Genomic DNA, 72,089 nt, shown 5'->3' with positions numbered 1-72,089 from the left:
GTTCTGTTGTACATATGCGTTTATGCTTGCACAAGCACATATGCCAAGGGAAAGAAAACCAAGTATCCCGGTAAGCTGCAACCTGTTCAGAATGAGTCTGACATCATCAGATAATTCCCATGTTAATGGAAAGGAGGGGAGTGACTCTGGCCATCTTGAAGTCAGAGGGGACGTAGCTAGTGGTCAGGGATGAGTTGATGAGGGAAGTGTGGAATGGGAAGTCTACAGAGATGGTCTGGAGAAGGGAGGAGGGGATGCGGTCAAGTGGACAGGTTGTCGGGGAAGGTCGGGCCTTTGACAGTGAGAGTCAAAGGATGCGGAAAGGGAGGCGAGTAGGGTCGAACAGGCCGAATGAGGCGGAATGAGCCTCACTCATCTGGGATGACACCCCTATCAACTCCGACCACTGCTGATGCTCTCTCCCGACCTCAGACAACCCTATTCCCGAGGTCGCTTCACCGAAAGACCCTTCGCCAGCAGCCCCAATCTTATGCACAAAGTCAGCCTTACGCACAATGGAAGTTGAACCCAGCCGGAGACAATGGTCACACAAACTGATTCGAGCCAAAGCCTCCTGAGCATGTTTCCACCCCAGGCAAACAGGACAGCACTTGTGAGTATATTTCATTGTGAAACCACATGCCCTAGGGCATGGTCGGAGGTTCAAACTCAGCTGGTTAGCCTTTTTACCACTGGCCATCCTACTCAAGCAAGGCAGCATTGGCTACACAAGCAGAGCAGAAAGTAGTGGGTTTTTAGCAAACACAAATCCCACCCAAGCAAGGAAACATTAGCTACACAAGCAGAACAGAAAGTAGTTAGCTTTTAGCAGAGTTTTGGACCAGTCACATGACTTTGACTCAAGTCTGACTGGAGTCACAAATTTGATGACTTGATAGAAAATAAAATAACTTGAGACTTGACTTGGACTTGGAGCCTCAAGACTGACTTGAGACTGAAGACTTGAAATTATCTGGCCAGGTTTTGTAATGTTTTGTCACACATTACTCATGCAGCCAGAGACAGTAGCTGCAGCATCGCCCTGGTAAAAAAAAGACATGCAAGTTGCAACAGATTGGCTAGTGAAAAGCACACTAGGTACTCTGATTGCACCAGCAAACTGTCAATCAACACAGGTCGGCTGAGCTGTCAAACAGATTGCTGATTTGCTGTATAGCTATAGGATCAGTGCAGAGCAAACATCAAATTGTGATTGTGGACTACAGGAAAAAGAAGAGGACCGAGCATGCCCCCATTCTCATCGACAGGGCTGTAGTGGAGCAGGTTGAGAGCTTCAAGTTCCTTTGTGTCCACATCACCAACAAACTAACATGGTCCAAGCACACCAAGACAGTCGTGAAGAGGGCACAACAAAACCTATTCCCCTTAAGGAGACTGAAAAGATTTGGCATGGGTCCTCAGATCCTCAAAAGGTTCTACAGCTGCACCATCGAGAGCATCCTGACTGGTATGGCAACTGCTCGGCCTCCGACTGCAAGGCACTACAGAGGGTAGTGCGTACGGTCCAGTACATCTCTGGGGCCAAGCTTCCTGCCATCTAGGACCTCTATACCAGACGGTGTCAGAGGAAGGCCCTAAAAATGGTCAAAGACTCCAGCCACCCTAGTCATAGGCTGTTCTCTCTGCTACCACACGGCAAGCGGTACCGGAGCACCATTTACATTTTTTTGTCATTTAGCAGACGCTCTTAACCAGAGCGACTTACAGTTAGTGAGTGCATACATTTTATTTTTATTTTTTCATACTGGCCCCCCGTGGGAATCAAACCCACAACCCTTGCATTGCAAACGCCATGCTCTACCAACTGAGCTACATCCCTGCAGGCCATTCCCTCCCCTACCCTGGACGACGCTGGGCCAATTGTGCGCCCCCCCATGGGTCTCCTGGTCGCAGCCGGTTACGACAGAGCCTGGATTCAAACCAGGATCTCTAGTGGCACAGCTAGCACTGTGATGCAGTGCCTTAGACCACTGCGCCACTCGGGAGATGTGGCTAAACAGCTTCTACCCCCAAGCCATAAGACTGCTGAACATCTAATCAAATGGCTACCCAGACTATTTGCATTGCACTTGACTTGAAAACTTGTGACTCGATTTGACTTGCTCTTAGAATGCACGACTTGGACTTGACTCATGTCTTTACCCTTTCTACTTGGGACTCGACTTGAGGCTCCGACCTTGAGACTTGCTTGTGACTCGAATAATAGTGACTTGGTCCCACCTCTGGCTTTTAGCAAACACAAAAACCAATACCAAGACCCAAAACTTGTAACATCTAGGGGGACGAGTACTGTCTCTCCACTAACAGACACCTAAGTCGGAGCTGAATCTGTAGTCTTCCTGTGCTTGAACATTTTGTAAATTGTGTAACACCTTCTTCCTTCAGGTGAGCTAAAGAGCGAAGAATTGAGAAAATGAATGTGAGCCCTGTTGGGTGTGATTTCAGTTTTCTTCAGGTGAATATGTTTGGTCGTTGACTCCCAATAGTATGTTATACCGAGTGACAAACTGAAAGGGAACCACAGTGGTTATAGAGGGTACAACAACAGTTCAATACCTCAGGAGTAAATGTCAGTTGGCTATTCATAGCCGAGCATTCAAGACATGCCGCTCTATGATTGTAAAATCATACACCAAGTAATTGCCCATTTAAGGAAGAAAAAGTGAGAGCTCACACTTTCTCAGGAGTGTCTCTACCCACCAAAGTTGGAGACGACATAAGACTAGTGTCAGACAAAAATAACTAACCACAAAATTCACACCTCTAGGTAGCACGCTATCAGAGAGGAAAGAGGGAGGTATGTAGCTTCACAAATAACTATACAGTGCTCCTATCTGCAGAATCATTGTCTTGTCTACATTTGTAAGATCGTGCACCTGTGCTAGCATAGCCTAATTACATTATTATGGCAAGCAATACAAGTACAGAGGAAGGTCCCAAAAATTGTCAAAGACTCCAGTCACCCAAGTCATATACTGTTCTCTCTGCTACCGCATGGCAAGTGGTACCGGAGCGCCAAGTCTAGGTCCAAAAGTCTCCTTAACAGCTTCTACCCTCAAGCCATAAGACTGCTGAACAATTAATCAAATGGACACCTGGACTATTTACATTGACACCCCGCCTTTGTTTTTACACTGCTGCTACCTGCTGTTTATTATCTATGCATAGTCACTTTACCCCTACCTACATTTAAATTTTAGTCATTTAGCAGACACTCTTATCCAGAGTGACTTACAGTTAGTGAGTGCATATATTTACAAATTACCTCGACTAACCTGTACCCCCACACATTGACTCGGTACCGGCACCCCCTGTATATAGCCTCGTTATTGTTATTTTATTTTATTTTGTACTTTATTTTATTTAGTAAATATTTTCTTAACTCTATTTCTTGAACTGCATTGTTGGTTAAGGGCTTGTAAGTACGCATTTCACGGCAAGGTCTACACCTGTTAATTCGGCACATTTGACAAATAACATTTGATTTGAAGTAATATAACAATGGTCTGCGATAGCAAAGCTGTGATAGTATCAGTCTTGGGATCTAAGTATCATTCATCTTGCCCATCTACAGCTAAATGCTATTCATGTGGTAGCATAGCTAAAATCTCTTTGTCTGAGCTCAGTTACAGTAGTTGGAAACAGCATGGCACAAGTTCATTCACTTACACTTTTACAATAGACCTGGGCCCAGATTCACAAAACCTTCTTAAGAAGACATTTCTTCTTAATTGGCATTTTTTCCTTAACTGTAGACTTAACAAGAAAGTTAAGCCAAGTTGCTATTCCTCAAATAGGTTATTGGAAATGTTCTTGCGCTATTTCTTATGTTTCTCCTTAAGGAAAAAGTTAAGAAGAAATTAGATTATTGAAAATAAAGTTATTGGAAATGTTCTTAATTCCAAGATAGCTAAACCCTTGTCTTAAACTCAGGGCAGTGAGATAAAAAGCTCATGAAAGCAATTGAACATGTTTAATTCATTCACAGACTTTTCAGTATTGATTATTTTAAACCCAAGAACATGTTTTAGAACAGTAATCTCAGTAAGAAATATGCTAACATGATTGCCAATTGCTAGCTAGATAGCTAAAACGGTTGCCTAGCAACACACATCTTAAGAAGATTTGTAAGAAGATATTTGAGAAGTTTGTAAGAAAATCATTAAATCTTAAGATATTGTTGAGGAATTGCGCTGACGAACTAGCTTATGAACTTCTTTTTTTTTTCTTAAGAAACTTCTTAAGTTTTTGCGTAAGAAGTGTTTTGTGAATCTGGGCCCAGGGTTATTGCTTAATGCAAGCCGTTTCAATCTATGGATCAATTCATAAGTGAAAATGTTGGTCGGAACCAGTACCAGAACCACGCAGGTCCCCTAAACAGGGGACTTTACATATTTAAGCTAGAGATATCCCTTTTTTTTTTCATCCCTGCCGGCCATTCCCTCCCCTACCCTGGACGACGCTGGGCCAATTGTGCGCCGCCCATGAGTCTCCCGGTCGCGGCCGGCTGCGACAGAGCCTGGATTCGAACCAGGATCTCTAGTGGCACAGTTAGCACTGCGATGCAGTGCCTTAGATCACTGCGCCACTCAGTGAGGGATATACAGTGTATCACGCTAGTGACTGCCTTGTGGGATACTTCTGAGAAGAGTGGTGTAAACCAGCTTTTAAAAGGGAATATCTTCAAAAAGACTGAGCTAAAGTCTGAAGGGTCTGATTTTGAGGCTATGAATCTATCAGAGACGTAAATTCTCTCAACTCTCTAATCATTTCTTAGTACATAGGAAGTAGTGACAGGGGTATTGCATGGTGACTGTGCCCTGGACTGTGGCTAGCTCATGCTAGCTACTGTAACTTTTTTTGTTAGCTGGCTAGCACACACTACTGACACTAGTTAGCGAACTTCCAGAGTTTAAAACCATTAGGCCTAGATTTTTGGTAGCTTAGGCAAGCACACGGTAACTTGACGTGTACCATTCAATTTGTGTTTAATGGAAGTAGCATGCTCAGTCAAGCTAACTTTAATTGTTTTTACTGTGTTTGTTCTGTTTTTGTTAGCTGGAGCATGCACATGCTAATACAAGCACCTTAACTTCAGATTTTCTGCTATGTGACAAAACTATTTGATTTGTGTTAGCTGGGGCCAGCACTTACCAACTTTTGCTAACAATTTTTTTATGTGTCAAACCTATTATTTTTAAGTTGGGACAAGCTAGCTTTTTTATTTTACTATAGGTCCACATTATTAGATTTTTGGGAAGATTTGTCATCATGACAGTTGTAGCTTATCCCCACACTAATTAGAAAACATACTCAATTCCACAATCAATAAACACAGGCTTTATCCACACGCCACCCACGTGCGACCTCCAAAACATCCCCTCAGAAGGGGATGAGGGGTGTTACACTGTCTGCGTGGGCTAGGGGTTAACAGGTGGGCTCGTCTACAAGGGTGCCCACCAAAGACCCCCAGAGCGACATCACTACAGATCCGTCTACCAGACAGGGAGGATTTGAGCCCAAATCCCACGGATCAATAAAAGTGTCTGCTAATTACGCTGGTAGCGAGAGGGGAAAAAGAATGAGAGGAGGAGGAGGAAGAGTGGAGGAAAAACAAATAGAATACCCTATGCTGATTCAGTGGTGTCTAGACAGCGGAAAACCTCCAAACAGACGCGCCCAGGCAGCAAAGTAGGTGAAGTACAGTGGATGAGGTTACCTGCCTCACACGTCACAAGGCAATAACATATCTCTTAGTCCCATTATAGCCTTCCTAGACTCTTTCGCTCCCTCCCTCTCTCTCCCTCCATCACCACTTATTTCTTGGCACTCTCCAGTCCAGTGTTACTGCAATCAGTTTCTCTGACCCCAATCCTCCCCTCCTCCTCCTCCTTCTTCTATCCATCATCATCACTTTGACCTAATTCTCCATATTAATCTGCTTTTTCTCCTCTTTCTGACAACAATCAACCCCCTAATTGTCTTAATCCTGCTAGTCTTTAACTGTCCCTGTAGGCCCTACGCGTGCTCTGCCGTGGGGATGGAAAACAAACATGACAACACTATATCTGGTGTATAGCCACCACCACCACTTCCTCCTCATCCCATCTATTACAGCTCATTCATAATACATGGAAATTGGACTGGCGTATTTCATGTAATGAAAGATAAGGGAGGAGATGGTTAATACTTCAGTTCAAATTAGTAGCTTATAATAACAGTTTAGTGGTGTTTTGATTGATTTTGTTATGTGAAAGGAATAGAAATTGATGAGAATATGGGAATATTTTTAATAGTGGTAAAAGGTTATTAATTATTTCAGTTGTGTATTCACTGGCAATCATGAGTGAGATAATGTGAAAAGGAGGTGAGACATACCATTCAAATCAAGCTCTTGGTACTGAAAACAACCATTTATTTTGAGCAGAAAATCAGATTGAATAGAAAAACAGAATTATCATAGCAGTAAGGTGAGGAATAATACCTTCTGTCGTAATAATGGACATCTAATGTACTGTATGTCATGTGTCTGCCAATGTCCATGAAAAGCAACAATAAGCCTAACCAGATGTAAACACATTCATAAATACTCCAAAGCCTGACTTTATATGATCTCTAAAGGCAACAAATCTGCACATTGTCAATTTCTATATGAGGAGTTTATAAAGCACCACGCTCAGTTGTAATATGGCTTAAAATCTAACATTTCTGAGTCATACATATTAGCTTTGACTACTAAGCAGATGATCGCAAATGGAAAGGTTTGTGAGGTATATCTGATTTTGAATTTATAACCACAATGATAATCAAAATATTCTATATAATATGTAATCACAGATTATCTCTTGTCGGTCCCTCATCCTCTACACCATCTGTTGAGGAGGGGGCTGATCACAATGCTCCCCTCACAGTGTGTGTGTGTGTGTTTGAGTTCTGCGATTAACTGACAGTGTAATGAGTGCCCGCAGCATATATGCTCTGTGCTCTATCTTTCTTTCCCTCTCTCTTTATCTATGCATGTCTTTTTCAGTGCCATAACGTCTCCACATCATCCCTTAATTTGGCAGTGAACAGAGAGCAAGTACAGTTCCAGCCACCACCACACCCTCTCCCTCTCAGGCTGTCTGCACACTGTGCACTGCACACTGGGACAGTCTCGTGGCTTCTCTATAATCTGACTAGCTAATCCCAGTGCAAATTGGCAGGCTACCTGACTGTATGTGTTAGCCCATTAGCCCATATGCACGGAGGGAGGGAGGACTACTGTCTCATCTGCCTGTCTGGCTCTGGCTGCTTTCATTACCACCCGTCTGTCTGTGGCCTGGTCTACTTTCCTCCCCACTAAACCCAGCCACACCACACCTTAGTTAGAGCAGGCCAGGTAGGGCTGCATACATGCTGACTGATCGACCAATCAGTTAGCTAACAGAGTTACAGTATGGTGGTGAGGTAATGGATAGGAGATGCTGCTGTCATAAGTGCTAAGTCCTAAGTCTTGTTGTCGTCGTCATTATCCCTGTTGTTGGCATTGTCATCATCATCATCAATAGTCAGATTCATTGCTCTCATATTTATCTCCACTGATGTATCACATCAGCAATCCACAATACTTCTCATCATCATCGTGCTCATCGTCCTCTTTTTTGGGGTTTAAACTTTATGTTTGCTTATCTGGCAAAGATAAGTGTACTTTAAATGTTCTGTATTTTCTGTCAATCCCTGCCATCTAAATTTATAAATGGGCATTACTGATGCAAAAAACGTAATGTTCCTTTGTCTGGGGCTGAGTCCCAAATGGCACCCTCTTAGAAAAAAGGGTTCCAAAATAGTTATTCGGCTGTCCCCATAGGATAACCCTTTATTGTTCCAGGTATAACCCTTGTTGGTCCCAGGTAGAACTTATTTTGGGTTCCATGTAGACACCTCTGTGGAAAGGGTTTTACATGGAACCCAAAAGGGTTCTACCTGGAACCAAAAGTGTTATACCTGGAACCAAAAAGGGTTCTTCAAAGGGTTTTCCTATGGGGACAGCTGAATAACTATTTTAGAATCTACAGTCGTGGTCAAAAGTTTTGAGAATGACACAAATATTAATTTTCACAAAGTCTGCTGCCTCAGTTTTTATGATGGCAATTTGCATATGCTCCAGAATGTTATGAAGAGTGATCAGATGAATTGCAATTAATTGCAAAGTCCCTTTTAGCCATGAAAATGAACTTAATCCCAAAAAAACATTTCCACTGCATTTCAGCCCTGCCACAAAAGGACCAGCTGACATCATGTCAGTGATTCTCTCGTTAACACAGGTGAGAGTGTTGACGAGGACAAGGCTGGAGATAACTCTGTCATGCTGATTGAGTTAGAATAACAGACTGGAAGCTTCAAAAGGAGGGTGGTGCTTGAAATCATTGTTCTTACTCTGTTAACCATGGTTACCTGCAAGGAAACACGTGCCATCATCATTGCTTTGCACAAAAAGGGCTTCACAGGCAAGGATATTGCTGCTAGTAAGATTGCACCTAAATCAACCATTTATCGGATCATCAAGAACTTCAAGGAGAGAGGTTCAATTGTTGTGAAGAAGGCTTCAGGGCGCCCAAGAAAGTCCAGCAAGCGCCAGGACCATCTCCTAAAGTTGATTCAGCTGCGGGATCGGGGCACCACCAGTGCAGAACTTTCTCAGGAATGGCAGCAGGCAGGTGTGAGTGCATCTGCATCTGCACGCACAGTGAGGCGAAGACTTTTGGAGGATGGCCTGGTGTCAAGAAGGGCAGCGAGGAAGCCACTTCTCTCCAGGAAAAACATTACATTTACATTTTAGTCATTTAGCAGACGCTCTTATCCAGAGCGACTTACAGTTAGTGAGTGCATACATTATTTTAAAAAATTTCATACTGACCCCCACGTGGGAATTGAACCCACAACCCTGGCGTTGCAAACACCATGCTCTACCAACTGAGCTACACCCCTGCCGGCCATTCCCTCCCCTACCCTAAACCAATTGTGCACCGCCCCATGGGTCTCCCGGTCGTGGCCGGCTACGACAGAGCCTGGATTTGAACCAGGATCTCTAGTGGCACAGCTAGCACTGCAATGCAGCGCCTTAGACCACTGCGCCACTCGAGAGACCACATGCTGTCAAACATCAGGGACAGACTGATATTCTGCAAAAGGTACAGGGATTGGACTGCTGAGGACTGGGGTAAAGTCATTTTCTCTGATGAATCCCCTTTCCTATTGTTTGGGGCATCCGGAAAACAGCTTGTCCGGAGAAGACAAGGTGAGCGCTACCATCAGTCCTGTGTCATGCCAACAGTAAAGCATCCTGAGACCATTCATGTGTGGGGTTGCTTCTCAGCCAAGGGAGTGGGCTCACTCACAATTTTGCCTAAGAACACAGTCATGAATAAAGAATGGTACCAACACATCCTCCGAGAGCAACTTCTCCCAACCATCCAAGAACAGTTTCGTGACGAACAATGCCTTTTCCAGCATGATGGAGCACCTTGCCATAAGGCAAAAGTGATAACTAAGTGGCTCGTTGAACAAAATATCAAAATCTTGGGTCCATGGCCAGGAAACTTCCCAGACTTAATCCCATTGAGAACTTGTGGTCAATCCTCAAGAGGTGGGTGGACAAACAAAAACCCACAAATTATGACAAACTCCAAGCATTGATGATGCAAGAATGGGCTGCCATCAGTCAGGATGTGGCCCAGAAGTTAATTGACAGCATGCCAGGGCGGATTGCAGAGGTTTTGAAAAATAAGGGTCAACAATGCGTCTCCTGAGTGGCACAGTGGTCTAAGGCACTGCATTGCAGTGCTAGCTGTGCCACAAGATCCTGGTTCGAATCCAGGCTCTGTCGCAGCTGGCCGCGACCGGGAGACTCATGGGCAGCGCACAATTGGCCTAGCGTTGTCCAGGGTAGGGGAGGGAATGGCCAGCATGGATGTAGCTCAGTTGATAGAGCATGGCATTTGCAACGCCAGGGTTGTGGGTTCGATTCCCACGGGGGACCAGTATGAAAAAAATTTAAATATGTATTCACTAACTGTAAGTCGCTCTGGATAAGAGCGTCTGCTAAATGATGTAAATGTAAACACTGAAAATATTGACTCTTTGCATAAACTTAATGTAATTGTCAATAAAAGCCTTTGACACTTATGGAATGCTTGTAATTATACTTCAGTATACCATAGTAACATCTGACAAAAATATCTAAAAACACTGAAGCAGCAAACTTTGTGAAGACCAATACTTGTGTCATTCTCAAAACTTTTGACCACGACTGTAGATAGCACCTTTTTTTCTAAGAGTGTATTCCCTATAGACCTATGGGCCCTGGTCAAAAGTAATGCACTATATAGGAAATAGGGTGCCATTTGGGACACAGTCTTGCTTTTCACTGCAACACTAATTAGACCAAGATTGTCCTTCTGTATGACTGCATGACTCTCTTCCCTCACCTCTCCCTCCCTCCCTCCCTCCTTCCCCAAGTCGTTTTCACAGCTTTATGGATTAGACAGATTAAACATCTGAAACACAAAACCTGTTTTTGTTCTCTCCAACCTTAGGGGTAATCCATGATGCGCTATGGCTGCGCCATATCACAACAAATGTATGTTTACACAAATCCATGTTATTTCTCAGTTAATTAATCTATGAAACCTCAATAGAGAAATAACAGTAAATTGTGAAGGCTCACAGCCTCACACTCACACCAAGCTTAAAAATAGTTTGTGTAAAATATACACTCTTATGACTAAAGTAATGTTTCACCAAAAGTTTAACTGTTTACAGCATCTTGTTTTTGACTGTTTACAGCATCTTGTTTCTGACAGTTTACAGCATCTTGTTTTTGACTGTTTACAGCATCTTGTTTCTGACTGTTTACAGCATCTTGTTTTCGACTGTTTACAGTATCTTGTATGCTTTTTTTATGCTTCACAAACTATGTTTCTGTTTCACAAAATCTTATGGAAGCATACAACATAGACCTCAAGCCTTAGACACATGACAAATGAACATATCACTAATAGTCTACTACTGAAAAGTAGTAGTAGCAGCAGCTGTTTTTGACCACAAAAACAGTGAAGCAACAATCACGGTCTGCTTGACAGGCTAATTACTCTAAAAACGTTTCATGTTTTCCCAGTGTTGAGAGGATCACCCAGGGTTGTTGTGTGTGTGGTGTGTTGAGTGTAGTGGTGTTTGTGGTCAGGGGAGTCCAAAACACCTGCTCCATTAGGTAACAGGTGAATACCTGAGGGCCATAGAGGATGGAGCGAGAGAGAAAGAGAGAGAGAGCGAGTGATTCACTCTCTCTCAAGGCCATAAACAGTCATCATGAACCTCATAAACGGAATTAGGCATTATCACACTACTTCAATAAAAAGCACAGTAGTCGCCTCAGAAAAGTGATCTGCGGCAGAAACGTAATAACGTAAAGAAATCATGAGCTTATCACCTATGTATTTGTGTCATTTGGCAGTGATTTTTTACTGATATTTTTATAACCAGATTGTGTTGAGTTATAAGGAATGTTGTCTAGAAAAATGGGAAAAGGTTGATTGGCGACATAATTTCCTTTTGGGTATGACTTGCTGAATGTCTAATAGTCAGGTGACTTTTTATCAGAATCTGTTCTCTTTTATCATGTTAATCATGACACAGCTACAGCATCAAAAACAACACTATGGTCTATGAAAGGATGTACTGTATTACCCTGTATTACGCTCTCCAATTCTTGTGAATAGTGTGTGCTTAGTGCACGGTAAGTACATGCATACAGTACCAGTCAAAAGTTTGGACACACATCTCTCCCTCTCAATCTCTCTCTCTCTCTCCCTCTCTCTCAGCAGGCTTGTGCAGTATTACATTTGTGTATGCTGTTTTGGTTCCAGGATCCTGTTGTCCAATAGAGTAGAGGTGGTGGTGGTAAGGACAGATCTGTGTTAGCAACATTACCTGTTTCCTGTGGTGTTGTGTCTCATCCCGTGTCCTGACAGCTTCACTCACCTGTCTGTGTCCTCAAGGGTTGGCTATTCGTCCTCACCTCAGGCCCAAACACACTGGCCCATCCTGCTCTGAAGTCTCTCCACCCTGTCTGTCTCCTTCCGTTCAGGAACTACAACACCCCCACAGCAGCCATACCTCAGAGGGCAGGTTGACAGACACGTGTCAACATGGTAGACGTGACGGGAGCATCACACAGATTATGCACGTACGGATTTGTAGAGAAGTACATAAATGCCTGGACACACACTAGTATAATAAATACCTACACACTCTCTTGAATGCACAGACACAATCATATACCAGTCAAAAGTTTGGACATACCTACTCATTCCCGGGTTTTTCTTTATTTGTACTATTTTCTACATTGTAGAATAATAGTGAAGACATCAAAACTATGAAATAACACATATGGAATCATGTAGTAACCAAAAAAGTGTTAAACAAATCAAAATATATTTTATATTTGAGATTCTTCAAAGTAGCCACCCTTTGCCTTGATGACAGCTTTGCACACTCCTGGCATTCTCTCAACCAGCTTCATGAGGTAGTCACCTGGAATGTATTTCAATTAACAGGTGTGCCTTGATAAAAGTTAATTTGAGGAATTTCTTTCCTTCTTAATGCGTTTGAGCCAATCAGTTGTGTTGTGACAAGGTAGGGGTGGTATACAGAAGATAGCCCTATTTGGTAAAAGACCAAGTCCATATTATGGCAAGAACAGCTCAAATAAGCAAAGAGAAACGACAGTCCCTGATCTGTTTCACCTGTCTTTGTGATTGTCTCCACCCCCCTCCAGGTGTCGACCATCTTCCCCATTATCCACAGTGTATTTATACCTGTGTTCTCTGTTTGTCTGTTGCCAGTTCGTATTGTTTCGTCAAGCCTACCAGCGTTTTTCCCCTTGCTCCTGTCTTTTTCAAGTTCCTGTTATCTAGTTTTCCCGGTTTTGACCATTCTGCCTGCCCTGACCCTGAGTGAGCCTGCCTGCTGCTCTGTACCTTGTCACACCACCCTGGATTATTGACCTATGCCTGCCCTGACCCTGAGACTGCCTGCCGTTCTGTACCTTTTGGACACTGATCTGGATTACTGACCTCTGCCTGCCCTTGACCTGTCGTTTGCCTGCCCCCTGTTTTTGTAATAAACCTTTGTTACTTCGACACTGTCTGCATCTGGGTCTTCTCCTGAAATGTGATAGTATGAACTGGCCATGACTCGGACCAGCTCCGCAACGCCATCTCCTCCCAAGGAGCCACCATCGAAAGGCACGAGGAGTTGCTTCATGGTTCCAGACCTTGGCCGAACGCCATGACCAAGCGTTTAACACATTGCTGGAGCAATTCCACGGGTTGTCTGTTAGGCAGCCTATGACGACGGTAACCTCCCAGGCCCTCAGTAACCCGGCTATTAGCAGCGTGGCCTCCCCGGCCACCCCGGTTTCCCGAGAACCCCGCCTACCTCCCCCGGAATGCTTCGCTGGAGAGTCGGGAACCTGTCGGGCGTTTCTCGCTCAGTGTTCGCTCATCATCGAGCTGCAGCCCTCCACCTTCCCTTCGGACCGCTCTAAGATAGTGTACCTCATCACGCTGATGTCCGGGAGCGCTCTCGCCTGGGCTACGGCAGTGTGGGAACAACAGTCGGCCGTATGCTTCAGTCTGGAGGAGTTCATGCAGGATGTAAAGAACGTTTTCGATGCTCCATTGTCCGGGATTGAGGCTGCCCGGAAGTAACTCCAGCTTCGGCAAGAATCCCGCAGTGTGGCAGACTATGCAGTGGATTTCCGCACGTTGGCAGCTGAGTGTGCTTGGAACCCGGAATCGCTGTTCGACACATTCCTGCACGGAGTATCGGAGGAAATAAAGGACGAGCTTGCAGCCCGGAACTACCGACGGATCTCGACTCGCTCATCGTTTTGGCCATTCGGATCAATGGGCGACTACGGGAACCCGAGTTTCCCCGAGAGTCTCCGAAGTCTGCCGATTCACCTCTTCCCGAGCCGATGCAACTAAGCAGAGCTAGGCTGTCTCCAGCCGAAAAGCAATACAGGCTTCACACAAAGAGTTGCCTGTATTGCGGGACTACTGGTCATTTTGTGTCCACCTGTCCACTAAAAGACCAGGCTCACAGGTAGGAGCGAGTACTCTAGTGGGCCATACGGATAGCTTTTCCTCTCCCCTTACTCGCACCCCCTTTCATGCCATTTTGCTGTGGGAGAACCTTTCGAAATCTATCCGGGTACTCATCGACTCTGGGGCCGATGAGAGCTTTATGGACACTACCATGGTGTCAGAGCTGGGCAATCCCACTCAGCCCCTCTCCATTCCCATGGATGTTAGAGTGCTGGATGGGCACTCTATAGGCCGGGTCACCCACAATACCACACCCATCAACCTACGAGTATCAGGGAACCACAGCGAGACAATCCAATTCCTGCTAATTAAGTCTCCTCAGATTCCCATAGTATTGGGTTTCTCTTGGCTCCAGCGATTCAACCTCTTTATTGACTGGTCTACTGGTGCCATCATGGGCTGGAGTCCGTTCTGCCATGCTCATTGCTTGAAGTTAGCGCTGCCTAACCCGGGACGTCTTCCTGGGGGCTCGGAAGTTGCATCGGACCTCTTCGCCATTCCCGCGGAGTACCAGGACCTCCGGGAGGTGTTCAGTAAGGCCCGGGCCACTTCGCTGCCGCCGCACCAACCCTACGACTGTGGAATCGACCTTCTCCCAGGCACCACTCCGCCCCGGGGACGACTGTACTCACTGTCGAGTCCGGAGACCAAGGCTATGGAGACCTACATTGAGGACTCCCTAGCTGCCGGGTTCATCCGTCCTTCTGCCTCCCCAGCCGGCGCAGTGTTCTTCTTTGTGGAGAAGAAGGACAAAACCCTGCACCCGTGCATCGACATCACGGTGAAGAACCGCTACCAGCTACCACTCATCTCCTCAGCCTTCGAGCCGCTCCAGGGGGCCAACGTGTTCTCCAAGCTGGACCTACAGAACGCCTACCACCTGGTGCGGATACGGGAGGGGGACGAGTGGAAGACTGCCTTCAACACGGCCAGCGGTCAATACGAGTATCTGGTCATGCCATTTGGCCTTACCAATGCTCCAGCTGTGTTCCAGGCCCTGGTTAATGATGTTCTCTGTGACATGTTGAACCGGTTCATCTTCGTCTACCTCGACGACGTCCTCGTCTTCTCCCGCTCTGCCCAAGAACATGCTCTACGTCCGACAGGTCCTCCAACGCCTCCTGGAGAACCAGCTTTTTGTGAAAGCGGAGAAATGCAAATTCCATCGCTCCACCATCCCCTTCCTGGGCTACATCATCGCTGCAGGGAATATACAGATGGAGGTGGTGGATTGGTCCCAGCCTACGTCCAGAGTGCAGCTGCAACGTTTCCTGGGGTTCTGCAACTTTTATTGCCGCTTTATCCGGGCTTACAGCACCATGGCTTCCCTTCTGTCTGCACTCACCTCTCCCAAGGTTCCGTTCACATGGTCCCCAGCTGCTGACCGGGCGTTCCGGGACCTCAAACACCGTTTCACCACTGCTCCCATCTTGGTACATCCTGACCCGTCCCGCCAGTTCGTGGTGGAGGCCGATGTTTCGGATGTCGGAGTTGGGGCGGTCCTGTCCCAGCGTTCGGCCCTGGACCTCAAGTTACATCCCTGCGCCTTCCTCTCCCATTGCCTCAACACCACGGAGAGGAATTATGATGTGGGGAATTGTGATCTTCTCGCGGTGAAGATGGCGTTGGATGAGTGGAGGCACTGGCTGGAGGGGGCGGAACATCCGTTCATTATGTGGACACACCACAAGAACTTGGAATATCTCCGCACCGCCAAGCATGTCAATTCCAGGCAAGCTAGTTGGGCCCTGCTTTTCACCCGGTTCAACTTCTCCCTCTCATACCGACCGGGATCCAAGAATGTCAAGGCAGATGCGCTGTCACGCCGCTATAGCCCCGCGGCTACACCCCCGGAATCCGAGACCATCCTTCCCACCTTGTGCTTGGCGACAGGCACTCAGTTGGGGAATAGGGAAGCAGGTCCGGAAGGCGCAGCATTCCCAGCCGAACCCCGGGGTGGGGGGGGGGCAGATAACCGGATATTTGTTCCTGAGTGGGCCCACTCCTCCAGGCTTGCCTGCCACCCGGGCTCCCGTCGGACCCTGGCCTTTGTGACAACGCTTTTGGTGGCCTACCATGGTTCCTGACGTCTCCGCGTTTGTCGCCGCCTGCACGATCTCTGCGCAGAACAAGACTACTCGGCAAGCTCCGGCTGGTCTCCTCCAACCTCTGCCTGTTCCTCACCGTCCCTGGTCTCACATATCCCTGGACTTTGTCACGGGTCTTCCCCCGTCTGATGGCAACACCGCCATCCTGACAGTTGTGGACAGGTTTTCCAAAGCCGCCCACTTCATTCCTCTCCCCAAGCTACCCTCTGCCAAAGAGACGGTCCAGCTCATGGAGCAGCATGTCTTCCGGATCCATGGACTCCCAGTGGACATGGTCTCTGAACGGGGTCCTCAGTTCTCGTCCCGGTTCTGGAAGGCGTTCTGCACACTCATTGGGTCGTCAGCCAGCCTGTCCTCCGGTTTCCATCCTCAGTCCAACGGCCAGTCGGAGTGAGCTAACCAAGACCTGGAGACGACGCTGCGCTGCCTGGTCTCCGCCAACTCCACCACCTGGAGCCAGCAACTAGTGTGGGTCGAAAACGCCCGCAACACCCTTCCCTGCTCTGCCACGTGTCTTTTGCCCTTTGAGTGTTCCCTGGGTTATCAGCCCCCGCTCTTCCCGGAGCAAGAGGAAGAGGTCGGCATACCCTCGGCCAGATGTTTGTCCGCCACTGTCGTCGTACCTGGAGGAGAGCCTGGTCGGCTATTCTCAAGACCACCTCCAGGTATCGACATCAAGCAGACCGCCACCGGACCCCAGCTCTCCGGTATTGTCTTGGGCAGAAGGTATGGCTGTCCACCCAAGATCTGCCCCCCCGGGTGGAGTCCCGCAAACTTTCCCCCCGGTTTTTCTGGGTCTTCTCCTGAAACGTGATATCATTACTTTAAGACATGAAGGTCAGTCAATCCGGAAAATTTCAAGAACTTTGAAAGTTTATTCAAGTGCAGCTGCAAAAACCATCAAGCGCTATGATAAAACTGGCTCTCATGAGGAGCGCCACAGGAAAGGAAGACCCAGAGTTACCTCTGCTGCAGAGGATAAGTTCATTAGAGTTACAAGCCTCAGAAATTGCAGCCCAAATAAATGCTTCACAGAGTTCAAGTAACAGACACAACATCAATTGTTCAGAGGATACTGTGTGAATCAGGCCTTCATGGTCGAATTGCTGCAAATAAACCACTACTAAAGGACACCAATAAGAAGAAGAGACTTGCTTGGGCTAAGAAACACTAGCAACGGACATTAGACCGGTGGAAATCTGTCCTTTGGTCTGATGAGTCCAAATTGGAGAATTTTGGTTCCAACCGCCGTGTCTTTGTGAGACGCAGAGTAGATGAACGAATGATCTCTGCATGTGTGGTTCCCACAGGTGTTATGGTGTAGGGGTGCTTTGCTGGTGATACTGTCTGTGATTTATTTAGAATTCAAGGCACACTTAACCAGCATGGCTACCACAACATTCTGCAGTGATACGCCATCCCATCTGGTTTGCGCTTAGTGGAACTATCATTTGTTTTTCCACAGGAAAAGACCCAAAACACACCTCCAGTCTGTGTAAGGGCTATTTGACCAAGAAGGAGAGTGATGGAGTGCTGCATCAGATGACCTGACCTCCACAATCACCCGACCTCAACCCAATTGAAATGGTTTGGGATGAGTTGGAACACAGAGTGAAGGAAAAGCAGCCAACAACACAGAGTGAAGGAAAAGCAGCCAACAAGTGCTCAGCATATGTGGGAACTCCTTCAAGACTGTTGGAAAAGCATTCCAGGTGAAGCTGGTTGAGAGAATGCCAAGAGTGTGCAAAACTGTCATCAAGGCAAAGGGTGGCTACTTTGAAGAATCTCAAATATAGAATATATTTTGATTTGTTTAACACTTTTTTGGTTACTACATGATTCCATATGTGTTATTTCATAGTTTTGATGTCTTCACTATTATTCTACAATGTAGAAAATAGTAAAAATAAAGAAAAACCCTTGAATGAGTAGGTGTCTCCAAACCTTTGAATGGTACTGTATATTTATATATGTATGTGTGTATACAGTGGGGAGAACAAGTATTTGATACACTGCCGATTTTGCAGGTTTTCCTACTTACAAAGCATGTAGTGGTCTGTAATTTTTATCATAGGTACACTTCAACTGTGAGAGACGGAATCTAAAACAAAAATCCAGAAAATCACATTGTATGATTTTTAAGTAATTAATTTGCATTTTATTGCATGACATAAGTATTTGATACATCAGAAAAGCAGAACTTAATATTTAGTACAGAAACCTTTGTTTGCAATTACAGAGATCATACGTTTCCTGTAGGTCTTGACCAGGTTTGCACACACTGCAGCAGGGATTTTGGCCCACTCCTCCATACAGACCTTCTCCAGATCCTTCAGGTTTCGGGGCTGTCGCTGGGCAATACGGACTTTCAGCTCCCTCCAAATATTTTCTATTGGGTTCAGGTCTGGAGACTGGCTAGGCCACTCCAGGACCTTGAGATGCTTCTTACGGAGCCACTCCTTAGTTGCCCTGGCTGTGTGTTTCGGGTCGTTGTCATGCTGGAAGACCCAGCCACGACCCATCTTCAATGCTCTTACTGAGGGAAGGAGGTTGTTGGCCAAGATCTCGCGATACATGGCCCCATCCATCCTCCCCTCAATACGGTGCAGTCGTCCTGTCCCCTTTGCAGAAAAGCATCCCCAAAGAATGATGTTTCCATCTCCATGCTTCATGGTTGGGATGGTGTTCTTGGGGTTGTACTCATCCTTCTTCTTCCTCCAAACACGGCAAGTGGAGTTTAGACCAAAAAGCTATATTTTTGTCTCATCAGACCACATGACCTTCTCCCATTCCTCCTCTGGATCATCCAGATGGTCATTGGCAAACTTCAGACGGGCCTGGACATGCGCTGGCTTGAGCAGGGGGACCTTGCGTGCGCTGCAGGATTTTAATCCATGACGGCGTAGTGTGTTACTAATGGTTTTCTTTGAGACTGTGGTCCCAGCTCTCTTCAGGTCATTGACCAGGTCCTGCCGTGTAGTTCTGGGCTGATCCCTCACCTTCCTCATGATCATTGATGCCCCACAAGGTGAGATCTTGCATGGAGCCCCAGACCGAGGGTGATTGACCGTCATCTTGAACTTCTTCCATTTTCTAATAATTGCGCCAACAGTTGTTGCCTTCTCACCAAGCTGCTTGCCTATTGTCCTGTAGCCCAGCCCAGCCTTGTGTAGGTCTACAATTTTATCCCTGATGTCCTTACACAGCTCTCTGGTCTTGGCCATTGTGGAGAGGTTGGAGTCTGTTTGATTGAGTGTGTGGACAGGTGTCTTTTATACAGGTAACGAGTACAAACAGGTGCAGTTAATACAGGTAATGAGTGGAGAACAGGAGGGCTTCTTAAAGAAAAACTAACAGGTCTGTGAGAGCCGGAATTCTTACTGGTTGGTAGGTGATCAAATACTTATGTCATGCAATAAAATGCAAATGAATTACTTAAAAATCATACAATGTGATTTTCTGGATTTTTGTTTTAGATTCTGTCTCTCATAGTTGAAGTGGCGGCAGATAGCTTAGTGGGTAAGAGCGTTGTGCCAGTAACCGAAAGGTCGCTGGTTCTAATCCCCGAGCCGACTAGGTGAAAAATCTGTTGACGTGCCCTTAAGCAAGGCACTTAACCCTAATCGCTCTGGATAAGAGCGTCTGCTATATGACTAAAATGTAAATGTAAGTGTACCTATGATAAAAGTTACAGACCTCTACATGCTTTGTAAGTAGGACAACCTGAAAAATCGGCAGTGTATCAAATACTTGTTCTCCCCACTGTACATATAATGGTGTGTAAAGACAGTATGGACAGTATACGAATAGAAAAGGTGTGTACAGCAGTGGTTATATAGGATGAGCAATGACTAGAAAACACTATATACATATAAAGTGGGTAAAACATTATGTAAACATTATTAAAGTGACCAGTTTTCAATGACAATGTTCATAGAGAAGTAACACACGCGCACAAGTAAGGACTTCGAAAAGTGGTCCCTGTCACACTCCTACGACATGTGTATGTCAACAACCCACATACAAAAATCCTCTCTCTCCAACATGTGGTAAGCAATCCCAAAAAATACACAATCCAACAAATACACTTCTATTACACTCATCCACTAACTAACACCAAACAAAATCCCTTGTTCATACACACTCAGATTTCCAGTAGAATTTAGATATGCCAGTGCTACTAAACGTCTTTAAATTGTGTACTCATCTGGGTAAAGTAATGTAGTCCAAAAAAAGGAAAAGGTGATGGCATTTCCCAAAAACACTACAACAACCTTTTAATATATAAGACCACCTATGTATTTTTTTTTCAATACTTTATTTATTTATTTTTTAGGGGGTAGATCAGCTTTAATATTGCAGATACATTGGGGGAAAAAAGTATTTAGTCAGCCACCAATTGTGCAAGTTCTCCCACTTAAAAAGATGAGAGAGGCCTGTAATTTTCATCATAGGTACACGTCAACTATGACAGACAAAATGAGAGAGAAAAAATCCAGAAAATCACATTGTAGGATTTTTAATGAATTTATTTGCAAATTATGGTGGAAAATAAGTATTTGGTCAATAACAAAAGTTTCTCAATACTTTGTTATATACCCTTTGTTGGCAATGACACAGGTCAAACGTTTTCTGTAAGTCTTCACAAGGTTTTCACACACTGTTGCTGGTATTTTGGCCCATTCCTCCATGCAGATCTCCTCTAGAGCAGTGATGTTTTGGGGCTGTCGCTGGGCAACACAGACTTTCAACTCCCTCCAAAGATTTTCTATGGGGTTGAGATCTGGAGACTGGCTAGGCCACTCCAGGACCTTGAAATGCTTCTTACGAAGCCACTCCTTCGTTGCCCGGGCGGTGTGTTTGGGATCATTGTCATGCTGAAAGACCCAGCCACGTTTCATCTTCAATGCCCTTGCTGATGGAAGGAGGTTTTCACTCAAAATCTCATGATACATGGCCCCATTCATTCTTTCCTTTACACGGATCAGTCGTCCTGGTCCCTTTGCAGAAAAACAGGCCCAAAGCATGATGTTTCCACCCCCATGCTTCACAGTAGGTATGGTGTTCTTTGGATGCAACTCAGCATTCTTTGTCCTCCAAACACGACGAGTTGAGTTTTTACCAAAAAGTTCTATTTTGGTTTCATCTGACCATATGACATTCTCCCAATCCTCTTCTGGATCATCCAAATGCACTCTAGCAAACTTCAGATGGGCCTGGACATGTACTGGCTTAAGCAGGGGGACACGTCTGGCACTGCAGGATTTGAGTCCCTGGCGGCGTAGTGTGTTACTGATGGTAGGCTTTGTTACTTTGGTCTCAGTTCTCTGCAGGTCATTCACTAGGTCCCCCTGTGTGGTTCTGGGATTTTTGCTCACCGTTCTTGTGATCATTTTGACCCCACGGGGTGAGATCTTGCGTGGAGCCCCAGATCGAGGGAGATTATCAGTGGTCTTGTATGTCTTCCATTTCCTAATAATTGCACCCACAGTTGATTTCTTCAAACCAAGCTGCTTACCTATTGCAGATTCAGTCTTCCCAGCCTGGTGCAGGTCTACAATTTTGTTTCTGGTGTCCTTTGACAGCTCTTTGGTCTTGGCCATAGTGGAGTTTGGAGTGTGACTGTTTGAGGTTGTGGACAGGTTTCTTTTATACTGATAACAAGTTCAAACAGGTGCCATTAATACAGGTAACGAGTGGAGGACAGAGGAGCCTCTTAAAGAAGAAGTTACAGGTCTGTGAGAGCCAGAATCTTGCTTGTTTGTAGGTGACCAAATACTTATTTTCCACCATAATTTGCAAATAAATTCATAAAAAATCCTACAATGTGATGTTCTGGATTTTTTTTCTTCTCAATTTGTCTGTCATAGTTGATGTGTACCTATGATGAAAATTACAGGTCTCTCTTATCTTTTTAAGTGGGAGAACTTGCACAATTGGTGGCTGACTAAATACTTTTTTCCCCCACTGTAGATTGTAACTTCCATCAATGTAATTGTCTGCATCACTTCCAATCCCTCATATGTTTTTTTTCTTTTTCTCGCATATATATACACATACATATACGCATATACATACATATATATATATATACATACATATCCTTAAAAAATATATATATTTCCCTTTATTACTTTCCAACCCCACCATCCCTTCCGTAATTGGAGTAAACTAGTGAACAACAATGCTTAGGCCTCTACTTCATGCTTATACATACTATATACATTTTATGGACACAGTCAATAATTATATTTTGTTTGTTTTTACTCCTGAACTTCCTCCGATCATTTTCATGATGTCCATCTGGTATGCTTCTATATGCCATATCTTTCTAACTGTGCTGTTTCACAAAAGCTCACAATATATAACCCATATACTTATTATGGACACAGCATGTCTTACACTAGTTATCTTGTTGTTATTAGTCCCATCCTTCAGCTCCATTCAAAACCTCCCATCTATCTATCTTTTAACACCATCCATATTGGATTTCTATTTGCCATATATTTTTCAACTGTACTGTGATGTTTTACAAAAGTTCTGAACCTTTCTATTCTCATTGTTTCTACAGTTTGTGAATTGAAAATAAACATTTTTGCTAAAAGTATTATTATATTATTGATCGATTGACTATGACTTTTCAGATCACCCAGTAGTGCTATCTGCAGGGTCAGCTCCATGCAAATATTGCAATCCTTCAGCCATTCCTGGACCTGTGTCCAGAAACAAGCTACAAATGGACAGTACCAAAACAAATGATCTAATGATTATGTCTCTTCACAGCCAAATCTTCAGAGCTGGGAAGATTGTATCCCCCATACAAATAACATTATATTGGTAGCAAGAATTGTATATAATAATTTAAATTGAAAAATTATAAGTTTTGAATCCGGCGTCGTTTTGCGTATCAGTTCATAAACACTATGCCATGGAATCGGTACGTCAAAAATCTCTTCCCAACTATTTTGCAAACTATATGGGATGGCTGTCAATCTTTCGGTCCTTAAATGAAACTGGTAAACCTTTTTATTTATCACAATTTTCTGTAACCAATTATGTTCTTTAATGCAAGGCCGACAGACAAGTTCCTTACTTTTTCATCCTTCCACTTTCCTCTTCCATTTTTGCGGTAATGCTGCAATTATTTGGTTGTAATTTTGGATAGAGCAGACATTTCCATATGTTTTTGTTAGCTGCATAACTCCACCATTCCTACTGATAATATAATTTACGAACATTATACCTATTTATTTTTTTATCTAAAAAAATAACGTTTTATTTAATCAAATAGTATATTTGAGTTTAACCACAATATTTGTTGCAATATTTGTTCTGTCATTTCTGGAGGATTAAATTGAAATTGCAACCAACTTTCTATGGCTTGTTTTAGAAATAGTGATATTTGGGAGATTATTTCCTTTTCAAATATCTGAAAGTGAGGGGTTGTAATCTGAATAAAGGGAAAAAGTCCCTTCTTGAACATTGGGTGAGACAATCTTACTAGTTTGCTAGAGAACCAGTTCGGATTTAAGTATAATTTTTGTCTTTAATTGCATCCAGAAGTTCCTCCTCTGTAATTTCACCTTCACATGAGCCTTTCTGTATGGCTGTTAACTTTACATTATCAATAGAAAAAAAAATCTCTACAATTTGCTTCAGTTAGAGGAGATGGAGGTGACTGAAATGAAAACATATGCTTAAAGTACTTTGTTTCCTCCTTCAAAATATAATTTGGTGAATCATGGGTGACTCCGTCATTTGTAACCAGTTTCAATAAATAATTTTTGGTAGCATTCCTATGTTGAAGATTAAAAAATAATTTGGTGCATTTTTCCCCATATTCCATCCAGTTTGCTTTATTTTTATAATATATTACACTTGATCATTCTTGAATAAGTTTCTCCATTTCTTTTTGTTTTTCCTCTAATTTATTCTGAGCCTCTATGTTACAGTTTTTATTGCTATCTATCTGTTCTGTTAGACCTTCTGTTTCCTTTGTTAGTGTGGACTCTTTTGACCTAAATTGCTTTTGTTTTCGAGATAAGTACTGAATTGCATGGCCTCTAAAGGCACATTTAAAGGTGTCCCATACAATAAGGCAGGGGTGTCAAACGTCCGGCCCGCGGGCCGGATCAGGCCCGCAAACGGGTTTAATCCGGCCCGCGAGATGATAAAAAAATAAATAATAATAATAATAATAATAATAATATTAATAATAATAATTTTGTAAAGTATAAAAATGCGCTGCAATTTTTCAATAAAATAAACTGCTGTTCCAATTGCGTCCACTGGATGGCGCAATAGCAATTGTGTTAAGCAAGCAAACTGTTTATACCGGGGCAGAGCAAGTAGGTGAAGCACGTGCAGCCAATGAGCTACTTTGTTTTGCCCGCGATATTTATTACGGCTTCTACTTTTAACATTATGTGCTTTGGCACCCTCATTGCCCCAATATGTCTCTGTCAAAAAAGAGAAAAGTGGACGCAGAGTGCAGAGTGTTCCAAGAAAAATGGTCATCCTATTTATTCACGGAATTGAATGGGAAAGCTGTATGTTTGGTGTGTTCAGAGCATGTTGCAGTGCTGAAAGAATATAACCTTCGTCGCCACTATGTGAGTCTTCATGCCGACAAATATGACAACTTTCAAGGACAGCGGAGATGAGAGAAGGTGAATGAACTGTTGGCGGGTCTGAAGAAACAGCAGTCTGTGTTTACTCACAGCCGAGACATCAGTGACGCTGCAGTGAAAGCTAGCTACCTCATTGCTAATGAAATCGCAGTGGCTTCAAAACCATTTAGTAAGGGGTGAATTTGTAAAAACATGCATGATGAAGGCAGCGGAGATTGTGTGCCCTGAAAAGCGGCAGGCTTTTGCAAATATCAGCCTGACAAGAAACACAGTTGCAGACAGGATTTCCGATCTTTCAGTGGATTTGGACAGCCAGTTGAAGCAAAAAGTAAAGTCATTTATTGCGTTTTCAGTTGCAATTGATGAAAGCACGGACATTACAGATGTTGCACAACTGGCCATTTTCATCCTCGGAGTTGATGACACATTGACCGTCACCGAGGAGTTCGTGGAGTTGGTGCCGATGACAGATACAAGACAGCAGCTGATATTTTTACCGCACTCGTCGGAGCGCTGGACAGGGTCGGAGTGGACTGGTCCCGCGCTGTCAGCCTGGCTACAGATGGTGCGCCCTCAATGATCGGGAAAAAAGCAGGCGTTGTGACAAAGTTCAGAGAGAAAGTGCAATCTGCAAATGGAGGACGTGATTTTTTGACTTTTCACTGTATTTTGCACCAGGAGGCTTTGTGTTGCAAGTCATTAAAGATGGATAATGTCATGAAGGTGGTCATCCAAACTGTTAATTTCATCCGATCCAGAAGCCTGAATCACCGTCAGTTTGACAGCCTTCTCAGAGAGAAAGACCACATCTATGGCCTGCCATACCACACTGAGGTAAGATGGTTAAGCCGAGGTGCTGTGCTGAGGCGTTTCTTTGATTTACGAGAAGAAATTGAACAGTTCATGGAAGAAAAGGGCAAACCAGTGTTAGAATTTCATTCCGCAGAATGGATGCAGGACCTTGCATTTATGGTGGATGTTACAGAGCACCTGAATAACTTGAACAAACAGCTGCAAGGGCGCAACAAAGTTGTCACGCAGTATTATGACAGCATACGTTCTTTCAAGTTTAAGCTGTCATTGTGGGAGACGCAACTTGCCGGTGGTGATGCAGCTCACTTCCCCTGTCTGAAAAATGTGTGCGCGACCCAACATGTGGCAGACATGAAGCGGTTCAAAGATAAAATAACGGGACTGTTACGGGAGTTTGAGCAACGCTTTCAGATTTATGTTTATATGTTTTTATGTTGATGTGCTATTGTTTTTAATTGATTTTATTTTATTTGTATATTTAACCTATTCTTGACTCTGTGGTTCTTGCACTTGTTTGGGGAACAGGATTTCATTATTTTTTATCTACATTTCTGCCTGAGAAATGACACCCTGATATAGTTCTGTGATCTGTGATATACTTCTGTGAATCACTGAGGCATTGTGTGTTTGTGTGTTCTTTGTCCTCAGAACTTTCAAATAACTTGAGGTGTTTTATGATTAATAGTGATGTTGTGCTTTTGGACACTGTCCTCAGGCTCCAGCTTTATGTTTATATGTTTTTATGTTGATGTGCTATTGTTTTTAATTGATTTTATTGTATTTGTATATTTAACCTATTCTTGACTCTGTGGTTCTTGCACTTGTTTGGGGAACAGGATTTCATTATTTTTATCTACATTTCTGCCTGAGAAATGACACCCTGATATAGTTCTGTGATCTGTGAAACAGTTCTGTTAATCACTGAGGCATTGTGTGTTTGTGTGTTCTTTTTCTTTAGAATTTTCAAATAAACTTGACGTGTTTTATGATTAATAGTGATGTTGTGCTTGTACTATTTTGGACACACTGTCCTCAGGCTCCAGCTTTATGTTGTATGTTGATCGTATTAAAACAAAGAAAACAATCTGAAGTTGTTGTTTTTAAGTTATATATACCATGATTTTTCCGGTCCGGCCCACTTGGGAATAGATTTTCCTCCATGTGGCCCCTGAGCTAAAATGAGTTTGACACCCCTGCAATAAGGGGATTTGCTGTACCTATGTTATGTCGGAAAAAATCAGTTATAAATTCCTCTGTCCTAGTTAAAAACAAGTTATCATCCAATAGGCTTTGATTACATTTCCAATATCCTCGCCCACGTGGAAATTCAGTAAGAGTAATGTATATGCCAATTATATGATGGTCCGACCGCATTCTGTCCCCTATCAACACTTTTTAAACTTTGGTGCCAATGAGAATGACATAAGAAAGAAGTCAAGACGACTAGCTTGATTGAGTCTCCGCCATGTATATCTCACTAGATCAGGATATTTAAGCCTCCATATATCTACTAGTTCTAATGTATCCATGACATTCACGATTTCCTTAAGAGCATGAGTGTGATTGTTTGTATCCTTTTTCCACGCAACTTCATCTAGAATTGTTGAATGGGTTTCCTGTAAACAATAGATAATATATTCCTTCTCTTTGAGCCATGTAAATATTGTTCTTCTTTTGTTATTATCTGCTAAGCCATTACAATTATAACTGGCTATACTCATTTCACCACATACCATAATGAGATACAAGTTTCAAATCTATTTGTCATTATATATGTTTGTAGATTTACCAATAGAAAATACCATAGTGATTGAGTGTCCATATGATATTTGCAATGTTACTAAATAACCCTCCAATTGTTCTCCACTAATTCCCCCGCTAAAACCCCTCCCCATCCCAAGTTGGGCCGTCATCCCAACCACCTATGTATTGTAAAAAGTTATTGTTGCAAACTTTTTGGGAGATGCCATCATCTTTTATTTTATTTTTGGACAATGTAGATTTCCACCCCTGCTTTCTGCTCTAGTCATGGCCCCACTGAATGTGCCCTGCCCTGACCTGCCTGACTGAATCGATGATGACATCATATCCTGTTGGGAGCAGGGCAGACCATAGTTGTAAGTGTGTCAACTCCATAGAGATAGTTAGAGGATGCAACATTGTATCTAACCCATTATGGTGTCTGTGAGAGCATGGGCAGCGCCAGAGGCCATCTCCATTTTGAAGTAGTCAATTTTCTTCTAATACTACTTCTATGAGTTGGTAAACAAACTGAAAGGCTGCCACCTGGAGTGTGTTGTTTGAAAAGGTTTAAAGCCAAGGTTGCCGATTTACTGCCACCTGCAGTTATGGAATGTTTGCTCACAATTATAATTCATTGGCTGGTCCCTCCTGATGACCTGGATGGAATTATGGGATCCTTCCTTAACCCATAGGAAGTCCCACCCAGTTGACTACTTAAAAATGGTGAAAGTCCTCAATGGTGTTCCCCATGCTAAAATGGGCTTTTGGGCACTAGATTCCTCTATCTATCTCTATGTTGAAACCCGAGAGAGGAATATGATTAGTCATTTGAATCAGACTGAAAGAGTACATTTGAGTTTTTAGTTTACTTTTTGGAATATTAGGAGTATGTTTTTCCCCCTTTTCTCCTATTATTTCGCAGTTCTCATCCCATCCAGTAGGTGGTACAGTTGGTGTAGTTCGCCATAAAACTTCATAGAAGAAGAAGAACATGATTTCACTTTCACTTTGGGCTATCTGTCACTGAGTCATTCAGGGTGTGGAGTAGTACAGATAGGCAGGCGGGCTAACAGAGAAACGAAAAGAACAAACGGCTTGAAGAGACATACGGACACATTTAGACACTCTACCATGGCATTTAACTACCCGGCAGCTCGGAGAGATGAGAGTAAGGTCGGTGTCAAATTCGAACTGCTCTCTCTGCTTCCTCTCTCTTTCGACCATTCTGTCTTAAAGGGGTAGCCGCACAATCAGGAAGAGATTGCAGCATAAGAGAGCAAAAACGAGCAGGCCTTCACTTTGTGCAAAGTCAGTGTGGCTGAGCCATAGAGAATGATAGAGAAAGCATCCCTTAATAGTTCACATCATGGCGTCTATGAGCGAACGGGCAGCGCCATTGAGGCAATCTCAATTTTGAAGTAGTCTTATATTTATTTTATTGGCTAATCCCTACTGATGACCCAGTTGGACATGACTTCAACAGAGTCACCAGGAGGGATCAGCCAATGAAGTTGGAAGTCCAACACAGTTGACTACATTACAATGGTGGAAGCCCTCAATGGCTCTGCCCATGCTAATAAAACCTTTTGGCCTCTAGAGGCCTCTATCATTCTATATGGGCTAAGCTGAGTAACCCTGAGAAAAATAATGGTTTCTGTTTCCAATTTGGTTTTGCCTCTACAGGTTCTAACGAAGGCCTGTAGTTCTGAGTAAGACTGTTACTTTTATCTTTAGCCATGTGTCATACACTGTTGTAGGCTATAAATCAGTCAGTAAATGTTTAATCTTTAAGTTATCTGAATTCCATTGGACATTGCCACATCAAACCCCATTCAATCAATGTAATATTTAAATAAGGCAATTTACTGACATTCTTTAGAACTCAGCTGTCAACCAACTATGCTTTGGGGTCATTACACATCCTTTACAAACATTGTGTGACAGAGCCTCTTTGTTTTTCTTTCCGTACATGCAGTCATACTTATAGTAAGTGTTGTATTTCTATCCTGTAGGTGGATGACTACCATGGGGTTAAGATATGTGACCCGTATGCCTGGTTGGAAGATCCTGACAGTGAAGAAACCAAGGTAATTGTGATGCAATCTGGAAAGACACATAATGACAACTGATTTGTTTCAGTATTGCAGCTACCTATTCCTGAACACTGACATGTGTTTGTTTTGTCCAGGCCTTTGTGGAGGAACAGAATAAGCTGACCATGCCATTCCTGGAGCAGTGTGCGGTTAGGCCTCAGTTTCACCAGCGGCTAACTGAGCTCTCTGACTACCCCAAATACAGCTGCCCCTACAAGAGAGGAAACAGGTTAGGAACTAAAATACAGATGGCCCTACAAGAGAGGAAACAGGTTAACTAAAATACAGATGGCCCTACAAGAGAGGAAATGGGTAGGAGCTAAAATACAGCTGCCCCTACAAGAGAGGAAACAGGTTAACTAAAATACAGCTGCCCCTAAAAGAGAGGAAACGGGTAGGAACTAAAATACAGCTGGCCCTACAAGAGAGGAAACGGTTAGGAATTAAAATACAGCTGGCCCTACAAGAGAGGAAACTGTTAGGAATTAAAATACAGCTGCCCCTACAAGAGAGGAAACGGGTTAGGGAACTAAAATACAGCTGCCCCTATGTTACGTTTGATACCGGAGCACCGAGGCATGCGTCAAAATCTATTGCAGCTAACTTCGAAGCAGTGTGCCGATGCGTGTATCACTTTATCAGAAGTATGTCATCCATGACGTCCAAAGCTTAGTTTGATGACGTGCTTTTTCAAACCGTGTGTTGCAAACTGCAAGATCCCACTGATTTCGCCGTGGTTCTGGTGCTTTCTTCAATTCCAAGCTGCTTTCAAACACCGACCTCTACTGGACAATTAAAAACAAACTGCAGACATCTCAGAACAAATTAGTCACAATTATTCTTAAACTTCCAGCACGTATTAATCTTGACCATTCCCACTTTGAAAGCCTCAGATGGCTCAAAGTGGAGGAGAGAGTCTGTCAGATTAAAGTGTGTCTTGTACATAAGCTTGTCCACAGTATGGTCCCCAGGTACCTATGTAATGACTTTAGCTTGGTCCAGGATAACCATAACTAATCCACTAGAAGGAGTGAAACTGACGCTGTTCCTTTTAGATTTAATAGTAGTATGGGGAAAGAAACCTTTTTGTACTCAGCTGCCATTCTTTAGAATAGTCTTCCAAAGAATTTGAAACATATAACCTCCATAGGCAGTTTCAAGTTCTCACTGAAAAAATAGCTAAATAGTAGCATGTCTCAAAGTGAGTCGTAAGACTACGCACAATACGTGGGTGAGATGAAAGTGCCTGGGATCGCATATGGTCTGCCTTTTGGTGCCTATTGTGTATCATATTGTGATTGTCTTGTGTTTGTATATGTAAGATATTGAATGTTGTATACTGTATATTATGGGTATGTGAGACAAGGGAGATGTACCTGACTAGAGTTGTTTATTAGGAAATGGATCTGTACTATTTAACTCATTTTATGAAACAAACAACAATTTTGTCTGTCGTTGTTTGTTGCCACTACCATTGCTGCCTAACCTTGCTGCATCCCGCCCCCCCTCCAAAAGGACCACAATGGAAACAAGCTTTCAAGCTTTATTGTGTTATCCTTGATGATTTTCTTAAATTGAATGTGGAGGCATCACTGGCTGGAGCACCCTTACGTATGTATACAAAAAAGAAAAGGTCTAATAAACTCAATCCATCAAACCGTACAAATATAGTCAGGATTTTGTACAAAAAGTTTCACTTTACCGGTGGCTTAGCAAGTAGAGAGGGAACTATGGAACATTCAGGGATGTGAGGGTACGAGGTCAAATCCTGTTGAAGACACACTATTTAGAAAATTGTTTTATGTGAAATCACACTTTCTGCACAGTTGTTCAAATAATTTGTTTTATGTAGTATAGCTTCTATCTTCAGCATCCCAAATAATGGCATAGATTCCGTTAAAAAAAAATTGTAAACTTGAAGGCAAAAAAGGGAAACATAATGTAAAATTAGAACCTGGTATTCCAATTGATTATAGGCTCCTAAAGCCAACGACTTACCGCTGCGGCAAGGCGTTTTGCTAAAAACATGCTATTTAATGCTGACCAGAAGATGTCACTAATGTGCATTTTGAACAGATAATGAAGGTCCGAGCAGAGTATGTGAGCTGAGCTGGAGAGGAGCTGGAGCGGAGCGAGGAGCGGAGTGTGCCTAATTTGACTGGAGATTCAAATACGTTTAATTCAAATCCATATGGTTTGGTTTCAATACTTAAAAAACAATTGGTAGGTCCAGGTAGTCACAAAAATAGATGGGTGTTGGTTAAATTGTGATTTTAATGAATGGAGCGAATTTGGAGCTGCAGTGTTTTTTCCTGTGAGCGTGGAGCGGTAGGAAAGCACATGAAGCGCAAGAGCGGTGCCATGAGTGGGATTTGCAACCGCTCAACTCCGCTCACATGCTCTGGCTCCGAGTAATGAACAGTTTTTTGGCACAATTTGGTGAAAGCATCACTACAGCTGCCTCTACAAGAGAGGAAACAAACATGCTTTGAACTAAAATACAGGTGCCCCAACAAGAGAGGAAACAACATAGAGAGAGAGGACTCATCTTTGTATCTGTGCCAATATAGCGTCTGTGACAGAACGGGCAGCGCCATTGAAGCTATCTCCATTTTGAACTTGTCAATTTTCTTCTTCAAGATTGCCTGATCCCTTCTGATGAGCCGATTGGACATGACTCCAACAGGGTCACCAGGAGGGATCAGCCAATGAAGTTGGAAGTCCCACCCAGTTGACTACATGGTGGAAGCCCTCAATGGTGCTGTCCATGCTAAAATGGCCTTTTGGCCACTAGAGGCCTCTATCATTCTCTATGGGGAAATAAACAGGTTAGGACCTAAAATACAGCTGCCCCTACAAGGGAGGAAACAGGTTAAAAAGCAGTTTAAGGACTAATCAAAAGATTCAGTACTGGGCTGGAACAAAAGCCTGCACACTTATTTCCAAGAAAATGCACAACAATGAGGGCCAAAGGGGTAAGTACGCAATAACTGCCTGTGTAGCATGTGTGAAACTTACTCCTCAGCCTTAACAGAGCTTGAGAAAATCTGCAAATCCATATGTGCAAAGCTGATACAGATATACCCATGATGACTCAAAGCTATAATCGCTGCCAATGGTGTTTCTACAAAGTATTGACTCGGTGTGAATAATTATGTACATGAGATTTCTGTATTTCATTTTCAATACATTTGCAAACATTGCAAAATATGTTTTCACTTTGTCATTATGTGTAGATGGGGGAGAAAAAAATATATTTAGTCAATTTTTTTATTCAGGCTGTAACACAACAAAATGTGGAATAAGACAAGGGGTGTGAATACTTTTTAAAGGCACTGTATGTGTGTCTGATGCTCTCCATGGTATAACAAATATAACTGGTTTCCTCTGTCTGTAGGTATTTCTACTTCCATAACCAGGGCCTGCAGAACCAGGATGTGCTCTATGTGCAGGACTCTCTGGACGGACCGGCCACAGTCTTCTTTGACCCAAACACACTGTCTGAGGATGGGACTGTAGCCTTGAAGAGTGAGCTCCTGATTACTGTAATACACACAAACACACACCATAACTTTTTATGTCTCAACCTGAGCCCTCACAATTCCTCCTCCTCTCGTCAAGCAATTTACATTTCTCCTCTGTTATTTGATTTTATTGCTGTGACAAAGGTAGAGTATATTGCAAAAATATATATAAATGATAGGCCTACTGTACATTATACACTATAATATCACACAATGTACCGGTAATATCTATTTTTCCTCTTCCTCTCTCCTTGCCTCTCTCTCCTTCTCCTTCCAGTGGGGCGCCTGTCGGAGGAGTGCGAGTACTTTGCGTATGGCCTGAGCTCCAGCGGCTCCGACTGGGTGACGTTGCACTTCCTGAAGGCTGATGACCTCATGACGCTGCCTGATGTCCTGGACAGGGTGAAGTTCAGCTGCCTGGCCTGGACCCACGATGCCCGCGGGGTGTTTTATAATTGTTACCCCCGGCAGGACGGCAAGGCTGATGGTGAGACTCACACAGACATAAACACATACACATACAGCATGTTATCTACTGTATACAGTACAACATAGTATATCTACTGTATAAGTGCACAAACACATTGAAAAACACACACAGCTTTCTGCATTGCTCCACAGGCACAGAGACCACATCCAACCTCAATCAGAAACTCTACTACCATGTGATTGGCACCAACCAATCAGAGGACATCCTGGTGGCTGAATTTCCTGACCATCCAAAATGGCACAGTGGAGTAACAGTGAGTTTAAAAGAGAATGCTTTTTCTTTACATTTCCCACCTGTTGTCCACCACATTCTCCATATGAATCTACAACTATCACTCTGTCACTCTCTTTGTCTCATCTCCCTCACTTCTGTCTCTCTCCTCCACCTTGTTTGACTCTCTCAATCCTGGATCCATCTTTCTATCTTTTGTTCTCAGTTTGTAAGTAATCACTCACATTGCTAATGTAGGGATAGCATCAGCTAGTACTAAAGCATCAGATCATTTCTCTCTCTCTCTCTCTCTCTCTCTCTCTCTCTCTCTCTCTCTCTCTCTCTCTCTCTCTCTCTCTCTCTAGGTGTCGGATGACGGCAGGTATGCAGTGCTCAACATCACAGAGGGCTGTGAGCCAGTCAACCAGCTATGGTACTGTGACCTGGAGAAGCTGCCCAATGGCATCACAGGTCTGTCCCTACGATCTTAATCAGACCCTGTATGAATACCTCACATCATAGGTGCGTCTCAATAAGGTACTAGTTCTTATTGTCCTATACAGATGCAGTCAAATATATTTGTACGATTCACAATTTATTGTAAAATAAATTGAAAACATTTTGGTATTTCATGTACAACTGCACATGACCATGAATAAGATATCAAAACTGAAATTGAGATTTTTCACTTCCAAGTCAAAAATGGCCTGGACTAAATTATTAACAAGTTAATGTGGTTGGAGGCAAGTGATTGGGGCGGCAGGTAGCTTAGTGGTTAAGAGCGTTGTGCCAGTACCCGAAAGGTCGCTGGTTCTAATCCCCGAGCCAACTAGGTGAAAAATCTGTCGATGTGCCCTTGAGAAAGGCACTTAACCCTAATTGCTCCTGTAAGTCGCTCTGGATAAGAGCGTCTGCTAAATGACTAAAATGTAAAATGTAAAATGTAAAATTGTCGTTTACTGGTACTTTATCTCACCTGTGATGAGCAGCCTACAGAGTAAAAATAGCCATTCAACCACATTCTGCTCCATTGCATAGTGCATCTGTGCCAATATATTTGACTGCATCTGTGCCAATATATTTGACTGCAACTGTACCTATAGGCCTGCTGACCTGGGTGAAGCTGGTGGACAACTTTGAGGCGCAATACTCCTACATCACCAATGAGGGCAGTGTGTTCACCTTCCGCACCAACCTGGATGCCCCTCGCTACTGCCTGATCAACATTGACCTGGAGAAACCAGACAAGGACCACTGGAGGACCCTCCTACCCCAGCACGACAAGGACGTCCTGGGTAAGAGAAACCTGAGCAGTGGTATCCAACCCTGGTTCTGGAGAGCTACAGGGTGTGCAGGATTTGGTTCCAGCCCACCACTAAAACAACTGATATGACCCAATGACCTAATCATGATGATGGTGATAAGCCAAATGTGTTTTTTGTGCTGCTTTCGCGTTTCTATGTGTTTAGACCACTGGACTAAAGGGAGTCAAATACGTTTTTAGTATGGTCAGGCTACTTGCCAAGTTTCACTTTTTTGATTTACATGTTCATGTTTCAGTCTATCGACCACAGTGAGTGGGAACTTCTTGTCATGGTTAAACGACCTTCCTCATAGCATGCATTTTAAATAAAAAGTGAAACTTTGGAAGTACGGGAACTTTGTCTCATGAATCACATTTTTAAAATGTGTGACGTAGCAAGCAACTTGGTCAGCCCTAGGTCATAAGATACTTCCAGGCATTGTAAGATCTGGCACACGTCTTCAATGTAGTCGGGCAGATCATATGCAGGGCCAGCCCTGGACTTTCTGCCGCCCTAGGTGAGACAAACATTTTTTTCTCAATGTCAAACCAGTGTCTTGTTTGGAAATAATTACATCATAGACATCCTTATGAATCTAAGCATGGCACTTTCAAAAGTTACCTTTCCACCCAGACAGAGGCTCTACCGACGAATTTTTTTTATCTCCTCGACTGCAGCTCAGCTTCAGAAAGTCTTAGAGAGGAATCAATATATCCCCATATGCATCAGAGTTAAGTCTTTTGCAGGCATTTTAGAGCTTGTTTGTACCATAAGGCATCACCGAGTTAAGCATCGTTATAGAACGCTTGATATCATTTGGATACTTTTTATGCATTTATTTCAAAATATAAAGCAAACAATAGATATCCTTTTTGCCCTTTTCTTTAGCACAGGGGGTATGTGATACCCTCACTCAATTCGAGCCCTGGTTTTAACCAAACACACCAAGCCCTTCCCAGGCATTTAATCAGTGCATCCGACAGTATTGGAGTATTTGGCTATACCGACATCTATGGATAGCATAATTGTGTCTGTCAAACAGGTAGGCTTGCCACTTATATTTTGGAATAGGAAGATTAGGCCCATAAAAAATGTTGGTGCACACGTGCACATATAGGAGGTCCCTTACCAGGCAGAAGGGATTTTACTTTAACCCCTGCATCGGAGAGTTACAATGTTGCTATTACTTTGCAGCCAACTACCTATAGTAGGAAAACGAGTTTCTTATTAATAATATGCCACCTGTTATCCCACATGGCACGATCCCATAATTGTTACAATTACAATAAAAATAACACTATTACATAACATATTTAACATATATTTTAATATTCCTGTAGAACTGTAAAAATGAGTGAGATCATTTGAGCTTTAGAAACAAGTGCTTTCATAAATGCATGGCGGGCCTCGTTTCGCTGGAGCAGTGTAAAATAAACTTTGTCAATGACCCAGCCTTAACGAATTTTGTTTATTTACATAGCGAATCTGATTGTCCAACATCAGTTTCAGCATTTATTTATTTAGTCTCCGCCTAGAGTTGCCTCTTTCCTCTGCAGTCAGCGAAGTTTTCTCTCTGTAGCTGTCCATGGTCCTGAAATCAAATTATCTGAGAGAGACAGAGGGAGGGGAGAGAGAGAGGGGAGAGAGAGAGTTTTTGTCTCTTAGACATGGTAGCAAATTGTTTCAAATCTCTATAGCTTACTTTAAGTTAAAATTATATCCACTAGTAATAGCTAGCTAACATTTAACAGGCTAGGTTAGGCTACTGCCTTAATCACTAATCGTCTTCGTCATACACAAACATAAAAAACTAAACAATCATTGAATTGGCAGATTCCTTTTTATTAATATTTCACAATTGGATAATCCCATATAAACACACACATCACCATAGCTACCAAGGATAGTGGAAGTGAACTTCGGGAGAAGCGGGAATGGGGTGAGGGCGGGAACTGCAGCAACGCTATGAGCTGGTGGCTGGGGTGCCGTCGGCGGTGTAGCAGCCGATCAAAATGCCGCCCCAAATTCAAGTGCCGCCATTGGTGGCTGTCTAATCTTACCTAATGGGTATGACCCTGGTCATATGAAAGTGAGTTGCTTCTCATGTAAAGTTTATCCCTTTTACATACCACAAGGATGTTCTTCACCAAAACATATTGCTACCATATTGACTAATATCATTAGAGTAGTGGTGTTTCATCTGCCTATCATTCTGTTAGCTGAGAGATTTTAATCAGTACTGAATGTGGGGCCACAGATGTTTACTGCCGTATCTGTGGTTGAGGGTGTGCTGTGAAGGTCTTAGGAGGTTCTAACAGGTGGTTTGTGACGTATGCTCAGTGTATTGAGGGTCAAGGGTGTGGGGCTCGCTCGCTCACTCTCTCTCTCTCTCTCTCTCTATACACACACACTCCTAGAACGATACACACGCATACAAGTATAACCTTAACTGCATGAACACCGGCACACTGTTGGAAATCAGCAAACTCAAGCTATATTATTGACATTTGTTCTATTTATACTCAACTTGACTTACTAGCATTGCACTTCTTTGTTTTGGTTGAACTCACTATACTAGAATGTCCAGTATAGTTGCTGTACCTTAGACAAAGTCCATTTGAGAGGTGAAAGGAGTAAACAGGAAGTCTTTGTCCCATGCTGTACTACAATTATGAAAAGCATACTGCCATCTATTGGACAAGAGAAACAACAGTGTGTGAAGAATACCTAACACAGTATACTTTAACATTGGAAAACAAAACAAAAATTGCATCCCCCTTGCAATAATTTGCCATGAAATTGGATCCTATATATACTACCAGTCAAAAGTTTAGACACACCTACTCATTCAAGGGTTTTTCTCTCAATTATTACTGTTTTCTACATTGTAGAATAATAGTGAGGACATCAAAACTATGAAATAACACATATGGAATCATGTAGTAACCAAAAAAGTGTTATATATTTGAGATTCTTCAAATAGCCACCCTTTGCCTTGATGACAGCTTTGCACATTCTTGGCATTCTCTCAACCAGCTTCATTAGGTAGTCACCTGGAATGCATTTCATTTAACAGGTGTGCCTTCTTAAAAGTTAATTTGTGGAATTTCTTTCCTTCTTAATGTGTTTGAGCCAATCGGTTGTGTTGTACAGAAGATCACCCAATTTTTTTGGTAAAACACCAAGTCCATATTATGGCAAGAACAGCTCAAATAAGCAAAGAGAAACAACAGTCCATCATTACTTTAAGACATGAAGGTCAGTCAATATGGACATTTTTAAGAACTTTAAGTTTCTTCTAGTGCAGTCGCAAAAATCATCAAGCGCTATGATGAAACTGGCTCTCATGAGGACCGCCACAGGAATGGAGGACCCAGAGTTACCTCTGCTGCAGAGGATAAGTTCATTAGAGTTACCAGCCTCAGAAATTGCAGCCCAAATTAATGCTTCACAGAGTTCAAGTCACAGACACATCTCAACATCAACTGTTCAGAGGGGACTGTGTGAATCAGGCCTTCATGGTCGAATTGCTGCAAAGAAACCACTACTAAAGGACACCAATAATAATAAGAGACCTGCTTGGGCCAATAAACACGAGCAATGGACATTAGACCGGTGGAAATGTGTCCTTTGGTCTGGAGTCCAAATTTGAGATTTTTAGTTCCAACCGCCGTGTCTTTGTGAGATGCGGTGTGGGTGAACGGATCATCTCTGCATGTGTAGTTCCCACCGTAAAGCATGGAGGAGGAGGTGTTATGGTGCGGGGATGCTTTGCTGGTGATACTGTCTGTGATTTATTTAGAATTCAAAGGCACACTTGACCAGCATGGCTACCACAGCATTCTGCAGCGATACGACATCCCATCTGGTTTGGGCTTAGTGGGACTATCATTTGTTTTTCAACAGGACAATGACCCAACACACCTCCAGGCTGTGTAAGGGCTATTTTACCAAGAAGGAGAGTGTTGGAGTGCTGCATCAGATGACCTGGCCTCCACAATCCCCCGACCTCAACCCAATTGAGATGGTTTGGGATGAGTCGGACGGCAGAGTGAAGGACAAGCAGCCAACAAGTGCTCAGCATATGTGGGAACTCCTTCAAGACTTTTGGAAAAGTATTCCAGGTGAAGCTGGTTATGAGAATGCCAAGAGTGTACAAAGCTGTCATCAAGGCAAAGGGTGGCTATTTGAAAATATAAATAATATATTTTGATTTGTTGAACACTTTTTTGGTTACTACATGATTCCATATGTGTTATTTTATAGTTTTGATGTCTTCACTATTATTCTTCAAAGTAGAAAATAGTAAAAATAAAGAAAAACCCTTGAATGAGTAGGTGTGTACAAACTTTTGAATGGTACTGTATGTCAGGTTGTTGGTGCATTATGCTTTTATTATAATCCAAGGCCAGTTTCATTATTTAGCAGAAAGTGTTTCAAGTTTTAAACAGAAAAACTGATTCTAGACCTGCTGATATGCTCAGAAGGAACCCAAGTAGCCTACATTGTAAGCATTTTCTGTCATCCATTAGGCTCTGTGGCCTGTGTGAACCAGCTCCACCTGCTGGTCAACTATGTCCATGATGTGAAGGACATCCTGCAGTTGTATGACCTGTCCACTGGTTGTCTGGTCAGAGATCTGCCTCTGGACGTGGGCACTGTGGTGGGCCTCAGCTGTAAGAAGAAACACTCTGACTTCTTCTACAAGTTCACCTCCTTCACCACACCAGGTACTGTACTGTCTAGTAGGGGATATTCAACTTAATTTGTGGTGTTAGACATGAAAAGGTTATGTAATTTATTGTGACTAACCTATGAACATAAAGGTGATGTTCATTGGCATAACCTGATGTGTTTATGCCTCCTTGTCTTTTCACTTAATTATTATTCATTAGGGTTAATATTCTCACTATTAGTATGGAGTGACAACTTACATTCAACACAAAGGAAGACTAACTTTGAATACTACTGTTGGGTACCCTCCCGCCAACGTCCTTATTATCTATAACCTTTGACCTCTCTATGACCTCTAACCCCTATGTGTCGTGTCTCTCCCAGGTGTGATCTACCACTGTGACCTGAGCCAGGCGTCTCCAGAACCCACAGTGTTCAGACAGGTGGAGGTGAAGGGTATCCAACAGGAGGACTATGAAACCAACCAGGTAAGACAACAGCAGATTACAACTACTTACAGTAAGAATTTACAGTATCTTGACAATCTCAGTATGTCAACATTGCTGTGTGTTTCAGGTGTTTTACCCCAGTAAGGATGGAACTAAAATCCCCATGTTCCTGGTGCACGCCCGGGGCCTTAAGAAGGATGGATCACATCCTGTCTTCCTGTACGGATATGGAGGCTTTCAGAACTCCATCCAACCATACTACAAGTTAGTATCACAATGCATGACTCTCCAACGGAACATTATGTATCTTTCCCCTCCAGGAATTCATAAGTATATAATTCATCCAAATGATCTGTATTCTGAGTCAGTTTGATTTGAGTGACACCTGTCCATCACCCCTCCCTCTCTGTCTCTCTCTCTCTCTGTCAGTGTTCCATACCTGCTGTTTGTCAGACACCTGGGGGGAATCCTGGCTGTAGCCAACATCAGAGGAGGAGGGGAGTACGGACAGACCTGGCACAAAGGTACCGTATCTTCACCACCTGAAGAAGCATAGAAATGGGTTAAATAAAGCTACAGTATGTTAAACCTACGGGCTGCGATTCGCTAGTCTATATTCACTAGCACAGCTTTCCACTATTTTGCCTTCATGTCATGCTTGGGGGGGAGTGAATAAGATGGAAACTACTGTAGCTATGACTATTGATACCCGGCCCCAGTCTCTCTGTAGCTCAGTTGGTAGAGCATGGCACTTGCAAGGCCAGGATAGTGTGTAAAATGAATGCATGCACGTCTGCAAAATGGCATATATTATTATATTATCTGTGGACTATGGCAGTATCCTTTCTAGAGTTGAATTCCTGTCTCTGTCTAGGTGGTACCCTGGGGAACAAGCAGAATTGCTTTGATGACTTCCAGTGTGCAGCAGAGTATCTAATCCAAGAGAACTACACCACAGCCAGCCGCATAGCCATCAACGGAGCCTCCAATGGGGGCCTGCTCGTGGGTATGGAGAGAGGATGGGGAAGGTTGTGTGTGTTAAGGCCATCTTTCTAAATTGTCTCCTAGTTCGATCAATCAAAACCGCATTATCTCTTTTCATTTTTTTTATATCTTCAGTATAATTGTTAATGTAAAATCCATCAAATAGTAGTTGGCTACTTAGCTTCAATTAGTTCAGTGATTAGACAGCACATTAACAGTAGTTAGTTACATGATTTAGAAAGACTGCCAACCGTATTGCATTGTACAAATCCAACTAAAGTGTACTTCCCTATTTTAAGTGGCCATTTACAAAATATTGGATGTTGCTGTAGTGTGTGTGTGTGTGTGTGTGTGTGTGTGCTTGTCAAAGAGTGAGTTGGGTATGTTTAAAAAGTGTAATTGCGCATGTAACAAGTGTAAGACAGGTCTTTCTCTCTATCTCTATAGCATGAAACACACCGAGAATCTCACTGCCGATAGGTATTTACCACAGTGGGAGCCCGTTCCTTGCTAGAACAAAAGTGGTACCTGCTGCGTGCAGACCCGGTAGTGACGAACATACCGATTCTACCTGTAGAATCGTAATGCTTGTCAGTAGCCAACAACTTGACTGAGCCAATCAGAGCGCACGAACCCCCACTTGGGGGAGTAAAAAAATAATTAACAAAAATAGGGATTGTTTTTGGTACATCCACAGATGAGCCAGTCAGACTTCATATGCAGTGTAGGCTATGGAATGGGAGCCAGCTAAATGCAGACACAATGCACACAACATTAAATACTTCCTCAAAGCTAGCTAACCACTGTAGCTAGTATTGACACAGGGCTGCCAACTTTTGAAGAAAGCTTGGAGTGAGATTTACTATCTGAATTTCATTGTCCCCTGGCACAACCCCTAGACTGAAAATGTTACTGTTTTAAAGCTCATTTCCTGCAATTGTACATATTTTGACATGGCTTAGGCCTATGACCAGGGTGGACAATATATATTTTTAACCACAGGTCAGGTGTATTCAGGATACTTTGAACATTAAATGAACACAAAAAATTTGACGACTTAGAGATTTTTGGGGGCTAAATATTTACTTTCTTTTTTGTTGTGGTTTGACACTTTATTCAGACAGTAATGAGATGGGGAGACAGGCAAATGCTAGAAACAGTGGGAAGGTTGGAAGCAGGAATTTATCCCTGTTCTCAGGTGGAAAGTTTTGTGTGACACGTGTGTGACACGTGCCACGGGGGCGCACCGATTTGGTGTCACCTTGTTAGTCAGTATGTGTTACAGTTACACCAGTGCTGATTTGTCATCTCGTTAGTGGGAAGGTGTTTCACCTGGGCTGGCCCAGGTGATATTTAAGAGTGGCTGGCCCAGTGCTCCAGTTGTCTTGAGAGATGTGGAGGGTTAACACCTTTAGTTTAGTTGTTTTGCTCCACTTTTTGATTTGCTGACTTTAAGTTCGGTGTTTTTTTTTATTTTGTTTGCCTCTGCTTGGGCAAATTTAGTGTGCGCTCATGGTGGGTGTCTTTTTCGGTCCCAGTTGTTGTTGCTAGTCAACTTTCAGTGGACATCCCCATGAGTGTCAGAACCCCTCCTAAAACCCCACCTGTTTTGGTTGTGGTCAGTGACTCTTTGTTAGTTCCCCCTTCTGTTTGAGAGACTGGGGGACCCAGTTACGGACCCAGTTTCTTGCTGGGGACCGTAACACCACTACACCAAGGCTCTGCTCAGGAAATAATAATATTAATGGTTGATGGCAGTGGGTAACCAAATCATAGATTGCAGTCTCCTTGTCCATATACTGCGTTCAAGGTATGGACACAAACATTTTGTATTTTGTAATTTGGGTGAACGCTCTCTTTAAAATAGGGCTGGATGAAAATCCTGCTTGCTCTCCAGGAGGGTTGGTGACCCCTGATCTACTGTACATGGGCTCAGATACGATACAGGAACCATACGTATCTAGATACATGGGCTCAGATACAATACAGGAACCATATGTTTTAGTTTGAAATGATTCGGTGCGATTCGGTGTACTAACATTTGTTGCATAAACACATTCATTTTCCATTCTAAATTAAAATCTGCTGCTGATGTGTTGATGATGTGTTAATGATGTTGTACCCACAATAACAATATGGACATACCACAACCATGCTGAGAGCCTGTACTGCAGCATTCAATGTCAGCAGAACGGTCCCTGGCGGTGATGCAAGGCAAGCAGGTATGAGCGCCGCAAATCCATTAGGGACGCAGAAAGACAATACAGACTCAAACTTCAATTGATGTTCGACAACCCAGACTTGCGACGCATGTTACAAGGACAACAGACATCTTCAACCTGTCCCTGTCCGAGGGTGTAGTACCCACCTGCTTCAAGGAGACCACAATCATCCCATTGCCCAAGAAAGACAAGGTGACATGCCCAAATGACTATTGCCCCGTCGCACTCACCACGGTCATCATGAAGTTCTTCGAGAGGCTGGTCATGGCCCACATCAAGGCCAGCATACCAGGCAAACTGGACCCCCTCCAATTGACCTACCGCTCCAACAGATCCACATCTGGACAAGAGGAACACCTATGGGAGAATACTGTTCATTGACTACATTTCAGCATTCAACACTATTGTTCCCTACAAGCTCGACACCAAGCTCAGAGTCCTGGGTCTGGACTCCACCATCTGCAACTGGATTCTGGACTTCCTGTGGGGCAGACCACAGGCTGTGATGATAGGAAACAACACCTCATCCACACTGACTCTTTTTTTTATATATATATATAATATATTTGTTTTATATATACAGTGAGGGGAAAACATATTTGATCCCCTGCTGATTTTGTACGTTTGCCCAATGACACAGAAATGATCAGTTTATTTGAACAGTGAGAGACAGAATAACAACAACAAAATCCAGAAAAACGCATGTCAAAAATGTTATAAAATGATTTGCATTTTAATTAGGGAAATACGTTTTTTTTTTTGTTGTAAATTTTTTAGTCATTTAGCAGACGCTCTTATCCAGAGCTTCTTCTTGAGCCACTCCTATGTTGCCTTGGCCGTGTGTTTTGGGTCATTGTCATGCTGGAATACCCATCCACGACCCATTTTCAATGCCCTGGCTGAGGGAAGGAGGTTCTCACCCAAGATTTGACGGTACATGGCCCCGTCCATCGTCCCTTTGATGCAGTGAAGTTGTCCTGTCCCCTTAGCAGAAAAACACCCCCAAAGCATAATGTTTCCACCTCCATGTTTGACGGTGGGGATGGTGTTCTTGGGGTCATAGGCAGCATTCCTCCTCCTCCAAACACAGCGAGTTGAGTTGATGCCAAAGAGCTCAATTTTGGTCTCATCTGACCACAACACTTTCACCTAGTCCTCCTCTGAATCATTCAGATGTTAATTGGCAAACTTCAGACGGGCATGTATATGTGCTTTCTTGAGCAGGGGGACCTTGCGGGCGCTGCAGGATTTCAGTCCTTCACGGCGTAGTGTGTTACCAATTGTTTTCTTGGTGACTATGGTCCCAGCTGCCTTGAGATCATTGACATGATCTTCCCGTGTAGTTCTGGGCTGATTCCTCACCGTTCTCATGATCATTGCAACTCCACGAGGTGAGATCTTGCATGGAGCCCCAGGCCGAGGGAGATTGACAGTTATTTTGTGTTTCTTCCATTTGCGAATAATCGCACCAACTGTTGTCACCTTCTCACCAAGCTGCTTGGCGGTGGTCTTGTAGCCCATTCCAGCCTTGTGTAGGTCTACAATCTTGTCCCTGACATCCTTGGAGAGCTCTTAGGTCTTGGCCATGGTGGAGAGTTTGGAATCTGATTGATTGATTGCTTCTGTGGACAGGTGTCTTTTATACAGGTAACAAGCTGAGATTAGGAGCACTCCCTTTAAGAGTGTGCTCCTAATCTCAGCTCGTTACCTGTATAAAAGACACCTGGGAGCCAGAAATCTTTCTGATTGAGAGGGGGTCAAATACTTATTTCCCTCATTAAAATGCAAATCAATTTATAAAATTTCTGACATGTGTTTCTCTTGATTTTTTTGTTGTTATTCTGTCTCTCACTGTTCAAATAAACCTACCATTAAAATTATAGACTGATCATTTCTTTGTCAGTGGGCAAACGTACAAAATCAATACTTTTTTCCCTCACTGTATATTTTCCTTTATTTTCCCTAACCCTACCACCCCTCCCCTAATTGAAGTAAACTAATGGACAACAACACTTAGGCTTCTACTTCCAGCTGATACATACTATATACATTTTACGGACACAATGTATTTTACAATAGTTATATTTTGTTTGTTTTTAATCCCATCCTTCAACTACCCTCAAGCCTCCATATATCCACACTGACTCCTAACACATGGGCCTCCCAGTGGTGTGTCCTCAGCCCTTTGCTGTACTCCCAGTTCACCCACGACTGCGTGGCTTTGCACGACACCAACTCCATCAAGTTTGTTGACGACACCACTGTTGTAGGCCTGATAACCAACAACGACGAGTCAGCCTATAGGGAGGAGGTAAGTGAACTGGCATTGTAGTGCCAGGACAACAACCTCTTCCTTAACATCAGCAAAACAAAGGAGTTTAATTTTGACTTCAGGAAGCAGAGGTGGGAACATGCCCCAATCTACATCAACGGGACCGCAGTAGAGAGAGTCTGCAGGCTCAGAGACAGTTTCTATCTACAAGCCATCAGACTGCTGAACACTTGAACTGGACTGACGATTCTGTGCTTCCAACTTTGTGGCAACAATTTGGGGAAAGCCCTTTCCTGTTTCAGCATGACAATGCCCCCGTGCACAAAGCGAGGTCCATACAGAAATGGTTTGCCGAGATTGGTGTGGAAGAACTTGACTGGCGTGCACGGAGCCCTGACCTCAACCCCATCGAACACCTTTGGGATGAATTGGATCGCCGACTGCGAGCCAGGCCTAATCGCCCAACATCAGTGCCCAATGCTCTTGAGGCTGAATGGAAGCAAGTCCCCGCAGCAATGTTCCAACATCTAGTGGAAAGCCTTCCCAGAAGAGTGGAGGCTTTATAGCAGCAAAGGGGGGACCAACTCCATATTAATGGCCATGATTTTGGAACATTTTCAATCACCCAATCTTCAAGAAAAATCTAATGAATATCAATATTCAGGTGGTTTATGTCTACTAGTTTAAGATCCTTGTCATCATCTTACTCTACATAGACATATGATACATAGATATATGATGCATTTATGAGTTGAGTCCCACTACCATCTCTGCCTAGCATGTGCACAATACTAAAATGTCAAATTATATTTGATTCCTGGAGCATTTAATATCCAATGCTTATTTGTATGACTTATTTAAAACTGTCCATGAATGGCTTCAATAATACATAGCCTCATATAATTAATTTTTTAAGACAAGTAGGCATATCAAATTTCAGATATTTGATTACACTGGCAAAATTGGGAAGAAGTGGAATAATAAAATAAGTGTGGGGAATAACAGTAGTGTTCTTGCTGACAAGCACAGTAATTACCCTTTTAGCCCATTGTTCCACTGATCAGACTAAATAAAGTCAATAGATAATACAAATCTCCTGAAGACAAGAGGACATAAATCTGCCCCTACACCCTAACCAAATAATTTTTCTATCCTCTATTTTCCCTCCACTTTTCGGTTCACAATCTGTTTGACAAAATGATTTTCATAGTTACAAATCAGGTCACACTACCAAACTTCCCTGCTAAAACAGACTGTAGGTCTGTCTGCTGCCTTTTCATTGTCACAGCCTAAATGCCAATCACCAAAGGAAGGGACTAATGCAAGTGTGGATTAAATCGACTTTAGTACATGCTGTCAAAAGGCTGAATTCTGCAATAATAGGGACAGGAGTAAAAGCAACCTAATTTTGTTGACGACATTGTACATAAACAGCACTACCGTGCTGCTCTTTTTACAGTTTTATAAACTCAGCTGAGAATGTTCTCTCTCTCCATTCAGTTCCACTAATCTTGAGGTTGGTTTTTTATCAAACTAATTAGAAAAATAAAAGCAGTACTTTTCCATGTGTGAGATATAAGAGGTATGCCGTGAGAGCATGAGAAGAGGGTCAAATGCGTGTCTCACGGCCAACGCTTGAGAGTTGGCAGCTCTGATTGACATTATAATTAAATCACAATGGATTTGCTAGTTTTCATAAAACAGCTGTTTGTGTTAGCTGGCGAGTTAGTGCAGTGTTCTTAGCTAGCTATCTTGCTATGTTGTGCTAGCTAGCGAATATGCTAACGTTAGCTAACTAAATAAGAAAGGGCTTTCTACAAAATAACATTAGTGCAGACAGCTTGGACTCTAGACCATAAGCAATACGCACAGATATGCATTGCCAAACAACACTACTGCTACATTCTGGTTTGGAGTGTTTCAACAAGGCTGAGTGGGTGACGACATCCAAGGTCTTTGTTGTGTGAACACAAGAGATTGACTGCCGACACTCTTCAGAGGTGCTAAGTACTGTCGACAGGCAAACGTTTTACAATCCCACCAGTGTGTCTGGCCATTTAGGAAAGATTGGATGTTGCTGTAGTGTGTGTGTGTGTGTGTGTGTGTACTTGTCAAAGAGTGAGTTGGGTATGTTTAAGAAGTGTAATTACACATATAACAAGTGTAAGACATGTCTTTCAGTATCTATCTATTTCTATCGCTCTCTCACACACACTTTCAAACCCAGCGGCGTGTGTGAACCAGTGTCCGGACCTGTTTGGCTGTGCTGTGGCTAAGGTTGGGGTGATGGACATGCTCAAGTTCCACAAGTTCACCATCGGCCACGCCTGGACCACTGACTATGGCTGTGCAGACCATCCTGAGCAGTTCAAATGGCTCATCAAGTAAGTCTGGCATACTCAATCACACACACAAACTAAACATACATCACATACTGAACGTGAACACTTGCATTGGACGCCGCATTCGTAATTTGTATTTGGTAGAACTCAATTCTTTATCTCTCCCTCCACTCACCCTCAGGTACTCCCCTCTCCACAACCTCCCCCCTGCCCCTCACGTTGGCGCTGCCTACCCTGCCATGCTCCTACTGACTGCCGACCATGATGACAGGGTGGTGCCCCTCCACACCCTGAAGTACTGTGCCACACTGCAGCACGGTGTGGGCAGCAGCTCCGGGCAGCGCCAGCCTCTCATGGTCCGGGTGGACACCTGCAGCGGGCACGGGGCGGGCAAGCCTACCACTAAGGCCATCCTGGAGGATACACACATCTTCTCCTTCATCGCTCAGACACTGGGGCTGAGCTGGAGAGAGTGAGGAGGAAGAGCGGTCGAAGGGGGAGGAGAAAAGGGGAGTGGTCACCAACCTTTTCTGAGTCAATATCACTTTCGTAGTCAAAAAGCAAGCCAAGATCTACCGCTCAGATTTCTTTTAAACATGACTTTTTTTACATTAACCTAATAAAAACAGTTATGTAGGAATGAGGTTTGTGCAGTATGCCTAATACATTATCACAGCATATTGGCTATATGCCTGGCCTGCCAATATTGTTATTCTCAGACCATATTATATTTCAAAACTCGAGCTTTGATAATAAAATAGATCAGTTGGTGTAGCACTTGCGAGGCACAGGTGAGCATAAATTGAAATAATTTGCAAATAATTTGCTTTTTTATTTTACTGGACTGATGGTACCTGCATTTGATGGTCATGGTGCTTTCAAGACAACTGGGTACTCAGAAAAAAAAACGAGGTCAACGAGTGATCTTCAGGTCGGAACGTCAGCGCTCTAGAAAGATGCTTGAGTTTCCGACTTGGAATTCCGAGTTGGATGACCGCTCAAAACGATTTTTTCCATTCGGATCTCATTTTTTCCCCGAGTTCGCAGTTGTCTTGAACGCTCGGAAGTCTGAGATTTCCGAGTTGCCAGTTGTTTTGAACACGGCATTAGTCTCAGCAGAGGGAGCGAGAGAGCAGCAGAGGGTTTGCCTCTCACTGTCCCTGCTCTCCCCTTCCTTTCCTCCGGTGAGACTGACCAGAGAGAGGGGAAACCGTCTTCCACCTGAAGGCGAAACTCGAGTCGCACTGCATCTGCCTCATGCACAAATTTATGTTGTTCCTATGACTAGAGAAAGTGAAATATTCCTCAATATTAAAATACACATGATGGGCTGCTAATAATAATACAAACGCAGGGATATCGATACACCTGGCTACTCATAGTAGGGTGATTCTGCAACTACGGGTACTTCTATGTCCTCGGGCTACATTTTTAGGAATTGTATTTTTAAAAATGTTTAGTTACATGTTAAGTTCACACTACAATCACCCCAGACTTTTTTAACACCTCTCTATCAAGTATTTTAGCTACTTTTCAGATGCATTTTATACCTACATGTCACTGTTTTGCCCTTGTCCCTGACCGACCTTTGAGCTTCTACTATGTTTGTCTATGAGAAAACATTAATTACACATTATATAATGTTATCTACTAGAGAAAAAGTCAATAAAATCTATTTCAATATTTATTGTGAGTATACCCTTTTATATCGTTTTTTACACAAAATATACCTGTCCTTTGGTAGTGGTGTCATTTCCACCACTGAGGACAAATTCCTCATTAATAAAGTTTTTTCAAGAGAATGTTAACTTGGTTACCATGGAAACGTATTGTGACACTGAAGCACATGGCTGCAGCTGACAGTTGTTCCAGATGTGATGTCCAGAAGTTGAAGAAAAATCTAGGTAAATATTGCTTGTGTACAGAATATTTTTGTCAGTCATTTCCAAACAGGCTATTATAGCCTATATTATATATATATTATATATAATATATTATATATATATAATATATTATATATATTATAGCCTGTTTGGAAATGACTGACAAAAATATTCTGTTTGGAGTATTGGTGTCGAATGTTGTACACGTGTTTCCCAACTTCTCTTTCAATCCTTTGGCGAAGTCCTCCAGTAGTATCTGCAGTGTGCCACACACCTTTTCTTTTACTGTAAAATGTACAGTGAACTTCTCCATGTTTTTTTTTTTCTCTCTCTCTCTCTCTCTCTATCTCTCTCTCTCTAAACCACTGTCTGCTCACCAGCATCAAAGGCAGATGTTTAAGCTCTTTTGCTTGGCAAAGTGAGCACTCTCTGTACAACGACTCAATAAGGTTCTCAATGTTGTTGCAGCTGATCACTTTGTGATACTGTAGTTTTTCTGCCATGAACTGGAGGTTAGCGTGGGTTTGCAGAGGAAAAATGACAGGCTGTTTAGCATGCTTTAGCTAGTATTACAACCAGCATATAGTTTACATTAAATACATAAAATATAAAGATGTTTTACAAAATTCCACAAATTAAAGAAACTTGGTTACCATGGAAACATATTGTGACACTGAAAAATCTAGGTAAATATTGCTTGTGTACAGAATATTTTTGTCAGTCATTTCCAAACAGGCTATTATAGCCTATATTATATATATATTACAGTAATCCCTCGTTTATCGCGGGGGTTACGTTCCGAAAATGACCCGCGATAAGTGAAATCCGCGAAATAGAAAACTTTTTTTTTTTACAATTAGCAACTATTACATGTATACAAATACAGTGACTCACGTGTAGGCCGTTTCACTGCTCTTCAGACTGGGCCGCTGCATCCTGACTGCGCTCTGCAGTGTTCTCTTCTTCTGAAGCCCGCCGTGCAGGTGTGTTTGTTCGGGAGAAGAACATAGTGATAGGCAGCTGTTGTCGCTCTTTTTTCTTCTTTGCAAAAAGATCCTTGTACACCGACATGCCACCATCGATTACGTTGGAGAACTGTAATGAACGGCTCATCAAAGGGTCCCATTCCTCAGCTACTCGCTTAAGTTCAGTGGCCATTCGCACCATGGTTGCTAAGCGACCAAGCGTTAGTCCTTCCTCCTCATCTCTCGTGTCCTCTTCTCCCTCTTCTCTTTCATCGTCGCTTTGTGGCTTTGTCATTTACCTTCCCTTAGCATGTCCAGAAGTTTAACTTTATCTGAGATAGGTAGCATCTTCCGCCGTTTGGGCCCATCCGCAGGTGCTTTTGTCGGTCCAGGCCGTTTCGTCGACATTATGGGTTTAGGAGATGTTCGAAATTACAAGATAATTTGGCCAACTTAATGTAAATTTGCCAAGCTGTTTTATGTACGTACACATAACTGCACGAGACGACAAAATGATAGCACAATTCGTAGCATGTTTTGATACAAGAAGCGGGAGTGAGTTTTTAGCGAATCAGAATGCAGAGCACAATGCACCAAAAAAAAAAAAATGCATTATGAAAATCCGCGAAATAGCGAATCCGCGATAAGTGAACCGCGAAGTGGCGAGGGATCACTGTATATATAATATATTATATATATTATAGCCTGTTTGGAAATGACTGACAAAAATATTCTGTACACAAGCAATATTTACCTAGATTTTTCAGTGTCACAATATGTTTCCATGGTAACCAAGTTTCTTTAATTTGTGGAATTTTGTAAAACATCTTTATATTTTATGTATTTAATGTAAACTATATGCTGGTTGTAATACTAGCTAAAGCATGCTAAACAGCCTGTCATTTTTCCTCTGCAAACCCACGCTAACCTCCAGTTCATGGCAGAAAAACTACATTATCACAAAGTGATCAGCTGCAACAACATTGAGAACCTTATTGAGTCGTTGTACAGAGAGTGCTCACTTTGCCAAGCAAAAGAGCTTAAACATCTGCCTTTGATGCTGGTGAGCAGACAGTGGTTTAGAGAGAGAGAGAGAGAGAGAGAGAGAGAGAGAGAGAGAGAGAGAGAAAAAAAAAAACATGGAGAAGTTCACTGTACATTTTACAGTAAAAGAAAAGGTGTGTGGCACACTGCAGATACTACTGGAGGACTTCGCCAAAGGATTGAAAGAGAAGTTGGGAAACACGTGTACAACATTCGATACCAATACTCCAAACTGAGAGAATTAGAAAAGAATATGCGGAAAGAGGAGATCATCGTGCATATTGACTTTGCAGAGAACTACCTGTGTAAATACACCAGTGAAATCCAGGCAATTCACTTTGGTGATTCTCACAAGCAGGTGACCCTCCACACGTGTGTTGGATATACCACAAATGATACAGTTTCACTTTGCTCACTGAGCTCTTCTATGCAGCATGACCCCTCTGATATCTGGGCCCATCTCTCATGGCATGACCCCTCTGATATCTGGGCCCATCTCTCATGGCATGACCCCTCTGATATCTGGGCCCATCTCTCATGGCATGACCCCTCTGATATCTGGGCCCATCTCTCATGGCATGACCCCTCTGATATCTGGGCCCATCTCTCATGGCATGACCCCTCTGATATCTGGGCCCATCTCTCGAAAACACAGGCCTACTTCCTTGAACTCTGCCCATCGGCTACTTTTGGAATCTTACTTTGTCTTATATTAATTCAATGTTTAACAATGGTTGTTGTTCAAAATGTTTTTTTGTTTCTTTTACATAGATGTCATTTCCACCACACCTTGTCATTTCCACCAAACTCATATTTTTTATACTATGCATAATTTACATTGATTGATTTGTTTTAGCTAGGGAAATCATATGGTTGTTATCATAAAAGGGTTGGGTGGAAATATTTCGTTAAAACTCGTTTTTCAACCACTCCACACATTTCTTGTTAACAAACTATGGTTTTGACAAGTCGGTTAGGACATCTACTTTGTGCATGACACAAGTAATTTTTCCAACAATTGTTTACAGACAGATTATTTCACTTATAATTCACTGTATCACAATTCCAGTGGGTCAGAAGTTTACATACACTAAGTTGACTGTGCCTTTAAACAGCTTGGAAAATTCCAGAAAATTATGTCATGGCTTTAGAAGCTTCTGGTAGGCTAATTGACATCATTTGAGTCAATTGGAGGTGTACCTGTGGATGTATTTCAAGGCCTACCTTCAAACTCAGTGCCTCTTTGCTCGACATCATGGGAAAATCAAAAGAAATCAGCCAAGACCTCAGAAAAGAAATTGTAGACCTCCACAAGTCTGGTTCATCCTTGGGAGCAATTTCCAAACGCCTGAAGGTACCACGTTAATCTGTACAAACAATAGTATGCAAGTATAAACACCATGGGACCACGCAGCCGTCATACCGCTCAGGAAGGAGACTCGTTCTGTCTCCTAGAGATGAACGTACTTTGATGCGAAAAGTGCAAATCAATCCCAGAACAACACCAAAGGACCTTGTGAAGATGCTGGAGGAAACAGGTACAAAAGTATCTATATCCACAGTAAAACAAGTCCTATATCGACATAACCTGAAAGGCCGCTCAGCAAGGAAGAAGCCACTGCTCCAAAACCGCCATAAAAAAGCCAGACTACGGTTTGCAACTGCACATGGGGACAAAGATCGTACATTTTGGAGAAATATCCTCTGGTCTGTATGAAAATGTATGCACTGACTAACTGTAAGTCGCTCTGGATAAGAGTGTCTGCTAAATGACTAAAATGTAAATGTCTGATGAAACAAAAATAGAACTGTTTGGCCATATTGACCATCGTTATGTTTGGAGGAAAAAGGGGGTCCTTGCAAGCCGAAGAGCACCATCCCAACCGTGAAGCACGGGGGTGGCAGTATCATGCTGTGGGGGTGCTTTGCTGCAGGAGGGACTGGTGCACTTCATAAATAGATGGCATCATGAGGAAGGAAAATTATGTGGATATATTGAAGCAACATCTCAAAACATCAGTCAGGAAGTTAAAGCTTGGTCGCAAATGGGTCTTCCAAATGGACAATGACCCCAAGCATACTTCCAAAGTTGTGGCAAAATGACTTAAGGACAACAAAATCAAGGTATTGGAGCGGCCATCACAAAGCCCTGACCTCAATCCTATAGAAAATGTGTGGGCAGAACTGAAAAGGCGTGTGCGAGCAAGGAGGCCTACAAACCTGACTCAGTTACATCAGCTCTGTCAGGAGGAATGGACCAAAATTCACCCAACTTATTGTGGGAAGCTTGTGGAAGGCTCAATATATACACTGCTCAAAAAAATAAAGGGAACACTTAAACAACACAATGTAACTCCAAGTCAATCACACTTCTGTGAAATCAAACTGTCCACTTAGGAAGCAACACTGATTGACAATACATTTCACATGCTGTTGTGCAAATGGAATAGACAACAGGTGGAAATTATAGGCAATTAGCAAGACACCCCCAATAAAGAAGTGGTTCTGCAGGTTGTGACCACAGACCACTTCTCAGTTCCCATGCTTCCTGGTTGATGTTTTGGTCACTTTTGAATGCTGGCGGTGCTTTCACTCTAGTGGTAGCATGAGACGGAGTCTACAACCCACACAAGTGGCTCAGATAGTGCAGCTCATCCAGGATGGCACATCAATGCGAGCTGTGGCAAGAAGGTTTGCTGTGTCTGTCAGCATAGTGTCCAGAGCATGGAGGCGCTACCAGGAGACAGGCCAGTACATCAGGAGACGTGGAGGAGGCCGTAGGAGGGCAACAACCCAGCAGCAGGACCGCTACCTCCGCCTTTGTGCAAGGAGGAGCAGGTGGAGCACTGCCAGAGCCCTGCAAAATGACCTCCAGCAGGCCACAAATGTGCATGTGTCTGCTCAAACGGTCAGAAACAGACTCCATGAGGGTGGTATGAGGGCCCGACGTCCACAGGTGGGGGTTGTGCTTACAGCCCAACACCGTGCAGGACGTTTGGCATTTGCCAGAGAACACCAAGATTGGCAAATTCGCCACTGGCGCCCTGTGCTCTTCACAGATGAAAGCAGGTTCACACTGAGCACGTGACAGACGTGACAGAGTCTGGACCACGGCTGCTGCCTGCAACATCCTCCAGCATGACCGGTTTGGCGGTGGGTCAGTCATGGTGTGGGGTGGCATTTCTTTGGGGGGCCGCACAGCCCTCCATGTGCTCGCCAGAGGTAGCCTGACTGCCATTAGGTACCGAGATGAGATCCTCAGACCCCTTGTGAGACCATATGCTAGTGCGGTTGGCCCTGGGTTCCTCCTAATGCAAGACAATGCTAGACCTCATGTGGCTGGAGTGTGTCAGCAGTTCCTGCAAGAGGAAGGCATTGATGCTATGGACTGGCCCGCCCGTTCCCCAGACCTGAATCCAATTGAGCACATCTGGGACATCATGTCTCGCTCCATCCACCAACGCCACGTTGCACCACAGACTGTCCAGGAGTTGGCGGATGCTTTAGTCCAGGTCTGGGAGGAGATCCCTCAGGAGATCATCCGCCACCTCATCAGGAGCATGCCCAGGCGTTGTAGGGAGGTCATACAGGCACGTGGAGGCCACACACACTACTGAGCCTCATTTTGACTTGTTTTAAGGACATTACATCAAAGTTGGATCAGCCTGTAGTGTGGTTTTCCACTTTAATTTTGAGGGTTACTCCAAATCCAGACCTCCATGGGTTGATAAATTTGATTTCCATTGATAATTTTTGTGTGATTTTGTTGTCAGCACATTCAACTATGTAATGAAAAAAGTATTTAATAAGATTATTTCATTCATTCAGATCTAGGATGTGTTGTTTAAGTGTTCCCTTAATTTTTTTGAGCAGTGTACATTCCTGAATAGTATGATCCAAGCCATTATCAGATATTGTTTCTAGACAAATCAAAGACAATTATAATACTAGTAAAATGGTGTTTCAAACAGTTTTAATTTCTGAAAGCTTGCAGGGCCCAAAGTGCCCGAAGTTGCAGAATCACACTGTAGGGAGACTCGCATTTTTATGTTTTGTAATAGTGTTGAATAAAAACAGTGTTGACAGTGCTGAATAAACGTAGACATGAACTCACTCATAAAAACAGCAGCTCTTTGCTGTATTCTTTGACAGTCTCTCTCTCGTCATGGTTTTAAAAGTTATGAAGTCTCACGTAGGCTACTCTAGTATCAAACTTTGCTGTGGCTGGGGTCGTGGAAGCCGTAGGCGCGGTGATTTGATCTATTGGATTGGCCAGCGCAATCCACTATTTAGCCACAGATCTCGCAGTCCGCCGGGGAGGTTCGGCGAGAGGAGAAATGAATTGGGGAAGGGAGGGAAATTTAAGGAGTGGCGTGAGGATGAGGGAAGAGTAACTTGCACTGGGAATACAGGTGGTGTTTGACAAACTACTGTACTGTGTATGCAACTCTTTAGAAATAAATTATTAAAACAAATGAAACCTACAAACTAACTAAATTAGACTCACTTCAAAAAATATACTTTTAAAAGTATTTTTTGTTTCTCATAAACACTAACTTTGTAACAAACCCGATATTTGGTATAAATGTGTTTTAAATAAAATTGTATTTCTTCCATTGTTTTGCCAATGTTAAATAATTTCGCACTTTAACTTTTTTATCCTTTTCCTTTAATGGAACTTTTTTGTGGGTAAGAGTGCTTCCACCTCTTTCTCTAGGATGCACTTGTCCTCTATACCCAGTAGGTGGCAGTATGTTGTAACGGAATAGCTCTATGGAACCTCAATTTCTGACTGTGCAACCTTTGCTGTCAGCCAGACTGCCCTGGTTTCCAATACAATGATGAACAGTCCTCACCGATGATTGACGAGTCAGTCTTATCAAAGTACTACCCTATTAAGACAAAAATAAGCACAAAATGTATACCTTGCTCCATTGTGCCTTCCACCATACCCTGAAAGCTTTTTGCTTTTTGAAATGGACACATTTCAGCTTATTAGTTTTAAATGTGTTTAACAAGCGTAGGTGGATTTTAAATGTGTTTAACAGCTCAGCCTTCAACTCCATAGTGTCCTCCAAGCTCATCACTAAGCCCTGGGTCTGAACCTGTCCCTGTGCAACTGGGTCCTGGACTTCCTGACGGGCCGACCCCAAGTGGTGAAGGTAGGCAACAACACATCCACCATGCTGATCCTCAACACTGGGGCCCCACAGTGGTGTGTGCTCAGCCCCCTCCTGTACTCCCTGTTCACCCATGACTGCTATAGGGTGAATGCACCAATTTGTAAGTCGCTCTGGATAAGAGCGTCTGCTAAATGACATAAATGTAATGTAAATGACTGCGTGGCCACGCACATCACCAATTCAATCATCAAGTTTGTCAACGACAACAGTGGTAGGCCTGATTACAAAAAAATGATGAGACGGCCTACAGGGAGGAGGTGAGAGCCCTGAAGTGGTGCCAGGAAATAATCTCTCCCTCAAAGTCAACAAAACAAAGGAGCTGATCGTCGACTACAGGAGACAGCAGAGAGAGCACGTCCACATCAACAGGGCCGCAGTGGAGAGGGTAAAAAGCTTCAAGTTCCTCGGCATGCACATCACTGACGACCTGAAATGGTCCCTTCACACAGACAGTGTGGTGAAGGGACAGCAGTGTCTCCCCTCAGCAGGCTAAAGAAATTAGGCTTGGCCCCTAAGACCCTCACAAACTTCTACAGATGCACCATTGAGAGCATCCTGTTGGGCTGTATCACCGCCTGGTACGGCAATTTCACCTCCAGAGGGTGGTACGGTCAGCCCAACGCATCATCGGGGGCACACTACCTGCCCTCCAGGACATCTACAGCACCCAGTGTCACAGGAAGGTCAAGAAGATCATCAAGGACCTCAGCCACCCGAGCCACAGCCTGTACACCCCACCACCATCTAGAAGGAGGAGACTACAGGTGCATCAAAGCTGGGACCGAGAGACTGATAAACAGCTTCTATTGCCAGGCCATCAGACAGTTAAACAGGCACCCCTAGCCAACCTCTGCCCAGTACCCTGCCCTGAACCTTAATCACTGTTACTAGTCGGCTACCACCGGGTACTCTACCCTACACCTTAGAGACTGCTTTGCCCTATGTACATAGTCATTCAACACTGGTCACTTTAATAATGTGTATACTGTTTTAACCGCTTTACTTGTATATACTGTATTCTAGTCATGGCTCATCCTATATAACTACTGCTGTATACACCTTTTCTATTCGTATACTGTTATAAACACCATTATATATACAGTACCTTCAGAAAGTATTCATACCCCTTGACTTATTCCAAATGTTTGTTGTGTTACAGCCTGAATTCAAAATGGATTAAAGATGCACTATGCATAAATTGCTCTGCCATTTCCTGTTTGGTAAAATTTGAATCATTCGCCTAATTTCAGTTTATGTAACAGAACAAGCAAGTATAGTGTAGAGAATCATTGTACCATCTAAAGCGCTGTGAAATATATTTTCTGTAACCCAAAGTATTGTATTTTCAGCTGATTGAAGTTGGTGTACAAAACCGAAAGCAAAAACAAAACTTAAGAACAGGAAGCGTAGAAATAGCACACATATAACAAATCTATAAGGAAATTAGTCAATTGAAATTAATTCATTAGGCCCTAATCTTTGGATTTCACATGACTGGGCAGGGGTGCAGCCATGCGTTGTTCTGGGAGGGACATTCCTGCAGTCAGCATGCCAATTGCATGCTCCGTCAACTTCAGACATCTGTGCAATTGTGTTGTGTAACTTTTATTGTCCCCAGCACAAGGTGCACATGTGTAATGATCATGCTGTTTAATCAGATTCTTGATATACCACACCTGTCAGTGGATGGATTATCTTGGCAAAGGAGAAATGCACACAATTGGAGAGAAATAAGCTTTTTGTGCATATGGACAAATTATTTCATTTCAGCTCATGAAACATGGGACCAACACTTTACATGTTGCGTTTATATTTTTGTTCAGTATAACTTTACCATGCTCAAAGGGATATTCAATGTCTGCTTTTTTATTTTTTACCCATATACCAATAGGTGCCCTTCTTTGCGAGGCATTGGAAAACCTCCCTGGTCTGAAACTGTGTTTGAAATTCACTGCTCAACTGAGGGACATTACATATAATTGTGTGTGGGGGGTACAGAGATGAGGTAGTCATTAAAAAATCTTGTGAAACGCTATTGTTGCACACAGTGAGTCCATGCAACTTACGTGAATTGTTAAGCACTCCTGAACTATTTTAGGCTTGCCATAACAAAGGGGTTGAGTACTTATTAACTCAAGACATTTCAGCTTTTCATTTTTAATTAACTAGCAAAAATGTCAAAATCATAATTCCACTTTGACATTGTAGGGTATTGTGTGTAGGCCAGTGACACAACAAAATGTGGAAAAGGTCAAGGGGTGTGAATACTGAAGGCAATGTGTGTGTATATATATAATAATAATAATATGATATGTCATATATATATATATATTCCGGACTCTGACATTGCTCGTTCTGATATTTCTTAATTTCTTTCTTTTTACTTTTGGATTATGTGTGTATTGTTTTCTAGGTATTATTTCTACACTGTTGGAGCTAGAAACACAAGCATTTCGTTGCACCTGCGATAACATCTGCAAATATATGTACGTGACCAATAAACTGATTTTGACCCTAGCCAACAGGAAGTGGCAAGCTGTCCCAGTGCTGGCTCTGTAACCTGCCCTCTGACCTTCAGGGACACGCAAACTCCTCCAAATAGGCCTCGTTAAGGTTGATGAGCTCATTTGCATATCTTAGGGGAGGGTATAGGGGTCAGAGGGGGTACCACCCTGGTCTCTGACAGATATGGGTCTGCACCCCTCCCATATGCCTCTCTATAATGTCACCAGCCCACTACACTCTGGGGACCAGGAAGGGGACCAGGGGTTCTGTGCCCCCTCCCTCATCTCATTTGTATCCAATCTAAGCTCCCCATCATCGTCTCTCACTCTGCAAACTGTGTTCCAGGGGTAGAATCTAATTCAGCAGCGTGACAGAAGTTGTGGCCAGTGGCGCGTGCAGTTCAGCTCCCTCGTTAGCATATTCAGAGCGCACACCTGTTTTACTTATCACATTCCTACTTTCCCACCGAATTGATTTTTTAGGGAGGATGGAAAATTGCCATTTTGCACGCATGTCTGGGTTTGGTGACAGGTGCTGTATGGATGGGGCGGGTTTAGAGGTCATACAGTGACCCTGCTACATAAATCATCTAGAGAGACACTGAATCAGAGGGTGGGGACTAGGGTGGGGTGGAACTCATCAGACAGGGGATTCAGAAATGCAGAATGCAATTCAGCTATTGGCACTGTTGCACATGTAGGAGAGCAAGAGATTGACTATAGCTAAATTATGTTGTTTTGCTTAACATGAGTATACTATATAGCAAATGACTTTACCTCCATGTGGAATCTACCTGGTGTGATCAGAGCTTATACACCTTCAGTTATTCCTTTATTTCCCTTTATCTTTCGCTCATTCCTTAAATCTTTCATTATTAACACACGCATCTGACACATCAGCGCTGCGTATTCCTCAACACGCCTTATTCCCCCCCAAACTGTTGGAAACACTCCTTAATTGAGCCCCTAGACCAAGGAAATTGCCAAATTTGTGCCGAGATGAATGGTCCTGGCACGGCTTTTCCGCCTAGCCAAATTAATTATCCTGTGTGTCGTGCGCCCCTACAAACACCATCCGTCAAAGGCTCCCTAATCAATTTATTCACAGACTCCCCGTCTGCTACCACTGTGTCTCTCATTCAGTTCAGCTGGGGCCAGGGTCACGGCCCAGGTGGTGTTTCATTGTTTTGTCTAACAAGGTGTGTTGTAAGACAAGGAAATAAACATTTCCTTTTCTTGATGTGTAGTTTTGCATCTAAGGGTTGAGTTGGGGTGACGGATAGGGCAAAAGACATGGCGATGGTAGAGGGTGGTAGGGTGGCTGTGGCTTGGCCCAAATTTGACAGTCTGGGCACACGCTCGTCTGGCGGGTGCCTAATGGCGTTTTGATGTGTGGCCCTTCTGTCCCTAAGGAATCCTGGCGACAGGCTGAAGGGAACATCTGCTGCCAAAAAGTCATCTGAAATCACCCCTGCAAATAACCAGCCACCCCACTCAGAGACAGGAGGTTAAGGCTTTGGTGATTTCACAGTGATTTGTAAAGTTATATAGTGCTGAGTGTATATAGCAAGCTCAGGTGTCCATTAAATGTTTTCACAACTTTTCAAAGGAAAAAGTAGACAACGAAAACAAAAGTTTAACAGACTTTGTTAGCCAACTGTATTTTACACATCATTTGCCAACTTTTAAAGCTTTTGAATGTGGCCCCATATGCTTGAATATCAGGGTAGGGTTTGTCTTTGTGCACAAAGCAGAATACGTTTATGCCATGCCTGCTGCTGTTTTCAGTCTGTGAACAGTTAAGTATCAAGGGAACAAAGTTATACTTCCTCAAACAGAAAGAAAAGCAACCTTCCTGCAAGGTGCTCTGATGTTTAAAAATACTAATACCTTTACATTCCTATGCTGGCCCAGGTCTCCGCAGGTGAAAACAAGCTTTTCCTATTTGGTTAAAGAATAGGAGTTGCAAACACTAGCAGAGTGACACAGCACTCTTTTTTTTTTCATTACAACCCATTGAAAAAAGACTGTCCAGATAATGGTAGTGGAGCAGCAACCAGGATTGTCCTCCAATAAATAATTAGAGCCTCTTATACAATACCCCCCAATCTACCAGAGAGCCCTAATCTCCTCCAAGGGCCACAAGTGAGGTTTTGTTTTACGAGGGCCTCTTTATAAAGCAGCACTTCAGTAAAGTATATCATCCTATTTGTGGGACTAGGTAGTGGAGCAGCAACCAGGATTGCCTTCCAAGAAATATTTAGAGCCTCTTATACAATACCCCCCAATCTCCAGAGAGCCCTAGTCTCCTCCAAGGGCCACAATTGATGTTTGGTTTACGAGGGCCTCTTTATAAAGTATATCATCCTATTTGTGGGACTAATATGGCCCAATGAGATCCTCAATTAAATATAAATGACACAGCAAATTGAAAAATTAGGAGGGGAGGGAAGGGTAATTTGCTCCCAAACAGGGTAAAACCAATTCACTGTCGTCCATTGAAAAGCAGACTTTGAGCTTGGACACCTTCATATACTCTCATTGAAGACAGACTGCTTTCTTTTCACTAGTTATACACTCAGTGTACAAAACATTAGGAACACTCTACAGTGACCGTACGTACATATCCCAACCAGAAGCCATGGATTACAGGCAACATCCGCACCGAACTAAAGGCTAGAGCTGCCGCTTTCAAGGAGCGGGACACTAATCCGGACGCTTATAAGAAATCCCGCTATGCCCTCAGACGAACCATCAAACAGGCAAAGAATCAATACAGGACTAAGATTGAATCCTACAACACCGGCTCTGACGCTCGTCAGATGTGGCAGGGCTTGCAAACTATTACGGACTACAAAGTGAAACCCAGGTGCGAGCTGCCCAGTGACGCGAACCTCCCAGACAAGCTAAATGCCTTTTATACTCGCCTCGAGGCAAGCAACACTGAAGCATGTATGAGAGCACCAGCTGTTCCGGACGACTGTGTGATCATGCTCTCTGTAGCCGATGTGAGCAAGACCTTTAAACAGGTCAACATTCACAAGGCCTCGGGGCCAGACGGACTACCGGGACGTGTACTCAGAGCATACGTGGACCAACTGGCAAATGTCTTCACTGACATTTTCAACCTCTCCCTGACCGAGTCTATAATACCTACATGTTTCAAGCAGACCACCATAGTCCATGTGCCCAAGAAAGCAAAGGTAACCTGCTTAAATGACTACCGCCCCGTAGCACTCACGTCAGTAGCCATGAAGTGCTTTGAAAGGCTGGTCATGGCTCACATCAACACCATCATCCCGCACCCTAGACCCACTCCAAATCGCATGCCGCCCCAACAGATCCAAGGATGACGCAATCTCAATCGCACTCCACACTGCCCTTTCCCACCTAGACAAAAGGAACACCTACAGTGAGGGAAAAAAGTATTTGATCCCTTGCCGATTTTGTATGTTTGCCCACTGACAAAGACATGATCAGCCTATAATTTTAATGGTAGGTTTATTTGAACAGTGAGAGACAGAATAACAACAACAAAAATCCAGAAAAATGCATGTCAAAAATGTTATAAATTGATTTGCATTTTAATGAGGGAAATAAGTATTTGACCCCTCTGCAAAACATGACTTAGTACTTGGTGGCAAAACCCTTGTTGGCAATCACAGAGGTCAGACGTTTCTTGTAGTTGTCCACCAGGTTTGCACACATCTCTGGAGGAATTTTGTTACACTCCTCTTTGCAATTTTCTCCAAGTCATTAAGGTTTTGAGGCTGACATTTGGCAACTCAAACCTTCAGTTCCCTCCACAGATTTTCTATGGGATTAAGGTCTGGAGACTGGCTAGGCCACTCCAGGACCTTAATGTGCTTCTTCTTGAGCCACTCCTTTGTTGCCTTGGCCGTGTGTTTTGGGTCATTGTCATGCTGGAATACCCATCCACGACCCATTTTCAATGCCATGGCTGAGGGAAGGAGGTTCTCACCCAAGATTTGACGGTACATGGCCCCGTCCATCGTCCCTTTGATGCGGTGAAGTTGTCCTGTCCCCTTAGCAGAAAAACACCCCCAAAGCATAATGTTTCCACCTCCATGTTTGACGGTGGGGATGGTGTTCTTGGGGTCATAGGCAGCATTCCTCCTCCTCCAAACACGGCGAGTTGAGTTGATGCCAAAGAGCTCCATTTTGGTCTCATCTGACCACAACACTTTCACCCAGTTCTCCTCTGAATCATTCAGATGTTCATTGGCAAACTTCAGACGGCCCTGTATATGTGCTTTTTTGAGCAGGGGGACCTTGCGGGCGCTGCAGGATTTCAGTCCTTCACAGCGTAGTGTGTTACCAATTGTTTTCTTGATGACTATGGTCCCAGCTGCCTTGAGATCATTGACAAGATCCTCCCGTGTAGTTCTGGGCTGATTCCTCACCGTTCTCATGATCATTGCAACTCCACGAGGTGAGATCTTGCATGGAGCCCCAGGCCGAGGGAGAGTGACAGTTATTTTGTGTTTATTCCATCTGCGAATATCTGTTGTCACCTTCTCACCAAGCTGCTTGGCGATGGTCTTGTAGCCCATTCCAGCCTTGTGTAGGTCTACCATCTTGTCTCTGACATCCTTGGAGAGCTCTTTGGTCTTGGCCATGGTGGAGAGTTTGGAATCTGATTGATTGATTGCTTCTGTGGACAGGTGTCTTTTATACAGGTAACAAACTGAGATTAGGAGCACTCCCTTTAAGAGGGTAGTGCGTACGGCCCAGTACATTGCTGGGGCTAAGCTTCCTGACATCCAGGAGCTACAGTTGAAGTCAGAAGTTTACATACACCTTAGCCAAATACATTTAAACTCATTTTCACAATTCCTGACATTTAATCCTAGAACAAATTCCCTGTTTTAGGTCAGTTAGGATCACCACTTTATTTTAAGAATGTGAAATGTCAGAATAATAGTAGAGATAATTATTTATTTCAGCTTTTTTTTCTTTCATCACATTCCCAGTGGGTCAGAAGTTTACATACACTCAATTAGTATTTAGTAGCATTGCCTTGAAATTGTTTAACTTGGGTCAAACGTTTCGGTTAGCCTTCCACAAGCTTCCCACAATAAGTCGGGTGAATTTTGGCCCATTACTCCTGACAGAGCTGGTGTAACTGCGTCAGGTTTGTAGGCCTCCTAGCTCGCACACGCTTTTTCAGTTCTGCCCACAAAGTCTCTATAGTATTGAGGTCAGGGCTTTGTGATGGCCACTCCAATACCTTAACTTTGTTGTCCTTAAGCCATTTTGCCACAACTTTGAAAGTATGCTTGGGGTCATTGTCCATTTGGAAGACCCATTTGCGACCAAGCTTTAACTTCCTGACTGATGTCTTGAGATGTTGCTTCAATATATCCACATCATTTTCCTTCCTCATGATGCCATCGATTTTGTGAAGGGCACCAGTCCCTCCTGCAGCAAAGCACCCCCACAGCATGATGCTCCCACCCCCATGCTTCACAGTTGGGATGGTGTTCTTCAGCTTGCAAGCGTCCCCCTTTTTCCTCCAAACATAACAATGGTCATTATGGCCAAACAGTTCTATTTTTGTTTCATCAGACCAGAGGACATTTCTCCAAAAAGTACGATCTTTGTCCCCATGTGCAGTTGCAAACCGTCGTCTGGCTTTTTTATGGTGGTTTTGGAGCAGTGGCTTCTTCCTTACTGAGTGGCCTTTCAGGTTATGTCGATATAGGACTCGTTTTACTGTGGATATAGATACCTTTGTACCTGTTTCCTCCAGCATCTTCACAAGGTCCTTTGCTGTTGTTCTAGGATTGATTTGCACTTTTCACACCAACGTACGTTCATCTCTAGGAGACAGAACGTGTCTCCTTCCTGAGCGGTATGACGGCTGCGTGGTCCCATGGTGTTTATACTTGCGTACTATTGTTTGTACAGATGAACGTGGTACCTTCCGGTTTTAGGAAATTGCTCCCAAGGATGAACCAGACTTGTGGAGGTCTACAATTTCTTTTCTGAGGTCTTGGCTGATTTCTTTTGATTTTCCCATGATGTCGAGCAAAGAGGCACTGAGTTTGAAGGTAGGCCTTGAAATACATCCACAGGTACACCTCCAATTGACTCAAATTATGTCAATTAGCCTATCAGAAGCTTCTAAAGCCATGACATCATTTTCTGGAATTTTCCATGCTGTTTAAAGGCACAGTCAACTTAGTGTATGTAAACTTCTGACCCACTGGAATTGTGATACAGTGAAATATAAGTTAAATAATCTGTCTGTAAACAATTGTTGGAAAAATTACTTGTGTCATGCACAAAGTAGATGTCCTAACCGACTTGCCTAAACTATAGTTTGTTAACAAGAAATGTGTGGAGTGGTTGAAAAACAAGTTTTAATGACTCCAACCTAAGTGTATGTAAACTTCCGACTTCAACTGTACTAGGCTGTGTCAGAGGAAGGCCCAAAAAATTGTCAAAGACTCCAGTCACTCAAGTCATAGACTGTTCTCTCTGCTACCGCACGGCAAGCGGTACCGGAGCACCAAGTCCAGGTCCAAAATGCTCCTTAACAGCTTCTACCCCCAAGCCAGAAGACTGCTGAACAATTAATCAAATTTACAGCGTCTACAATCCCCCCCCCCCCCCATTTGTTGTTTTTACACTGCTGCTACTCGCTGTTTATTTTCTATGCAGTCACTTTACCCCTACCTGCATGTACAAATTACCTCGACTAACCTGTATACAGCCTCGTTATCGTTAATTTATCGTGTTACTTTCTATTTTATTTTTTACTTTAGTTTATTTAGTAAATATTTTCTTAACTCTATTTCTTGAACTACATTGTTGGTTAAGAGCTCGTAAGTAAGCATTTCACGGCGCATGTGATAAATACAATTTGATTTGATTTAATATTTTGCTTCACCCCCTTTTGCCCTCAAAACAGCCTCAATTCATCGGGGCATGGACTCTACAAGGTGTCGAAAGCGTTCCAGAGGGATGCTGGCCCATGTTGACTCCAGTGCTTCCCACAGTTGTGCCAAGTTGGCTGGATGTCTTTTGGGTTGTGGACCGTTTTTGATTCACACGGCAAACTGTTGAGCATGAAAAACCATGTAGCGCTGCAGTTCTTAACACACTCAAACCGGTGCGCCTGGCACTCACTACCATACCCCGTCAAAGGCACTTAAATAGTTAATATTTTGTCTTAAAAATCCTTCTTTAACCAGTCTCCTGAATCAATCAATCAAATGTATTCATAAAGCCCTTTTTACATCAGCAGATGTCACAAAGTGCTATACAGAAACCCAGTCTAAAACCCCAAACAGCAAACAATGCAGATGTAGAAGTACGGTGGCTAGGAAAAACTCCCTAGAAAGGCAGGAACCTAGGAATAAACCTAGAGAGGAACCAGGCTCTGAGTGGTGGCCAGTCCTCTTCTCGCTGTGCCGGGTGGAGATTATAAGAGTACATGGCCATTTATGGCCAAATTGTTCTTCAAGATGTTCAAACGTTCATAGATGACTAGCAGGGTCAAATAATAATCAGTGGTTGTAGAGGGTGCAACAGGTCAGTACCTCAGGAGTAAATGTCAGTTGGCTTTTCATAGCCGAGCATTCAGAGGTCGAGACAGCAGGTGCGGTAGAGAGAGAGAGAGTCGAAAACAGCAGGTCCGGGACAAGGTAGCACATCCGGTGAACAGGTCAGCGTGCCCTAGCCACAGGCAGAACAGTTGAAACTGGAGCAGCAGCATGACCAGGTGGACTGGGGACAGCCAGGAGTCATCAGGCCAGGTAGTCCTGAGGCATGATCCTAGGGCTCAGGTCCTCTGGGAGGGGAGGGAGAGAGAGAGAATTAGAGGGAGCATTCTTAAATTCGCACCGGGGTGAAAGACCGGGGCCACACTTCCATACCTCCTTGGCGCGCCGGAACTAATCGTCCATTGCAGGAGTCTCAATCTGTCTGATAGCCTAGAACACACTGAAAGGGTGTGAGGTTAGTGGAGGAGTGACGGAGGGAGTTTTGTGTGTATTCTGCCCAAGGCAGAAATGCACCCCACTCCCCCGGCTGGTAACTACGAAGGTACCTACCTAGTTCCTGATTTACCCTTTCCACCTGCCCATTTGATTGTGGACGGTACCCGGAGGTGAGGCTGACCGTGACCCCCAGTCGTTTCATGAAGGCCTTCCAGACACGGGAGTTGAACTAAGGACCATGGTCAGACACAATGTCCTCCGGGATCCCGTACTGCCGGAAGATGTGAAAGAAGAGAGCCTCCACAGTCTGCATGGCCATAGGGAGACCAGGCAGAGGAATCAAACAACAGGCTTTTTGGAAAACCGGTCCACAACGACCAGGACGGTGGTGTGCCCTTCCGAGGGGGGAAGGTCTGTGACAAAGTCCAAGGAGAGATGGAACCAGGGTCGTTGTGGAACCGGCAGCAGATGGAGTTTGCCATAGGGGAGGTGTCTCTGTGTCTTGCTCTGTGTGCAGGTGGTGCAGGAAGAGACGTAAACCCGGACATCCCGGGCCAAGGTGGGCCACCAGTACTTGGCGGAGACACAGTCGATAGTACAGCCTATACCCAGGTGTCCCAACACAGGTGCTGTGTGTGTCCAGGCGAGGAGACGGTCCCACACATCAGAGGGCACGTAGATATGCCCTTCGGGACAGTGGGCAGGTGAGGGCTCCTGTCGCAGGGCTCGACGGATGCCCGAGTCCACATTGCACATGACAGGAGCCACAATGTGGGACAGGGGAGTAATGGTTGTCACTTCCTCCCTCTGATCCTCTGTGTCATGCACCCGGGACAACGCATCGGCCTTAACGTTCTTAGATCCCGGCCGGTAAGAGAGGGTAAAGTCAAACCTGGTGAAGAATAGGGCCTACCTGGCCTGACGCGGGTTCAGCCTCTTCGCTGCTTGAATGTACTCTAGGTTCCGGTGGTCCGTCCAGACAAGAAATGGGTGTTGAGCACCCTCCAGCCAGTCCATTCAGCGCCTTCATGATGGCCAACAACTCACGATCCCCCAAGTCGTCATTCTGCTCCGCGGGAGACAGCTTCCGTGAGTAGAAGGCGCATGGATGGAGTTTAGGCAGCGATCCAGTACGTTGGGAGGAACAGCCCCTACTCCAACCTTGGAGGCATCCACCTCCATGATGAAGGGCAGAGATGGGTCATGGTGAGCCAGAACGGATGTGTTTGTAAACCGTTCCTTGAGCGCACAAAAGGCTTCGTTGGCCACCACTGTGCTGAAACCCCTAATGAAGCGCCTGAAATAGTTGGAAAAACCTAGGAAGCACTGCACTGCTTTGATGTTGGAGGGAACAGGCCACAACCGTACTGCACTGACCCTCTGTTCTTCCATCTCCACTCCCGAGGTGGATATCCGATAGCCCAGGAAGGAGACCGCATGCTGGAAGAAAAGGCACTTCTCTGCCTTTGCGTACAGGTGATGCCCTATCAGCCTCTCCAAAACGGACCTGACATGAGAGACATGTTTGCTCGTGTGTAGTGGAGTACACCAAGATGTCGTCTATGTACACCACTACAGAGTGACTCAACATGTCTCTAAACACCTCGTTAATGAAGGATTGGAACACAGAGGGTGCTTTTGTCAGGCCGTAGAGCATTACTCGGTATTCGTAGTGCCCGGTGCTGGTGCTGAAGGCGGTCTTCCATTCATCCCCCTCTCTGATGCACTCCAGGATGTAGGCGCTGCGTAAATCCAATTTGGTAAAGTACTTTGCACCATGCATCTGTTCGATCACAGTGGGTATGAGAGGCAGGGGATAATTTAATTTAACTGTAGCCTTATTCAGTGTCCGGTAATCGATACAGGGACGGAGACCTCCGTCCTTCTTCTTCACGAAAAATAAGCTGGAAGAGGCCGGAGAGGTGGACAGGCAGAGGAATCCTTGGGCCAGCGCCTCCTGGATGTAGACCTCCATGGCTTCGGTCTCTGCATGCGAGAGAGGGTAGATGTGCCCCCGCGTGAGGGTAGAACCAGACAGTAGGTCCATAGTGCAGTCCCATGGGCGAAAAGGGGGCAGGCATGGGCGAAGAGGGGGCAGGCACGTGGCACGAGTCTTCGAAAAAGCCACCTGTAGGTCCCGGTTTTCCTCCGGGATAGGGACGTGGGTGGCCTGGTCCGGACTTTCTACGGAGGTGGCACAGATAGACACAGAGAGACACCTCCCCTGACACTCCTGTGACCAACCCCACAACCTCCTCTCTGTCCACAATATACTGGGGTTATGCAATTGTAACCAGGGGAGACCTAAAACTATGGGGTGTGCAGGAGAGTCTAAGATGAGGAAAGTGATGCGTTCATGGTGGTTGTGATCAACTGTGAGGGAAATGGGAATCTTGTCTGGCTCACCAGTCCTGTTCCTAGGGGACGGTTGTCTATGGCATGGACTGGGATAGGGGGTTGTAAAGGGACTAGAGGAATGCGTAATGATAAGGCCACTGACCGGTCTAGGAAATTGCCTGCACACCTGAGTCCACTAGGGCAGGACTCAGTGGGGGACCAGGATAGTCCGGGAAGGTGACAGGGAGGAGGACAGGATGGGTGGACAGAGAGGAGCAAGGCACGTCCACGCCCACCTGGGAAGGTGCAGGAGCGCTCCTCGGCCTGTCGCTTCCTCGCCTGGTTCTCCTTCTGGGACAGGTGTTCCAGATGTGGTCCGACTCCCGCAGTAGGAGCAGAGACCATGTTGATGGCGGCGTTAACGTTCCTCTAGGGGAAGGTGCGTCGTGCCCACCTCCATGGGCTCCGTCTCGCTGGAGGTTCCTGGGAGAGACCCAAACCCCTGGGATGGGCGACGACGGGCACGCAGGAAATTATCCAGGCGGGGGCGATAGCAATGAGCTGGTCCAGCATGAGGTCCTCATCGCGACAGGCCAGCTCGTTCTGGACATCCGCCTGTAGCCCGCTGCAGAAATTCGTCAACAGGGCCTGGTCGTTCCAGCCAGTGGACACAGCCACCGTCTGGAAATCCAGAGCGTACTCAGACGATGTCCTGGACCCCTGGCGCAGACGGAGGAGACGCTCACCTCCCTCTCGCCCTCTGTTGGGTGATTGAAAATGGCATGGAAGAGTTGGGTGAAGCGCTCATAGGACTGTACTTCTGGACCATCCCTCTCCCAGACGGCATGTGCCCACTCCAGAGCCCGGCCTGTCAGCACTGAAATCACCAAGGCCACCTTGTCCCTCTCGGAGGCCGTCCCGGCATGACGTGCAAGGTGGAGGTCACACTGCAGGAGAAACCCCCTATAGTGAGCTGAGGTGCCATCAAACTGCTCCGGGAGTGGCAGGTGGACGTTGCTGATCGGACCGGGTGATGTAGATGGTGGTGGGGTGGCTGGAATGACCATGAGGAGCTAGGAAGGTGGAGGTGTAGCCTGCAGTTGACATACGGTCCGGATCACCTCGTCCATGGCAGTCCCGAGGTGCTGAGAGGTCGGGATGTCCTGCTGCTTCCTGTTTTCTTGGGTCGTCATTAGAGAGGAGGCAGGAGGCAGTCGCAGGTTTAGAACTACTGAATTTATTAAAGCACCATAGCTTAAAGCGGGATGAAACCCACAGTGCAAAATATAAAGTACTCAGGAAATAGTAGGAGAGATTCCTCTCAGGAAAACTAGCAACATATACAATGACCGACAAAGACAAATGACAGAGGGAGTATATATACAGTGATAGAGTGGGGATTGGAACCAGGTGTGTGTAATGATGACGAGACAAGTCCGGGATTGATGAGTGAAGGGCGTTTGCCAGCAGCAGGTTCAGCAGCAGCCCATGGCAAAATGTGTAGAATAGCAAGGAATGAGCATTAAAAGGGCAACATTTTCTCTCCGCCAACAAGAGGGGTAGGAACAGTTTTTAACACTTTGGGTTGCATGGGTTGCGAGGTGGGGGTTTGTTACTATGCCGATAAATAACAATATCCATCCGGACCTTTGCCATCTAAGAAATATTTGACCGGACCTTCTCAGATAGTAGTTGTGCACCCCTGGTCTACTGCCTATGTTATTTGTCAGTAGCATTACTGCCTGTGTGTGTAGCACAGGGGGTTGGTGGCACCTTAATTGGGGAGGACGGGCTCGTGGTAATGGCTGGAGCAGAATGAGTGGAATGGTATCAAACACATGGTTTCCATGGTTTCCATGTGTTTGATGCCATTCCATTCGCTCCGTTCCAGCCATTATTATGAGCCGTCCTCCCTTCAGCAGCCTCCACTGGCGTGTTGAGCGCAGTGCGTGTACGTGGTGATGTGGGCTGGTGTGGCTAAAATGCCAGTGCTGAATTTTTGTCCCAGTCCGCTCCTGACTGTTCCAGTGGTTTTCCCAATGTGAGTCAGTGTGCTGAATTCATGACCATGATAAACCCTCTCTGAACACAGAGACGGTAAGTGAGACAACATTGTAATGACATTGGGAGGTTATATGCGTAACAATGGAAGGATATCGATAGAGACCTGTGTGCAC

General features: G+C 44.0%; 1 protein-coding gene across 1 annotated transcript; it reads left to right on the top strand.

Annotated features, from left to right (window-relative positions):
• Nucleotides 1-28,494: 28,494 nt before the first annotated feature.
• Nucleotides 28,495-49,714, top strand: LOC311106485 (prolyl endopeptidase-like). Its single transcript, XM_084148821.1, has 15 exons — nt 28,495-28,638; nt 29,478-29,552; nt 29,654-29,787; nt 32,956-33,086; nt 33,360-33,569; nt 33,704-33,825; nt 34,148-34,253; nt 34,886-35,077; nt 39,619-39,816; nt 40,145-40,248; nt 40,337-40,473; nt 40,639-40,733; nt 41,084-41,215; nt 47,915-48,071; nt 48,211-49,714. The coding sequence occupies exons 1-15, from the start codon at nt 28,597-28,599 to the stop codon at nt 48,503-48,505; spliced, it is 2,130 nt and encodes a 709-aa protein (XP_084004947.1). The 5' UTR covers nt 28,495-28,596; the 3' UTR covers nt 48,506-49,714.
• The last annotated feature ends 22,375 nt before the right edge of the window (nt 49,715-72,089 follow it).

Source organism: Coregonus lavaretus (assembly GCF_964263955.1).
Source record: "Coregonus lavaretus genome assembly, chromosome: 3".
In the NCBI taxonomy this organism is placed as follows: Eukaryota; Metazoa; Chordata; class Actinopteri; order Salmoniformes; family Salmonidae; genus Coregonus; species Coregonus lavaretus.
This window is presented reverse-complemented; position numbering and strand designations above follow the sequence as displayed.

What these genes read in the sequence shown, in the direction of transcription:
- LOC311106485 (XM_084148821.1), top strand. Translation starts at nt 28,597, where the DNA reads ATGGCATTTAACTACCCGGCAGCTCGGAGAGATGAGAGTAAG. An exon ending in GCAGGACGGCAAGGCTGATG is followed by an intron (nt 33,570 to 33,703) that starts GTGAGACTCACA and finishes ATTGCTCCACAG; the next exon opens with GCACAGAGACCACATCCAAC. An exon ending in GCTGCCCAATGGCATCACAG is followed by an intron (nt 34,254 to 34,885) that starts GTCTGTCCCTAC and finishes CTGTACCTATAG; the next exon opens with GCCTGCTGACCTGGGTGAAG.